Source organism: Phoca vitulina, unplaced genomic scaffold (genome assembly GCF_004348235.1).
Source record: "Phoca vitulina isolate PV1807 unplaced genomic scaffold, GSC_HSeal_1.0 scaffold41, whole genome shotgun sequence".
Taxonomy (NCBI): domain Eukaryota; kingdom Metazoa; phylum Chordata; class Mammalia; order Carnivora; family Phocidae; genus Phoca; species Phoca vitulina.
Window position 1 is genome coordinate 1,749,709 of NW_022589744.1, and position 72,089 is coordinate 1,821,797.

General features: G+C 41.6%; 2 long non-coding RNA genes across 2 annotated transcripts; one reads left to right on the forward strand and one right to left on the reverse strand.

Annotated features, from left to right (window-relative positions):
• Positions 1–386: 386 nt before the first annotated feature.
• Positions 387–4,659, reverse strand: LOC116647983. The gene is made up of 3 exons (XR_004302426.1): positions 4,400–4,659; positions 3,301–3,386; positions 387–1,299 (listed from the first exon to the last, which is right to left on the reverse strand). It is a non-coding gene; the product is annotated as an uncharacterized LOC116647983 (long non-coding RNA).
• A 762-nt stretch (positions 4,660–5,421) lies between these two features.
• LOC116647984 lies at positions 5,422–26,516 on the forward strand. Its single transcript, XR_004302427.1, has 3 exons — positions 5,422–5,894; positions 7,451–7,600; positions 26,033–26,516. It is a non-coding gene; the product is annotated as an uncharacterized LOC116647984 (long non-coding RNA).
• The last annotated feature ends 45,573 nt before the right edge of the window (positions 26,517–72,089 follow it).

Below are 72,089 nucleotides of genomic sequence, written 5' to 3' on the forward strand. Positions count from 1 at the left end.
CCCTTCGTCTGCCACCTCACCCTCCTGCAAAAACCACTGCTTGCTCCCACTCTTCCTGAGGCCTGATCAGTCAGCTCTCCTTGGGGTCCGTGAGCTCTTACACCCATCGCCCTCTTACGGGAGCCTAAGTAGATTTCTGTTCTTGCAACCAAGACTGCCGCAAGCCCCTTCCTCCCTTGTAGGCAGACTTCCAGTCACACCGTGCAGAACTGCACAGCCCCTGTGGGGTCACCCAGGACGTAGAAGGGAGGATACCACCCAACCTGGATGCTAGGAAGGGTCAGAGTATTTGGAAAGGGGTAGACCATTGAATTTTCTTTTCACTGAAATGTTTTAGATCTTGGGGACAAAGCTCTTGGGTTACATTTAAGCACCTTGTTAAGATCATCAAATGAATCTTGTGCAACACAAGGAGGATTCACGTTGCTGTTGCCACTAAGCCCCGTCTATGTGGCAGGCTTAGCTGCATAGAGGTGGTCAGGGACTTCGGTTATTTATTTATTTATTTTTAAGAATGACAAATGTTTAAAATTGGGAAATAAAGTGGACTTTATCTCTGTAAAAGGAACGGCTGTAGAACAGCAAAACCTTTTTTGATCTCCAGAAGGGAATTGTGGCAAGAGAATAGAAGCTTTATAGGGAATTACTGGTATTATCAAAGGCTTTTCAAAATAGACTTGAAATGAATAGTTGTGTGCTGGTTTTATTACTGCTTTGCGAGTTTACATTTTGTTTTTGTATGGTATTCCCCTCCCCACCCCATGAGATGGTTGCTAGGGCATGAGAGCAAATAACCTTTATTGTGTTAAATTTGGGACTGAATACAATTATCTTATAATTTGGGTTCATAGTGCCATTTTTGACAAGTTATGAGCTTTTTGAGGAAAATTGAGCCCACATGCCGTAAGCGGCTTCCTGTTCAGTTGCCCTCTGAGTTATGGTGTCTCTGCTCTCCCCTCCCCAGCTCCTCGGCACTGGGGCAGCCTCAGGACCAGATGCTGCTGGAGTCAAACCAGATGAGCCGGTGCGGGCCCCGCCAAGCTCCAGCACTGTGGCTTCTCAAAAGACCCTTGTCCCCAGTCAGCATGTTTTTCTGGATGACTCCACAGACATGAGTCTCAAGGGTGCTGCACTCGGTTACCACTTCAAGCATGCTGCATTTTTCCGGAGGAAAGTCGTAAGTAAACAAATCTTGCAAATCAAGGCAATGTTCCTAGGAGCCTCCAGGACCATTTCAGAGAGGCTTCGTCTCTATTTCTCTCTGGTCTGTAGTTGGCAGCACGTCTGACCATAGCATTTCTGTAAAGGTAGGTAATGAGCCGTAAAGAAACTCTTCCGTGCACCGTGGGAAGCACACACTTACAGAAATCCTTCTTCTGAAAAAAACAATCATTTTTCTCTGTTCCTTCCTATGGCCCTAGCAGAAGTTGGGGTTCCCCTAGCAGCAGGCCTTGAGCTAAGGGTTTACATGCAAATGGCTTACTAGGGAGGTAATGCCAGGAAACACAGGCAGGGGGGTCGGAAGTAATACAGGGAAGGGAAGTCCATGCAAGCAAGGACATGGAGGGCACCATGGCGGGCACGTGGTGCTCAATCCTGCTGGGAACCTCTGGGAGGCAGTGGAGAAGGCACACCTCGGCTTTATACTGCCTGAAGGTGTGGGAGCCCGGGCTTTTTATCCGTGGGCTCCCATGGTCATTAGGTGATGGCTGCATTCAGGGAAAGAGGTGTTAATTTCCCAGCCCTTCTACCTTCTACAGGGGCAGGGGCTCCTGAAATCCAAGAAAACTCTTGGATAATAAGTGCTGGCAGTTGGAAGCCAAGCCAAATGTAAATGGTTGAAATGTAAACAGCTCTGGGCAGGACACCAACGCATCTGCTATGCTTAGTGTCTCAGAGCACATGTGAGGAGGTGGGGGCTCTCCGAGGCCCCTGAGCGTCCCTAAAATGACTATTTCTTACTGGTGTGTCTTCTACATGAATTATCTGCCAATCAAAAAAGATTTTTGGGGTGCCGGCTGGCTCAGTTGGTAGAGCATGGGACTGTCGATGTTGGGGTCGTGAGTTCAAGCCCCATGATGGGTGTAGAGGTTTTTTTTTTGTTTGTTTTGTTTTTAAGGTTTTTAGAGATTCATTATTAGGAAAGTAAAGTATACCCCTCAAAATATCTTCTTTATGAAGAAATACTAAGAAATGTAACCAGCGGCCACAACCAATGGATTAATCTCAACCCTTTTCAAAATGCTCCCATCCATCATTTTCAGTGGGTGGAAGATACAGAAGCGAATATATATACAGCCTTTATTCTCAAGATGATCTTTGATCCACCCTCAGTGGATTTCCAGGAATAGCATATGCTTACCCCTTAGATGCTTTTCAAAAGTGCTCACCTATCCCTGGGTACCTTGTGGACCCTGGTGTGGGAGGCAGACCAGCTCTAACTTGCCCAGAAGAGCAGGGGCCAAACAGAGGTATGTGATATTGTCCTTTATTTAGGTACCAGCTCCGAACAACAACTGAAAAGTGTGATTAAACCCAGGCATCCTAATTCCCATGACATTCTCTTGGCAACCCTGGAACCTCTGTTTATCCCTAATGTCAGTCTGGCAGGTGCCCCAGTTGGCGTCTTGCTGTTTGGAGAGTTGATGAGTCTAAGTTCCTCACATAGCATGAGAGAGAGAATTTGGTGAGGAGGAGAATTAAGCTTCTGGAGTCAGTACTGCACACAGATGCCACAAATGAGTGGAGCTGGGCTTCCCTGGAGAAGCATATTGATGGATTGGCATCTTGGCCAAACAGAATTCAGAACACTTCTCTGTCAAGTCTGCCTAAGTGGCAGCCTGGATCTGTATCAGATCCATTGACCATTTCCGCTTGGACTCCTAATTCCAGTCCCTGGTATGTAATTTGTGAGATTTCAGAGCTAGAAAAGACTTTAAAGATCATTTAGCCAACCTGTCTGTTTAACTGATAAGGATACTGCATTCCAGTGTGGTTAAGTAATTTGCCCAAAATTAAACAGCTAGTGAAGAGCTGGCCCGAAGGGGAAGAGCCCGTCTTCTCCCTCTTTGCTGTGAAGCTAATAAGGCAGAATTTCTCAGTAGATTCAGTAGAAGTAAATGCTTGGTTCCACAAATTATCTTGAGTTTTCCTCAAGACAGTACAAGGCAGAGTGCGAGGTTTGAAGAACGAGACATGGTGTCCTCATGGCTTTTAGTAATGCACGTGTAGAGAAATAACTATACAGTGTAGGAGAGGAGTTTTATTTTGTGGGTCCCTATGATAAAATGAGGTACTCACCTTGCACCTCATGTGTGATGAAGCTACTGTTACTGGCAAGGAATGCAGCCTCCCAAATCTGTGCTGGGACATGGGGCTCCAGGGGCCTGGGATCAAGAGACAGGAGAGGAGATGCATGTATAGTTACGGGACTAGACTCTCTACCCCTCAGCCCCCCTTGACCAAGATGACTGAGGCCTAGGTCAGCTGCCTGGCAAGAGGATGCCCTGCCACCACCCACCTGCAGCTACTTCCTGCCTGTGCAGCCTTGGGCAGGTACTTGATCCTAAAATCAAATTTCCCCATTTCTAGAATCCTGTAAATAGCTTCTACAGTGGTGGCTGGCATGAAGACTAAGGGAGGTAATGCATGTCAAATTCTTAGCCCTCGATAACTATTATTGTCCATGTTCTTTTCCCCAGTTGCTACCTCTGCCGCACAATACCTCCCCGCTTCTCTACCTCTTCTGTATGGCTTCCCACCCTTCCCTCCTCCCCCTGCTCTCCTGCACTGTCTGCTCAAGCTCTTGGCTTCTGAACTCTTTCCCTCCTCTTCCTACTCCCCGCTCCCTGGTCTTTATTCCCTCTTACTCTTCCAGTTCATTCTCCATCCTGCTTTCTTAGAAATTTTGTCCTTGATTTCACTTCCCTTCTCCCACCCCTTCTCTGTCCCCATTCACTAGGTTCTCTTGCCTTTCTCGGCTATTCTCCTCCTATTTGCCTCTCGTCTACTCCCTTTAGCGACCCTTAGCTGCCCCTTTCTAGACACCCTTGCTCTGCCCTCACCCATGTTCCAGGCCTAATTAGGAGCCCGATTTCCACCCCTAGTCTCTCCTGCTCACAGTTTGGATCCAGGAAGCACACTTGATTATTGTGGTAGGCAGCCTCTGCGATGGCCCCCAATGGTCCCCACCTCCTTGGATCCATGCTGTCATGGAACCCCCTCCCTTTCAGTATGGGCTGGACCTAGTAACTGGCTTCTCATGAATAGGATACAAAGGATGGGCTAACACTTCCGAGCTTAGGTTAAAAAAGACTGCTGCTTCCATCTTCGGTGCTCTTCGGCTCTGAGGAAGCCAGCTGCTCTGCTGTAAATTGCCCTTATTGAGAGGCACACGTACCAAGGAACTGAAGTCTCCAGCCAGTGAGGACCAGTGAGGTCTACTGACAACCATGTGCGTGGTCCACCCCATTCGAGCCTCAAGATAACTGCAGCCCATCTGCCATCTTGATGAAGTCTGTGAAGGATCCCCGAAATCTGAGGCACCCAGCTAAGAGGTTCCGGATTCCAGCCTACAGAAACTGTAAGACAATAACTGTTGTTTTAAGCTGCTAAATTTTAGGGTAACTTGTTATGCAGCAATATTAAAAATGCGCAGTTGTCGTTCATAGATCACCCTTCAGCAAGGTTTGTCTTCTATGACCTTGAGCAAATCACTGCTGTTCTTTGGGTCTGTCTCCTCCTCTAAGAGACTTGGGGGTTAGCGTCCAGTGTCCCAAGCCTCTCATCCAGGAGGAGGTGATCAATGATGTTACAACAAACAGGCCTATGTGTTCTACTGTCGAGCACAGGAAGCCCAGTTAACCTGCACATCTTTGTATTTCAAGCTCCACATCTTTATACGTGCCTCACATTTTGCACTCCTATTATCTGAAGTCTGTTTCTAATTTCTGACAATTGCAGTGGCCTATTGTGTGCTACGCTCTGCATGACATGCCAATTTCATTTTGGAGTCATGGCTATTGTCTTTTTCCCTGCTCATCTCTCTTGTTTTGCAAAATTCCAATAGAACGTGTGAACATAGAGAGTTGCCCTTGTGCCTGATCTTGGCGCTGTGTGGCCCCCAAACAGGGGTGGATGATAGACAGACAGACAGCCTGCCACCCGAGGCATCTTTTCTTGCTTAAAAATTTGCTTTCCAGATTGCAGACTCCCTTCCAACTTGAGCAAAGACTGGAACATACTAAATAAAAGCAGAGCTGAAATTGGACAGAATGTCTCAACCACTTAGATTCAGACCTCGCTTTCAGGGGGAAAGCGTGGGGAAGAGGGAGTGGCTCGGACGGACGTGCCTGCACGGAGAACACAGGGGCAGAAGGTTTCCATACCTTTCTCCTACCAGTGGAGCCTTAAGCAGGGGCAACACTTTTTCTGAGGCAGGGCCTGTAACCCAGGACCCATCACTTAGGTATGGTGTCCATGACAACCAGGCAAGGGTATGGGATCCCTTCTCACTGGGGAATTCCTTTTATGGCTCATTTCCGAAACCAGCATGGCCAGTACAGGAGTCTGCAGTTTCCCAGTTGCTTAGCAACCAGCTCCAATGCTCTAGTCACTAGGAAAAGCAGACAGGTTTTTTTTGTGTGTGTTTGTCGTCAGAATCCTATGTTACATTCTCTCTACTTTGTCTCTTTAGAATAAAATAATTAGTGTGTGATAAGGATGCAGGAAAAGGGCAACCGCTCCCCGTTGTTAATGGCTCGACTGCTCCTGGAGGGCTGTTGCAGGCAGGGCGAGGGAGGAAAATGTTAGCATGCTTTCGGCTGGTAATTAAGCAGCGCGAGCCATCTGCACATTGAAAGCTCTACATTTTTCACGTCTCGTGGGGGCATCAAGTAAGTACAGGGCCAGCAATCTGCGCTGCATGCCCTCCCCCAAACCGGAGAAGCCCAGCCCCACCCACAGGTGTCACTGGGCCACCTCTCCTGGGCTTACACTGTGGGGAGGGTGGTTGGGTTTTTGGCAGAAAGGTAAGGATACCATCTAGCTCCCTTGACTTAGGGTAGTTTGCAGCTAGGGGTGATCCCAGGCAACATTTGGTAAGGTTTGTGGTTGTCGCAACTGCTGAGGGAAGGGGGAGGTTACTGCTAGGTAGTGGATGATACTGCGGGCTGGTGGTCTAGGGACCAGGGATGTTGCTCCACATCCTCCACGCACAGGACAGCCCCCAACAACAAAGAAGTATCCTGCCCACATATCAATATGCTGAGGTTGAAAAACCCTGAGAGCAATCAGAATATCCATCTGTCTTGTTAAAACCAGCACTATAGCTGGTTTTTAACTATAGGAAAAACGTTGACAAGGTAAAGGCTGGGACTGATCACAATCTGTTCGACAATTCCAGCCTGAATTTCTGTATGGCCCAGAACTCCACCCCTACCAGCAGTGGACTTAGCAAAGGTGTAGAACAGAGAGTCCTCGGTGGTTCGTGGTAATGGAGGTGAGCTCGGAGGTTATAAGAGAACAGAGATGGAATGGTCGCTCCTTCCAGGGAGGCAACTTTGGCACCAGATTTAGTTTCACAGACTGGGTCTATTGCCTATGCATGGGCTCCCAGGCATGTTACATAATCTGAGACCCAGTCTCCTCCACGCCAAATGGAAATTCAAATGGGTGTTGTGAGAATGACCTGTCAGAACACTCAAAATGCCTGACCCCTATGAGGCCCTCCCGTTCCCCTTCTTGTCTCGGCCCCAGGACACTAACTAACTGTCCCCCTCTCTCCAGCGGGGCACCTTGAACCGTAAAGGTATAGGAACAAATGTGCTAGTCCTAGAATGACTGAGGTCATTTTTCTCCAGCAGGGAGCAAAGGGCAAAAACCCCCATTTTAGGAATTTGGGGTGGTAGACTTAGACGAAGTACAGAAAAGCATACACGTGAGAGAGGAGAGTCAGTACTGTCTTTAAGAATATGCCTGGGCTTCCAAGTCCCAGCTCCTCCAGTTACTTAACCTGAGTGGTTTCTCTTCTATGAAACGGGGTAATTATCTCTTGCAGTATTATTAAAAGGATTAAAGGTATAGACTAGCACCTCGAGTAGGTAGGCCCCTGAGCAGAGGACAATACTTTTAAAAAGTAAGATTGGCAGGTGTGGTCCAGCCACGGGTGCTGAGGGTGAGGCTAAGGGCTGTATTTAGGAAGACACATGTGGCCTCCCTATTATCTACAACAATCAGATTTCCCTCAGGAACCTAGGACAGCTCCAGTGGCCACAACGTGATGTAAGCAGCTTTGAAGCCAATTCTGTTTTCAGCCTGTGCTACCTCTTGGGGGGGTAATGAGTTCCATACATTTAGTAACATTGTCTTACTTCCTTGAGACTATCTCAGAATACTTCCTACTTCTGATAAGTGGGTTTGGGTTTATGTTCACCTTCTCCGTGCCTTTCAGAATTTTCTAGACTGGAGCATATCCCCCATCAGCCTCCACCCTGGCTTTATACGGAAGACCCTCCAGACCCCTGATCACTTAAAATACCTTGTGAACTCCATTATTCCTTTCTTGAAATGCATCAACCAGAACTGCACATTCTTTTCAAAGGTAAGGTAATATCTTCTTCGTATTTTTGTTCATCATTCTTCCTAACCGTTTCCAAAAATTGGTAGGCCTTTTGGGGCCGGAGTCTTTGCTGCACACTGTTACCATCAATCCTAAGAACCCTTTTCTGGGGTCAAAACAGTTGGTTCATAGTGGCAGCATCTCATCATCTACAGTTTGTACTTGCCCTGCCAGTCACGCTCTTATTCCCAGCCAAGTTTTGGCCACTCACCCAGCTTCATCTAATCGCACCACGGTTGGCTTCTTGTTGAATACCTAATACAGGCTGGCACTCTCTAAACATTTAGAGATTTCACTCCCCCTTCTAGATTGTTGTGTGATCCCACCTGATTTTGCCCAATCAACAGAAGCTTCTTGGGAGCGCAGCTCTAAACATGTCACTGCTGCGATTTTTTTTCCCCCTCCACCTGGGATAATTAAATGATGTTAAATTTAGAGACTGCTTGTTCATCCCTCCCAAGCAGAATTATGGAATCTCACCTAGAAGCCACCATAACTGGCAAAAGTGGCAGAAGGGTGTTTATTGGGCATGCATGAGCCCAGCCCCCCAGAATGTAGCACACAGATATCTTGTGGGAGCCAGGCACCCCAGAGCAGCAAGTGGCTAAAGATGGGAACATCTCAAGGTTTACCAGAAGGATCAGAAGCACTCAAAGTATGTAGAGGTCAGGGCAGCAGTAAAGAAAGCCTACAGGCAGGCTGGGGAGGGGTCAAGGGGCATCAGGCAGCCGAGGAAAGGGCAGGCAGCATGTCTGGGATGCAGGATGACAGATGGGAGATGCAAAACAGGGCACCATCAGAGCCCTGAAACAAGGCAAAATTTTATCAGGGCAGGAACAACAGAGTTCCAGGAATAAGAGCAACAGGGCCTGGCTAAAGTGGGGGGCAAAAGGGCAGCAGCTGAAGGCAGATTCTTGTAACAGTAAAGCAGCAGGGGAATCGGGGAGGGAGGGGGTTGATGCTGCTTTGAGGGCAAATTTTCTCCCGATTCCTGCAACATCAGGGGTTTCTAAAAGATCAGTCAGTTGGTCAATTGGCAGGGAAAGTTGAATGTGTACTCTGGGTATCACACCACTATATGGCCATTACTTTCATAGAGCTCCTGAAGAACACTAATCTCACGAGGTGCTCCAAGAAAGGTCTACAATCACTAAGTTTGGGATTTTTGCATAGTGCAAGTCCCTCTTGGAAATTCATAGTGTACATTAGCGTTTTAAAAGCTCTAAAAACTCCTGCATAGAAACTTGTTTGTTTTTAATTCAGTGTTCCTCCAACATCGTTCACAGCAGGATCCTTTAGTTACGTAAAAAAGTATGAATATCCTGTGGACACACCTCTTGAGAGACAGTGTTCTAGAACATTCCTAATCTGGTGTTCCCAGGCCCTTTACAACCTGGGCCTGCCCCTGTTTCCCAACTTGACCTTCCTTTATTTTCCTACATTCCAGCTACCATGAACTCTTCCCTTGTACATGCTTCCTTCATTATAGCAGGTGATTCATCATCTGCCCAAAAATGGAAAAAAAGCTGAGCCTTCCTCACTTCACCCCTGCCCCCCATTTCTATATATTAAGGCCTACCTCAGAAAGGACACTTGATCCATCTCTGCCCCAGCCTCCCTGTTACTATAAATAATCCATTCTCTCCTCTGATCCCTTATGTCATACCATCTATTACTTTTAGAGCACTTAGCACTTTTAAATTTATGTAGGGCCATTTATGCATTTCTTTTTAGAAGACAGAATCCACATCTGATTCTTTTTCGTATCTCCACCCCAGAATACAGCACATTTGTAGGATTGTTAGGGGGTGCGGAAATGATCCTATGACCCCTAAGGTTGAAATAAATTTCTCAACACTCAGGCCAGAGATGGCCAAAAATCTGGCTTATCTGTTGCCAACCCACACTCACCTGTGATGCAAAGACCCATCAATCACCATGTGATTTCCCCTGGGGCCCAGACAGTACAACATAGTGCTTTCAACAGTCGTAATCACTGGGTTAGGGCTGGCATGACAGAGAAAATCTAATTGTTGTCCCTGATTTGGACTTTTCCATGAAGTGAAAAGAGAATTTAGCAAGCCGAATAGGGGAGCTGTTAATACTTCAGGAACTGTCCATGACAGAAAAGAGCAATTAGCAAAACTATTCATTATACTTTCATGTTCATGTCTAGTCTCACGGCTAATTATTTGTATAATTAACATGTTACCAAATGCAAATAATTGATGAGCCTGATTTCTTGGAATGAATACGAGTCTTGTGAAATGTAAATAGCTGTGAATTATCAACAGCTTCCCTTTACTTTGGCTTTCTGATAGAGCAATGCCTGTAAATTAAAAAAACAATGTAAGTATAATTCTCATTTATGTTAAAAAAAACTGACTAAATAAAAACAATACGATGTGTTTAAATGCATAGAAAAATCAGAGGCTTTAATTCTCTACCACTTTCCAGCTGGGTGACCTGGGCAAGTTACTTAACCTCCCATTACTCATGTTCCTTGTAAGCCTTCGTTTCTGCAGTTAGAGAATGGGTCCTAGGGAGCCTGTAGTTGACAGGGTTGTTTTGAGAATTAAGTGAGCTAACTAATTTGTAAAGAGCACCCAGTAACTATGAGCCTTTGTTTTCACTATTACACTTAGATTGCTTCGATTTTTTTTTTTTTTTTTTTTTTTTTACAGTAAGTGCCTAAGAAACATTGGAGGGAAAGAGATACGGATGTCTTTGTTGTCACATCATCTATTTATTCCTGAGAAGCTCCCATGGTCTACAACGTGGGCTGATGGGGACAAAACTGGGTTGGGGTAGACCACACTCAAAGCCCATGCAACTTTGTCAAAACTAACAAAATGGGGGCACCTGGGTGGCTCAGTCCTTGAAGCGTCTGCCTTCAACTCAGGTCATGATCTCGGGTCCTGGGATGCAGACCACACTGGGCTGCCTGCTCCGCCCCCCCGCCCCACACCACTCTGCTGCTCCCCACTGCTTGTGCTCGCGAGCTCTCAAAATCTTTAAAAAAAAATAAAAACAAAATGTGAGCTCCGCTAAACCTCAACTGCACAAACATCTATACATGGCATTCTGGCCTTGAACTGGGGGCTTCTTGTGGTGCTTTTGGAATAGAAGTCCTGGAGGACCTTAGTTCCTAATGGGGACCGTTGCATCACAATTCAACATTGGATTTAAGGAGTGGTGTTTACTAATCTCTCCTGGTTTAAAGGGAAATGTCTTCACCACTTCATCTGCATTTTCACTTGTTCAGAAAGCTTCCCAGGAGGATTACATGGGGATTCTTAAAGTCCCTACATCAGTCCTTTTCTGCAGGTAACAAGGGCAGCTCTGTGTATTCTCAGCTTTTCCTAAAGGCCTTCATAGAATGCTAAAAGTTTCCTCTTATTAAAGAGTCAGTTACTGTGAGAAGGCTTACCTCTGGTTGCTTCAAACATTAAGATGCTAGAAAAAAGTTACATAGGAACCAACATGACTTCATGTTATACTAATTCCCTATTGACCTATGGCATGTGAGGTCATTCCCATTTAAGGGACACATGTTGTAGCAAAATAGTGTATACTGAATATCTCCTATCACTTGCTATGGTAGGAGCTAAATATAAACCGTGTGATTTACTCTGCACATTTACCTAATGTGGTAGGTGTCCTTATCTCTGAGACCCAGGGACATTAACTTGCTCAGCTGAGATCACAAGTTTTTAGTAGCAAAGTCAGGATTCCTAGCTAGAGTCCAACTGACACCAGAACTCATGCTCTTTGAGACCACACTACCCCCCTTAAGAGTGGAGGGAGGCAGGAAAGAAAACATCCCCCCCCCCACATGGTGATGGGGCCTGATTCCTAACCACAAGTCACTAACATTTAATCTTTTTTAATTTTTTTATTTATTTGACAGAGACACAGCAAGAAGGAACACAAGCAGGGGGAGTGGGAGAGGGAGAAGCAGACTCTCCGCTGAGCAGGGAGCCTGATGCGGGGCTCGATCCCAGGACCCTGGGATCATGACCTGAGCCGTAGGCAGACGCTTAACAACTGAGCCACCTAGGTGCCCCCATTTAATTTTTTAAAGATTTATTTATTGGATAGCGAGCAGGGGGAGGGGCAGAAGGAGAGGGAGCAGACTCCCTGCTGAGTGCAGAGCCAGACACAGGGCTCCATCCCAGGACTCTGAGATCTTGACCTGAGCCAAAATCAAGAGTACGATGCTCAACCGACTGAGCCACCCAGGTGCTCATTAATCTCATTTTATTTATTCGAGAGCATGAGAGAGCACAAGCAGGGGGCATGGGAGAGGGAGCAGCAGACTCCCTGCTGAGCAGGGAGCCCCACATGGGGCTCAATCCTAGGACCCCGGGATCACAACCTGAGCCGAAGGCAGACACTTAACTGACTGAGCCACCCAGGTGCCCCCTTAATCTCATTTTTAAAAGAGATTTTATTTTTAAGTAATCTCTACACCCACTGTGGGGCTCAAACTTAAAACCTGGAGATCAAGAGTCACATGCTCCACTGACTGAGCCAGCCAGGCACCCACATTTAATCTCATTTAATCCTTAGAACAACGTTGCTACTCAGGGATTCGTTCCACTACTTTATAAAGTGAGGAAAGTGAAGCTCAGAGGAGTTAGAATTGGCTGGCAATGGGAGCCAGGATTCAGACCTATACCAGCCGTTTCCTAAACTGGGGTGTTTCTCTCTACTTCCTATTTATGTTTATGTCTTCATATTTAAAGACACCATTTCCTGAACATCTTGGTGAGTCTGCTAGTTTTCAAAAAGCTACGTGAGTTGGACATCCCCATTCCCCCATCTTCATGTGGCAAATTTCACTGTAAAAGCACAAACACTCCTACAACTAGCAATTCTCATGGGTAGAGTTTATCAAGCATGTTTCATAGCAAAGCCACAAAGTAATAGCCTCTTTTTTTCAGTTTTTGAATATTTTCCTTTTGCTATTTAAGTTTGCCTTTTAAACATCCCAGAAAAGAATTCATAACTAGAAAAATATTACCTACTTAGGATCCAAAAGAAGGAATTTATCAAGTGGAATATAATTTACTGATTCTGTTAATGTAGTTTTTCCCTTTAGGTTACTTTTAAAGTGACAGTACACTTGATTTTTACCAAGTTATAAAGTTTCATTGCCATAATGCAGTTCATGTGAAAAAGTGTTATTTACTGATCAGACAACTAAACGAAATTAGAAAAACGATGCATGAGGAAAGAGTTTAAAGAAATAAAAACCATCAAAAAAACCCCAAATTCTAGAGCTGAAAAATACAATGTATTGAAGAATTCAATAGAGATCTTTAAAAGCAGACTCAACAATGCAGAAGAAAGAATCAATGACCTAGAACACAGAAAATTTGATATTATCCATTCAGAGGAGCAAAAAGAAAGTGAAAAAGAATGAAGAAAACCTACAGGAATTATGGGACACAAAAGAAATAAGAATGCCCGGAAGAGAAGAAAAAGGGACAAGGAATATTTAAAGCAATAATGGCTGAAAACTCCCAAATCTGGAGAAATGGACATCAAGATTCATGAGGCCCAAAGGACCCAAAAAGTAGGTTGAGCCTGAGCACCAAGATACATTAAATTGTCAAGAGTCAAAGAATTTTGAAAGCAGCAAGAGAAAAAAATAGTTATATGCAAGTGTACCCTCATAAGTCTCTTGGCATATTTCTCAACAGAAACATTTTAGGCCAGAGGAGAATGGGATGATATGTTTAAAATATTGAAAGAAAGGGCAACTGGGTGGCTCAGTCATTGGGCATCTGCCTTCAGCTCAGGTCATGATCCCGGGGTTCTGGGATTGAACCCCATGTCAGGCTCCACACTCAGCAGGGAGTCTGCTTCTCCCTCTCCCTCTGCCCCTCCCCCCTGCTCATGCACTCATGCTCTCTCTCTCACTCTCACTCACTCTCAAAAAAAAAGGTAATGCTTCTGCTGCTTGGGATATGACAGATGTCTTAAAGAGTCCTCCAGCCCACCTCACAATGACTGTTCAATGGCTCACCATCAGTGGTTCCCCGTTGACTCTATCTAGAATATTCCAGTTAAGGGTACTACAGTTCTATGAAGTGTCATTATTCCCAGTTCTCTGATGAGGAACCTGAAGTCAGTGAGGTCCATTGACTTGCCCTGGGCCACATAGGTGCAAAGCCCAGTGTTCTCAGACCCTAACAACCATGTTCTAAACCACCCTCAAGATGCAGAAGATCACGGGGCACCTGGGTGGCTCAGTCGTTAAGCGTCTGCCTTTGGCTCAGGTCATGATCCCAGGGTCCTGGGATCAAGCCCCGCATCGGGTTCCCTGCTCCGTGGGAAGCCCGCTTCTCCCTCTCTCATTCCCCCTGCTTGTGTTCCCTCTCTTGCTGTGTCTCTCTCTGTCAAATAAATAAAATCTTTAAAAAAAATATTTAAAGAAAACCTGTCAACCAAGAATTCTATAACCAGCAACAATGTCCTTTGGAAATGAAGGAGAGAGAAAGACTTTCTCAGAAAAACAAAAGCTGAGGGAGTTCATAATCACTAGAATAGCCTTACAAGAAATGCTAAAGGGAGTTCTTTGAGTGGAAGTAAAAGGATGCTAATTAACATTATAAAAACATTAGTTAGTTTAAACTCACTGTAACGGTAAAAACATATATAGTCAAAGATTCTATAATATGATAATGGTGGTGTGTGATTAGCTTGCAACTCTGGTTTAAAAGTTAAAAACAAATGTACTAAAAATAACCATAACTACAATAATCTGTTATTGGTTATGCAATATGAAAAATATGTAAATTCTAACATCAACAAACTAAAATGTGAGGAGGAGAAGTAAAAGCATAAAGTTTAGGCATGCTATTGAAATTATCACTTTAAAATAGGGTGTTATAATTTCAGGATATTTTATGTAAGCCTCATGGTAATGAGAAAAACCTGTAGTAATTATAAAAAAGAACATGATAAAAGAGGTCAAAACTTACTGATACCAAAAGGCATCAAAACATACAAAAAAGACAACTGAATGTGAAACAAACACTAGAGCTATAAGAGCCAGAAAACAACAAATTGGCAATAATGAGTCCTGACCTATCAGTAATTACTTTAAATGTTAATAGATTAAATTCTCCAATCAAAAAATATAGAATTGCTGAATGGATTAAAAAAAAAAATCTAATGAAAGTTGCCTACAAGACTCACTTTGGCCTTAAAGATACACACAGACTGAGAGTGAAGGGATGGAAAAAGATATTTCAAACAAATGGTAACCCAGAAAAAAATCAGACTTTAAAAATGGTAAAAAGAGGAGCGCCTGGGTGGATCGGTCATTAAGCATCTGCCTTTGGCTCAGGTCATGATCCCAGGGTCCTGGGATCAAGCCGTGCATTGGGCTCCCTGCTCAGCAGGGAGCCTGCTTCTCCCTCTCCCACTCCCCCTGCTTGTCTATCAAATAAAATGTTAAAAAAAAAATAAAAATGGTAAAAAGAGACAAGGTCATTATATAATGATAAATCCATCAAGAAGATATAACAATTGTACATCTTTATGCAGTCAACACCAGAGTACCTACATATATAAAGCAAAATATTTCTCCTTTCAGCTCTGTGAGAAACAGCAATACAAAAATAGTTGGGGACTTTAGTATTTCACTCTCAACAATGGATAGATCTACCACACAGAGAAAAAGGAAACAGCAGATTTGAACAACACCATAGACCAAATGGACCTAACAAAAATATACAGAACGTTTTATCTGTGTATTAGCAGAATATACATTCTTCTCAATTACACAAGAAGCATTTTCTACAATAGACCCTATATTAAGCCACAAAACCAGTCTTAGCACATTCAGTATGGCTGAAATCATACCAACTATCTTCTCTGACCATATGGTATACTATTAGAAATCAATAACAGGAGGAAAACTGGAAAACTCAAATACATGGAAGTTGACACTCTCCTGAGCAACCAATGGATCAAAGAAATTAAAGGGAAAATGAAAGAATCTTGAGACAAATGAAAATGGAAACACAACCAAAACTTATGGGATACAGCAGAAACAGTTCTAAGAGGGAATTTCATAGCAATAAACACCTACATAAAGAAACAAGAAAGATCTCAACCTAACTATGCCTTTACGAACTAGAAAACGAACAGGGGTACCTAGGTGGCCCAGTTGGTTAAGTGTCTGACTCCTGATTTTGACTCAGGTCATGATTTCAGGGTCATGAGATCCAGCCCCGCACCAGGCCCCACACCCAGCCCAGAGTCTGCTTGTCCCTCTCCCTCCCCCGACTTGCACTCGTGTTCTCTCTAAAATAAAACTCTTCAACAACAACAACAACAAAAGATTTGAATGACCCTAAAGATCCCACCAAAAAACTATTAGGATAAATGAATTCAGCAAAGTTGCAAGATACAAAATCAAAATACAGAAATCTATTATTTCTATACACTAATAATGAAGTAGCAGAAAGAGAAATAAAACATTCCAATTTACAATTACACCAAAAAGAGTTCACTACCTAGAAATAAACTTAACCAAGGTGGTGAAAGACCTGTACTCTGAAAACCATAAAACCTTGATGAAAGAAAGTGAAGACAACACAAATAGAAAGACATACCATGCTCATGAATTGAAAGAAATAGTATTGTTAAAATGTCCAGACTACCCAAAACAATCTACAGATTAAGTACAATCCCTATCAAAATACTGATAGTATTTTTCACAGAACTAGAAAACAAATAATCCTAAAACTTGTATGGAACCACAAAAAAACCCTGGAATAGCCAAAAACAATCTTAAGAAAGAAGAACAAAGCTAGAGATACCATAATCCCAGATTTCAAAATATACTACACACAGCTATAAAAGAGTATGGAACTGGGGCGCCTGGGTGGCTCAGTCGATTAAGTGTCTGACTCTTGATTTCGGCTCAGGTCATGAGATCTCAGGGTCATGAGATCTCAGGGTTGGCCCCGATCTCTAGGTTGTGGGATTGAGCCCTGCATCAGGCTCCATACTTGGCATGGAGTCTGCTTGAGATTCTCTCCCACTCCCTCTACCCTTCCCCCCGACTCGTGCACTCTCTAAATGAATAAAATATAAAAAAAACAGTATGGTAGTGGCACAAAAACAGAAACATAGGTCAAAGGAACAGAACAGAGAGCCCACAGATAAGCCCATGCTTATATGGTCAATCTATGACAAAGAGGCAAGAATATACAATGGGGGAAAGACAGTCTCTTCAATAAACGGTGCTAGAAAAACTATATAGCTGCATGTATAAGAGCGAAACTGGACACTTTCTTACACCATACACGAAAATAAACTCGAAATGGATTAAAGACCTAAATGTGAGACCTGAAACCATAAAACTTCTAGAAGAAAACATAGGCAGTAATTTCTTTGACATCAGCCTTAGCAACATTCTCCTAGATGTGTCTCCTCAGGCAAGGGAAACAAAAGCAAAAATAAACTATTGGGACTATATCAAAATTAAAAGCTTCTGTACAGTGAAGGAAATCATTAGCAAAACAAAAAAACAACCTTCTGAATGGTGGAAGATATTTGCAAATGATGTATCCAAAACGGGGTTAATATCCAAAATATTTAAAGAACATCCTACAACAGCAGGAAAAAAAAAAAAAAAAACCCTCCAAATAATCTGATTAAAAAAATGGGCAGAGGACCTAAATAGACATTTTTCCAAAGATGACACACAGATGGCCAACAGACATGTGAAAAGATGCTCAACATCACTAACCACCAGGGAAATGCAAATCGAAACCACAAGGAGATATCATCTTACACCTCTCAGAATGGCTAACATCAAAGACAAGAAGTAACAAGTGTTGGAGAGGATGTAGAGAAAAAGGAACCCTTGTGCACTGTGAGAATGTAATTTGGCGTAGCCACTGTGGAAAACAGTATGGAGGTTTCAAAAAAAAAAAAATAGAAATATCATATGAACCAGTAATTCCACCACTGGGTATCTAGCCCCCAAAACAAAAACACTAATTCGAAAAGATATATCCATCCTATGTTCATTGCAGCATTATTTACAATAGCCAAGATATGGTGGCAACCCAAGTGTTCATCAATAGATGAATGGAGTATTACTCAGCCATATAAAAGAATGAAGTCTTGCCATTTGCAACAACATGGACGGACCTGGAGGGTATTATGGTAAGTGAAATAAGCCAAAGACAAATACCATTACACTTATATGTGGAATCCGAAAAACAAAAAACAAAAAACAAAAACCAGAAACAGACCCATAATAAGAGAGAATAAAGGGGTGGTTGCCAGAGCGAAGGGGATGGGGGGTGGGGGATGGGCAAAATGAGTGAAGGGGAATTGGAGATACAGGCTTCCAGTTATTGAATAAATGCATCACCAGGATGAAAGGTAGCATAGGGAATATTGTCAATGGTATTGCAACAGCATTCTATAGTGACAGATGGTACCTACACCTGTGGTGAGCATAGCATAATGTATAGAGTTGTCAAGTCACTATGTTGTACCCCGAAACTATTTAACACTGTGTCTCAACTATACTTCAATTTACAAAAAATGTCATTACTGATACAAGATCTGAATGGACACTTTCCAAAGGAAAATATCCAGAAGGCCAATAAACATATAAAGTATTCAACATCATAGTTAATCAGGGAAACACAAAAACCACAGTGAGATAGTTCTACTACGATGGCTAAAATTGTGAACACTGATGACACAAAACTTTGGCAAGAATTTGGAGCAACTGGAACACTCATACATTGTTGACAGAAGCATAAAATTGTAAAACCATCCTGGAAAAGTTTGTAGTTTCTCACAAATTTGAACTTACATTTATCCTATGATTTTAAGCATTCCACACCTAGGTATTTACCCAAGAGAAGTGAAACTAGAGGTCCATAAAAAGGCTTGAACAAAGATATTCATAGCAGCTTTATTCATAATAGAAAACTAACCCGTACAAATATCCATCAATTGGAGAATGGAATTTTTTTTAAAAAAGATTTTATTTATTTATTTTGAGAGAGAGTGAGTGAGCGAGCATGAGCAGGGGAGGAGCAGAGGGAGAGGGAAAGGGAGAAACTCACTTCCTGCTGAGTGCAGAGGCTGATGCAGGGCTCAGTCCCAGGACACCAAGATCATGCATGACCTGAGGTGAAGTCAGATGCTTAACCAACTGAGCCGCCCAGGCACTCCTGAGAATGGATTTTTAGAACTTTGGTATATTCGTGCAATAGAAGAATACTCAGCAATAAAATGGAACTACTGATAATATGCAAAAACATGGATGAATCTTTTAGACATTATGCTGGCCACAATAAGCCTGACACAAAAGAGTACACACTGTATGGTTGTATTTATATGAAACTCTGGAGCAGGCACATGTAATCAGTGGTGAAAAAATCAGAAAGTAGTAGCCTGAAAGGGTGTAGGATGGATTGGGAAGAAACATAATGGAACTTCCAAGGTGACAAATATTCTAGATCTTATCGATGAATGTATTTGTCAAATTCACAGAATTGTGTACTTAAGATCTGTGCATTTCATTTTATGTAAATTTGACCTTATAGGAGAAACAATTTTGAACTCTAGTAGGTTTGCTTTTCACATTGGTATAGGTTAGCAATTCTGAACATTTTTTCTGTTTATTGCAAATGAGTAAAAATATTCAGGATAATGAGATCCAGACTTCTTACTATAAAGAACAGTTAGTATGGAAAGGATGTGAAAAAAAAAAAAATACATCTTTCCGATACAGAGAACACATTGGTGGTTGCAGAGGCAGCAGGGGTGGGGTGGGGTGAAAGGGGTCAAAAGGTTGTAAGATATAAGTTCTAAGTTATTCCAGTTATAATTAAGTCCTGTGGATGTAATGTACAGCATGGTGACTATAGTAAAAACTGTATTGTATATTTCAAAGTTGCTAAAAGTCGATCTTAAAAATTACAAGAAAAAACACCTTGTAACTATGTGGTGATGAATGTTAACCACATTCACTGTGGTAATCATTTCTTGAAATAAAATCATTACACTGTACATAAGACTAATATAATGTTACATGTCAATTATATCTCAAAAGAAAAAAAAGGATGTATCCAACACTGTATCCAAACCAGTGTTGGTTTGGAACTGGATATCAACATGAACTCATGATTGTGTGTGTGTGTGTGTGTGTGTGCTTCCTGTCAGAGCCTAGAGACAGTATCACACCATTAGAAATGAACACACTAAGAGTAAAGATTTTGGTTTCAAAATGTTTCCCCCTGAAAGGAGCCACTGGGGAAAAGACTAATTCCATGGTTGAAATAGGGAAACTACAAGATGAGCCTAGCTCTTGTTGCACTAGAGAGTGCCTGAAAGATCTCCTATTGGCCAAATCAGAGACAATTGGAGCATCATAGTAAATAATGGTAGTGATAGATTATAACCTGTTCAATAAAAAAGAATTCTATGAGTCCATATTGATGTAAATAAATGAAATATATGAAGAGAAAGGTTTTTTTTTTTAAAGATTTTATTTATTTATTTGAGACAGAGATAGCGACAGAGAGCATAAGAGAAGCAGGCTCCCCGCTGAGCTCAATCCCAGGATTATGACCTGAGCCAAAGGCAGACACTTACCAACTGAGCCACCCAGGCACCCCAGAGAAAGTTCTTTATAGTAGCAAGGCAACTGATGAACATAGAAGAAATGATGGTGTTATATAGTCATCAGTGGCTATTAAAACCAGTGGGTAAATTTTTTTATGGGAAACAACATATTTACATAGTCTCAAAGTATTTCTCAAAAAATTACTACTCACAAAGGGAAAGATAGAAACTTTATAGTGGAGAAACTGAGCAAACACCATCTAACCAAGTGATCATATGTTTTTAAAAAGATTTATTAGAGCATGAGCAGAAGGGGGAGAGGGAGAGAGAGAATCTCAAGCAGATTCTCCGCTGAGTGTGGAACATGATGCGGGGGGTTGGGGGGGGAGCTCCATCCCATGACCCTGAGCCAAAACCAAGAGTTGGATGCTTAACTGACTGTGCCACCCAGGCGCCCTCAAGTGATCATATTTAATATCATCAACATTGGGACAAACTTCCATCATGTGACATTTCCAATTTATTCTCAAGTTGCTCTGAAAATTGGATATATACAGGAAAGAAAGGAAGGGAGGGAGGGAGGAAAAGAAGGAAAGGAAGGGGGGGGGGAAGAAAAAGAGGCAAAACCTAATTGGCCAACACAGGGGTATAAGGAAGTTCCTTGCCCTATTCTTGGAACTTCTCTATAAGTTTTCAATTTTATCAAAATAAAATGTTGCCCCAAAATGTTGGAAAAGATGCTGGGAGACAATCCTCCATAATCTCCCATGTTTCTCCCTGTTATGTGATCAGACCCACTGATAGCTTTTGTCCCATCTAGTTTTTCAAGGATATTTATATAGTTAAAGAGCCTTAGAAGATAAAGATTGTATCCCCTTATAGAGCAAAAGGGCAGGTTTGTTTACCGTCAAGTATGATAATATAATGTGTCCCACCAGGGCAAAGGTTGGGCAGGTTCACTTGTAGCCCATTTTAAAAGATTCAGATTCCCTAAATTCAGGGTCCTCAGCCTTGAAACAAATCTGTGTGCACAACATCTACCTGGGCTCGTGTGTGCCACTCTTTAAGACTCGGCGGGCGGGAGGGGGGGTGTGGGGGGTGGGGCATGTTCAGTGGAATTATGGACCTCATGCTGCTTGATCTGCCATGAGTAATAAAGTTTTTTGTCTCTGACCCAGTAGTCTTATGCCTTGTGTCAGCATTCATGAAACAGTGATAGGCTAACTTCTTAATTTGCAAGTAGGAGGAAATCTCAGACCCTTCACTATTCTTGACAAAAGGAAATATATAAACAAGCACTGTCAACCAATTTGATAAATGTGGATATGTGTTGTTTTACATTACCGGGCAGCTAACGGAAGTCATGGGGCGCCATATGTATTTGGGGAAAGTGTGGCTAGGAAGGAGTCTGGAGAGAACAGATGTCAAACAACAGGGGAAGGAGGAGCAAACAGACAGCAGAGCAGTCATGGGGGAACAATGATTAAGATCAGAATTCTGAGATTTACAATATATATAGAAGCAAGTATCCTACAGCCATAACAGTGGTGAAAAGATTCATTTTGCAGGGGTTGTGTATTTACTTCTCATCACTTATATACACATAAAATAGAGACTCAGGAGAAATTCTTCATTTGAGTTTTAAGCTAATTGGGGTCAGAGACTGTGACTTATGTTCCTTTATTTTGCCCCTAGTAGCATATAACTCAGTGGTCAGCCCAATAAATGCTTTTTTTTTTTTTTTTTTTTTTTTTAAGGTTTTATTTATTTGACAGAGAGAGAGAGAGCACAAGCAGTGGGGGCGGCAGGCAGAGGGAGAAGCAGGCTTCCCGCTGAGCAGGGAGCCCAATGTGGGACTCAATCCCAGGACCCTGGGATCATGACCTGAGCCGAAGGCAGAAGCTTAACTGAGCCACCCAGGCATTCCCATAATTTGGCTATCATTGATAATAAATGCCTTTTAATTGATCAACTCTATAAGAAATAGCCCTATTTTGTGCTGGTAGTAGTGAAGAAAGAAAGCAAGTTTTCGGGGCGCCTGAGTGGCTCAGTCGTTAAGCGTCTGCCTTCGACTCAGGTCATGATCCCAGGGTCCTGGGATCGAGCCCTGCATCGGGCTCCCTGCTCAGCGGGAAGCCTGCTTCTCCCTCTCCCACTCCCCCTGCTTGTGTTCCCTCTCTCGCTGTGTCTCTGTCAAAGAAATAAATTTTAAAAATCTAAAAAAAAAAAAAACAACAACAACAAAAAAAAGAAAGCAAGTTTTCAGGAATTCCCCTCATACTATTTCACTAAAAAAATGTTTTAAATCTTCATTATAAGAGTAATAAATGTTTATTATAATAAACACAGAAAATTAAAAGAAAAAATTTAGATCACCTTCATTCTACCATCTGGAGAGAAATCACTGTTAATATTTTTGCTTATTTTCACTTTGTACAAAATTAAAATTCTACTGTATATAATTTTGTATCTTGCTTTTTAACCTAATGTTATACTGAACTATGTATACATCATGAAATTTTTTTTTTAAAGCATGACTTTCATGGCTACATATTATATCTAATGAATCTACCATCATACATTCAATTATTTTTCTGGTCTGGGTCATTTTTATGTTGTTTCCAAATTTTTTGCTTTTGCATGATAAACTGGTTATTTGTTTAGGATTAATTTCCATGGGTGGGATTACTGGATGAAGTCATTGTCAAGTAGCTTTCTAGAAAAGTTCTGCAACTTTGCCATTCCATATAAAAACAGGTATGAATGTATTGTCTGACAAAACCTTAACCACATGGAATAACCAAATTTAAGTAAAGAACATGTGTTTTTAAGTTGTGATTATTAGTGAGGTTTATACTTTAAAATTATTATTAAAAAACAATATGGTGCTGGCATAAAGACAGGCACATAGATCAGTAGAACAGAACAGAGAGCCCAGGAATAAACCCATGCATATATGGTCAATTAATTTATGACAAAGGAGCCAAGAATAGACAGTGGGGAAAAGAGTCTCTTCAACAAATGGTGCAGGGAAAACTGGAGAGCCACATGTGAAAGAATGAAACTGGGCCACTGTATTACACCACATATAAAAATTAACTCAAAATAGGTCAAATATTTGAATGTTAGACCTGAAAACCATAAAACTCCTAGAAGAAAACATAGGCAGGCAACTCCTTGACATTGGTCTTGGCAATGAAAATATTTTTGGATTTGATACCAAAAGCAAAGGCAACAAAAGCAAAAATCAAATGGGACTACATTCAACTAAAAAGCTTCTGCATAGCAAAGGAAAACATCAACAAAATGAAATCTTTTTTTTTTTTTAATTTTTTTTTTAAGATTTTATTTATTTATTTGAGAGAGAGAATGAGAGACAGAGAGCACGAGAGGGACGAGGGTCAGAGGGAGAAGCAGACCCCCCGCTGAGCAGGGAGCCCGATGTGGGACTCGATCCCAGGACTCCAGGATCATGACCTGAGCCGAAGGCAGTCGCTTAACCAACTGAGCCACCCAGGCGCCCAACAAAATGAAATCTTAAAAAGAAAAAGAAAAATAAGAAAAAACCTGAATAGGAGAAAATGTTTGCAGATCATATCTGTTAAGGGGGTGAATACTCAAAATATATAAAGAACTCATAGAGTTCAATAGCAAAAACACAATCTGATTTTTAAAATGGGGAGAAAATGTAATAGACATTTTTCCGAAAAAGACATACAGATGACCAACAGGTATGTGAAAAGGTGCTCAACATCACTTGTCACCAGGGAAATGCAAATCAAAACCACAATGAAATAGCACTTCACACTTGTTAGAATGGCTTTTATCAAAAAGACAAGAAATAAGTGTGAGGAGAATGTGGAGAAAGGGAACCCTGGTGCACTGTTGGTGGGAATGCAAACTGGTGCAGCCCCTATGGAAAACAGTATGGAGCTTCCTCAAAAAATTAAAAATAGAACTACCATATGATCCAGCAATTCAGCTTCCAGGTATTTATGCAAAGAAAATGAAAACACTAACTCAAGAAGGTATATGCACCATGTTCATAAGAACACTATTTAGAATAGCTAAGACATCGAGGCACCCCAAGTGTCCACTGATGTATGAATGAAGAAAATATGGTGTATATACACAATGGAATATTATTCGGCTATAAAAAAGGAAATCTTGCCATTTATGACAACCTGGATGGATCTTGGGGCATTATGCTAAGCGCAACAAGTCAGAGAAAGATAAATACTAAATGATCTTAATTATATGTGGAATCTAAAAAACAAACAAACAAACAACCCAAACAAAAACCAAAAAAGGCAAAATAAAACCCAAACTCATAGATACAGAGAACAAGTTGGTGCTTGCCAGAGGTCAGCAGTGGGGAGTGAAACAGGTGAAGGGGGTCAAAAGGCACAAACTTCCAGGTACAAAATAAGTCATGGGAACATAATGTATAGCATGGGGACTATAGTTAATACTGTATTTCACATTTGAAAGCTGCTAAGAGAATAGATCTTGAAACGTTATCACAAGAAAAAAAATTTTTGTTGGTAACTATGTATGGTGGCAGATAGGGACTAGACTCTGTGCACTGTAATGGAATACAGAGGGAGGAGCTCAAGCTTAGCAGCCAAAAACCCTGGGGTTTAATCATTCTTCAGTGTTGTGAAAAATTCAATTAGATAACATTTATGAAATATATACTATATACAAAGTACCTAACATAATGTCTGACACTCAGAAAATGTTGGTTTTCTTCTCCTATCTGGTTTTCTGGGACTGCAAAAAAGGAAATCCTTTGATAGCAAACATGGATAGGAACATTTTATTTATTATTTTTTTAACTTCAGACAGGCAAAGGAATGAAAGAAATGTGCCTTTCTGTTGATAGACTGACTGCTCAGATCTCAACTTAACTAGAATTTCCAAAAGGTAAACCTGATCTTATAACTTTTTTAATCCAAATTTCTATGTACTTCACGAGAACTGTTTTCTTGTTGCCTATTACCTTCATTGTCAAACTGTCAAAACAGTCACTTCCTACTGAAGTTATATTTATATAAGCATATAAAGTGCTTTTTATTAAATTTACTTGTGGTTGAATTAGATGGAATCTTTTAGAGGAAATAAATCATTCTTATAGCAGTAAGGAAGTTGACCTTATGGGCACCTTCCTGAGAACGATGTTTCATTACCATTATTATGAGGTGCTGGATCAGCTTTTGGTAGCTGCAAGACAATCTGAGGTCTGGAGACATGGAGCAGTACCTCTCACATCCCTACTTTATCAGGCTTTCTGCCTGGGTCCTACCCACCTTGGGGGTGGCTTACTTTGTTTTCATTCTTCATGTCTGTTACATAGACTGATGCATTTGAGACAAAACCACTAAGGAGGCAAGAAGGAGGAGCTGTCTTCAGTCTAAGCATCCCACAGAAGTCAAGCCTTGAAAGATGGAAATCATAAAGAAGCTGTTTACTGTGGTCCCTTGTGAAAGAGGTCATTTGGCACACAAAGGGAGAATAAAAAAAGGGGAGGGGAGAGAAGAGAGGAGGACGTTCATCTGTAGAATTACCAGAGTTTAGGCCCTTGGCTTCTCAGCCTGTAAATCCTGGCTCTGGTCAGACTGGGATACACGAACTTTCCAGAGATTGCCGGAGAAGAAATCACCTGCTGGCTGTGTTCTGCTGGTTGGATTGGGAAGGAATAGGTTTACCCAAGAACTCAATTTTTACTGCAGTTACATATGCCAGCACCAGGGGAAATGGATGGTAACCAATTGTCTGTATGCTTTTTGTTAGTACCTCCTTTCTGCTGGGCTGAGCTGCGTCATTACCAGAGTCCCTGAGAATGCTTATTGTCCATGGGAGTAATTTCACATCCTACCCATTTAGCGAAAAGATGTGAAAATTGATCTCCGGTTCTGCGGTGAGATTGGAATCAGAGCGCAGGCTACAAATGCCTTGGAAGTAAGTATGTGCCCATCATTGTTTTCATTAGGTGTTGCTGTAGACCAAGCCTCCAGGAAAATGAACTCTGGACGGGCTATCTTTCTGTAGAAGTTCAGATGTGTTCCCAATCTGGTGAGGTGGGCTGTCAGTTTCATTTATTGTTAAATTTTTGTAGTGGTTGTCAAGTAAGGGGTTGGCAGCCCGCAAGAGCACAGTTCTCGGTTTCATCCACAGACAGGAGACAATGTAATTTGACACTTACTGCCAAGGAGGAACCTGTCCTTCCAATTCAGCTTATTGTTTTGTTTTGTTTCTTATGGGCTCTGTATGATTTCAAAAGTCTCTTCAAAAGGGCAGCAAAATTAGCCTTAAATAGTATTTCTTGGATTGCTTTTAACAATGGCAGTGAGGCCAAAGCTTCTAGTTTTGACAGAAGTGGTTTCTTTACAACTTGTTTTTATCTTGCCAGAATAAGCCAAAAGAACTTGAAAATGTGTTTTCATTAAGGCTAAAGACCACGTTTTAGCCGATATCTCCCGCAAGGAGAGAACAATCTGCAAATTTGTTTCTTACATCTCTCTTTAGCTTTCTGCTCCTAAGGCAAAAAGTAGGGGGTTTTGTTTGTTTGTGTTTTATCGAGGACTGGCCTTCACGTCGCACAATGAACATATCAACAAAAATTTGTGTTGCCCTAAGTTCTGCCTTTCATTTAAAGCGACATTCATTTACCAAGAGCTGTAATCAAGATAAAAAAAATCTTTGAGATTAAACTTGGAAACAGAAGGCTAAATACAAGCAGAAATATAAACGATTCTGCAGGTCTTCTTCCCTTGCAGGTGACTTTAGCCTGACACTGATCTGCAGACATGATATCATCTACAGGGTGTACCCCGTGCCAAGCGACTGCATTCTTTTGACCAAAACAGTGGTTTTGTGCGGCCTTACAAATACGGCCTGAATAGCTTCAGAGTTGGCTTGCATCTTCACAAACAGGTCAGAGCAGATCCGAGTTACACAACTCCTGCAGACAGAGTCTCGTCCCCCGTGACCAGCTGGAGAGTTTGCATTTGTCAATTACTTCCTTCAGGGCCTGGCTCAAGATTCATTTCCTCCAAGACTCCCTCTTCTACAACTCACTCCACTCAGCCATCCCCTTCTCCCACATCTGCTTATTACTCATCTAATACTCTTTGTTCTGCTCTGCCACGCATGGTTATGTTTTGCCTCGTGATCATTCTCTAAATTTTTACTTTATCCTTCAGCTAAATTAAAATTGCCTTGAAAGTAGGGCCTGTCTGTTCCTTCTTCTGTGTACTCCTGCGGCACTTAAGTATAGTGCTACACGTCTAATCGTTTCCTAATAAAAGAGGAATGTTTTGTGGTTGTTGGGTTGGGGTTGGGATCCTGCCTTTGCTTTCTGTTCCTGAAAACCAAATTCACTGCTTCAACATTCACGGGTTTTCCCAAGTCTGCTCTAGCGACGGGATGTCACCTCGGCATATTCCTCTCTGCTCTGAAATTTCTCTCCTGACATCTCATGGATTTGATAGTTCAGAGGTTAGACTGTCCACAATCAGGAAGGTAGGGGTGAGGAGGCAGGGAAGAACCAAGTCTGTGCAGGGCGATATTAAGTGGATAGCGCAGGATCCAAGAGGGGAGGGCAGTAAACCTGTAAGTGGTAGAGGGAACAGTGTTGTGTGTGTGTGTGGGGGGGGGTGGATAGGTAGTTGGGATAGGACACAGCAAAGAGCTTGAGATCTTCCTAGGAGGCTCAGGTTGGGGAGGGGCTGGGAAAATTTAGAGCAAAAGTGTTCAGAATCAATGCTGATTTGAAGAATAGGCAGAGGTGCAGTCTAGCATCTGTGAAATAAAGATACAAGACCTCACGCAATCCTAGGGGATACAGGACAATGTGCTGGGGGAAATATGAAGCCATAGGATAAACAAGGCACTTTTTCTGGAATGTCTATTTTACTAAACAATTTAGGAGTCTTCCAGCTGCAAATGAACTAGCCTAATAAGCAAACCTACCCTGCCCTTTTATGGAGGGGTTCACTCTACTGGAAGGCCTATGAAGCTTCGGGTATGGTTGGATACAGTGCTCCAATTATATTCCCAGAGCTCTAGCTCTCTCTCTGCTCTGCTTGGCTTTATTCCGTGTGTAGGCTTTCTCTAAGTTGCATTTGTTCGCTGGCAACTCCAGATCCTTATTTCCCTTGCTGAGCCACCCAGAAGAAGAAAAAGAACTTCTCTTGGGGCTCCTGGCTGGCTCAGTGGTAGAAGATGTGACTCTTGATCTGGGGGTTGTGAGTTCAAGCCCCATGTTGGGTATGGAAATTACTTAAAAATAAAATCTTTTAAAAAGAAAAGAAAGAAAAAAAAAGAAACAGACTGCTGTTGGGCCTTGCTGGAGGTACGTGCCAATGGGGTACCATGGCCAGCCCTGCCTGGGTCAGCAGCCCAGCCCTGTGACCAGGGATCAGTGCCATCGTGAATGCCAGCTCAACAGCAATGACGCAGCAGGGGACTAGGATTTCCTCCAAGGAAAGGAGGCTAGCAGACAAAAACATCACGTCCATGACATGTCCATGTTCAGTAATCTAACACATTTTTATATTCAAATAAACCCACTGTAGGCTACCAGCAGGGGTGGGGTACACGGTTTACTTTTTTCTGCTGATAATAGAACTTTGATGAAAAGGTTTGAGAAACGCTGATCAATATATAAGCCTTTTTAAACCCACAGCTCCTGTGTGGAATTAGGTGTGATTGTACTTATCACACTGAAAGGCTACGCCTTTCGGAGTGAAGCCTGACAGTGTTTGTGGATGTTGTAAAATTAAAGGGTGTTAGAACCAAAACAGATGAACATAGGGGAAGGGAAGGAAAAATAAAATAAGATGAAGTCAGGGAGGGAGACAAACCATTAAGAGACTCTTAACTCTAGGAAACAAACTGAGGGTTGCTGGAGGGGAGGTGGATGGGGGGATGGGGTAACTAGGTGATGGGCATTAAGGAGGGCACGTGATGTAATGGGCACTGGGTGTTACATGCAACTGGTGAACCACTAAACTCTACCTCTGAAACAATAAAGTATATGTTAATTTGATTTTAAATAAAAATAAAGGGTGTTTTTTTCCAATTTCATGGACAGCATCAATCTCCTTGCTCCTTGTATTAGACAGACCTAATTTGTTGACTTGGTGGGCAGCTGTGATAAGAGCCAATCATGGGTGTTGCCACCCATTTCACCCCAATGGAATGGACACCCTAAAAAGTGATAGGACGGTAGGAGATAAGACTGGAGAAGCAACAGGAAAATATGCAGGAGCAGGAAGGAGAATTGGCCTGGAGGAACACATTGCTCTGGTCAGCACACAAGGTATCCCACTGCTCTGATCTGATCTGCAGATGGGCCTGCTAAGCACCCATCCCACCCGGGGTTCATGCTCCCCAAGTAAGGGTAGAACCAAAATGAAGGAGTAGCATGCTATCAGTGCCCCACCTTTATCCCTTTACCTTACCACGTCCCCAACACAGGACCACCAGACTTCCAGTTTCCACCACCTCCATTTCCTTGCCTGATGGTGCGCCTCCTGGCTGTGCTAGTGTGGCTGGCTAGAAGTGCTGGGTATCATTTCTCCTGTGGTGGCCCTTAGCCAGCGCCTGATCGGCAGGAGCTAAAGAAATACCCCACCTCATCTTCGGATGATATTCCTCTGAGGTGCATTCTACACTGGCTCTCAGAACGTGCCCAGTGGGATTAAATTCCACTTGCTCACAGTAGTAGCTGGCTTGGCAACACATCTTTCATGGTCTGCTACCCCTTCCTTACATCACCCCCTCTCACACTTCTATCACTTAAATAAACTACTTGCACTTGAATCTTTATCTCAAGGTCGACTTGGGGAGGAACCCAAGCCAAGATGGAGCTTTCTGGTAAAGGCTTGGGATCTTTCCTTAGACTAGGGAAGGCTTTCTGTCGTTTTGGATAGGAATGGTGGGCCTATTGTGCCAATATTCACTAATGTCTCTGTAAACTCATTTGGTTATTAACCCTTATGATTAGGGCTATTCTGACGTTGTGGTACCACTGGAGAGGCGATATGACCCCATAACACCTCTATTGGTTCATTATTGTTGAATAACAATAGTGATCCACCATAATAATAATCCCTTGTTATTACAGTTCATGCATCTAGAAATTGGTTGGGATTGGCTGATCTAGCCTGGGCTTGCTCATGCAGGCACAGTCAATCGGGGCGCTCTTGTAGGCTGAGCTTAGCGGGGGACTCTGCTCCACGTGCCTTTCCTCACACCCTGGGGCCAGTCAGCCAGCTTGGGCACATTCTTTTCTTGGCAGCAGCAGAGGTAGAACAGTAACATGTCCAATTGAGCAAGTGCTTTTCTGAGCCTCTGTTTGCATCCTATGAGTGTTCTTTGGCAGATGTAAATCAAATGGTCAAACTCAGAGTCAAAGGGTAGAAAATCTATTCTTCCCCTCTGGGGGTGGGAATCTGCAAAGTCACATGGCAAAGGACATGAGAGATGGAAGAATGAGGAATTGAGGCCAAATCTACTCAGCACCTAAACACTGGTCCTCGTAAGTCCACTTTTCTATTTGTCTCCGGGAAAGTTCTGCAGGAAACACTTGGCTCTCATCAACTTAAAGATTTATTTGAGGAAAAAGAAAAATAAAAAAAATTTTTAAAAAGATTTATTTGAGAGGGAGAGTGAGAGAGCACACTCTCATGAGTGAGCACGAGTTGGGGGAGGGGCAGACGGAGAAGCAGACTCCCGGCCCGAGCAGGGAGCCCAATGTGGGGCTCCATCCCAGGACTCCAGGATCATGACCTGAGTCAAAGGCAGATGCTTAACTGACTGAGCCACCCAGGTGCCCCTCTCATTAACTTTTGTTAACATGTAAATTACATAGTACATTCTGACTTGCCTCTTTTTCTTAAGAAAGGATTTCCTATGCATTTTTCTCTTATGCAATAAACCTTTTATTACTTTAAAATGAATCCAATAAAGATGCCCATCTGAACTCGCCTTAGTACTGAACTAATGAATTTGAAGTGAAGTGTGTATTTCAATAGCTGAAGCATGAAAGGAATAACCAATTAGCAACCAGGAGCACTGCTTCAAGACAACACGACACATTTTCAGAAGTGTTTAATCGGAGGATTCCTTTTCATGATGAATCAGACAGCCTTACTTCTTAAACCTGACATGGACTATCTTCGGGCCTTCCCCAGACATGCTGAAATGGCAGGAAAATGGAAGCACCTATCAGTATTCATGCTAGTTCTTTTTTGTATGCTCTGTCCATCAGAGGAAGGAAAAAAAGTTTTATGACTCATTGTTTTTCAAGGATGCTGCTTCCTCTGCAGTTTTACAGGTTGTTTTTGGATAAGATTTTCTCCTTGTTTATACACTGCCCACTGGAGTTCTTTTTATATCCCAGGTCTGTATGTTTAAGGGCCCATCAGCAAACTTTGTAATACTATTTTTCTGCCCCTCAATTGTCTTTGGTGCTTTGAAGTTCACTTGATACGCAAAAGAGAAAGAAAATGTACCTAGATTCAGCCAATGCCATTAAAAACAATCCTATTGCTTGACCCATCCCTCTGATAACCTTTTATGATAGTTCAGGTTTTCTTAGACCTGCTTTTTGGGATGGCCTTTGGCCCATTTCTGAAGGGGTAGGCTTCTGGGGTTCTCTAGGGAATTGTCCCATAATCTGTGGGAGCCCAGGAAGGAATCTTACAGTAATTCTGCTACAGTAAAACATTCGCCTCGAGGCCAGAATCGAAAATAGCCGTTGGAAGGACATTTGGAAAGGGAGGGGGATGGCGTGGTGTGGGAGTGCAAGAGAGGTGGAGAGGGAGAGCTTTTCACATTTGGATAAAAACACTAGCTATAAGGCAAAACTGAGACGGGGCCAGCATCTTCGACCCTTGAAACTATCCCATCTCCTCAGGCTTGGCTCTCCAAGCCAGTGACTTCAGTGCTGAGACCGCTGACCGGGGTCACTGCACCGCGCTTGGCAACCAACCGTGAGCACCAAGATTCCTGGATGCTGACCAGCAGCACTGGCTTTTCTTCTACCACACCAGACGCACAGAAAGACTGCTGCTTCTCCCACAGCCAGTTAGCATCCGAAATGCAGACCAGTTTCCTGGAGTATCTAGAAACTGAAGGACTCATTTCAGCCCTCTGAAAACTTTGGGGAAGAGATGCCCCAACTTTAACCAATAAGTGTCACTGCAATCAAGGACACAGATTATAGAAGGTTTGGGCCGGAGCCTAAAAGAAATAAACACAGGAATGTAAACTAGGAATAGAAACATCTGCATAATCATGATAGAAGAGATGGTGGCGGCCAGTCTGCCAAGATGGCCTCCAGTGAGCCATGCCTCTCAGAACTAATAGTAGTGCCCTTTCGAGGTTTCCTCCCTTGAATCTGAGCTGCCTTGTGACTTGTGACTATTCGAATAGGACTTAAATGACACTGTGGGACTTCGGAGTCTAGGTCATAAGGAGCCTTGCAGCTTCTGCCTGGGTTTCGTAGGCAAAGGGAGATACTCCTTTGGGACACCCCCTCTCCAGCCCAGCCACCAAGCCGTGAAGCTCTAAGCCACATGCAGAGTCCAGGAGTAGGCACTCTAGCTGGCAACCCGGCTGCATTCCCCCTTGACAGCCAACATCAACTGTCACTTCAGAGGACTCAAGCTGCCACTCGACTGCAACCACATGAACTATCCCAAGAAAAACTGCTCACCTGAGACCATTGAACACACTGAACATGAGATAATAATGTTGTTTTAAGCCATTCAATTCAATGCTGTGTAATCCAGCAATAGGTAACCAGAAGTTATACATTTACACACATGGACATGTACACTGATGGATGGACGTATCAATTGATTGACTAATCCATTGAATGGCTTTTTATTTACTCACTTGTTCATTTACTCAATAAATATCTATGGAACATACGCAGACCAGGCACTGTGCTAGTCTCTGGGAACACAGTGGTGGACAAATTAATTATGGTCCTTGCCTCCAAAGAGCTGATAGTGGGGGGGGGAGGGGGAGACAATAAGCAAGCACACGCGTAAGTTTAGATTATACATTATGTCAAGTTTTAGGATTAAAAAAAAAAAAAGACCTTGGTGATGTGCCAGAACAAAAGAGGGAGACCCACCCTAGCCTGGGTGATCAGGAAAGGTCACTGTGAGGTGATGATTTTTAAGTGGATAGCTGACATATAAGAAGGGGTGGGGAGCACAAAGAGCTTTCTAGAATAAGGGAGTAAGGAGGACCCTAACTAAGGTAGGAAGGAGCTTGGGGTATTGGGAGGATTGAGGGAAAGCCAGCACGGTGGGGCTGGAGGAATTCTCGGGGAGAGAGGCTGGAGAGGGAGACCTGGGCCACAGTGGGCAGGCTTGCAGGCCATGGGGAAGAGTTCGGATTTTCTCTTAAATGCAATGGCAAACCGTTAAAGGCTTTTAAACAGGAGTGACAAGATCCAATTTACATTTTAAAAAGGTCATACGGGCAGTCTGGTGGATAACGGATTAGAAGGGGGCAAGAGGGGCATCAGGGAGGCCGTCATCTGGGTGAGAGGATGGAGGCCCGGGACACTCCAGTCAGAGCCCTAAGAGGCACCACGTGGCACCTGCTTCCCGCCCTGTCATTGGGGCCACGGCTCCTCAAACAGCCCCAGCCACATTTGTTCTAAGGTAGTTGCTCCACGGAGTGTACTTCTGATGGATGACAAATGTCACAGGCTCATCAATTCTCATTCAGAGAATCTAAATTGTTTCAGCAATGCAAACAGCATCCTTGCTCTGGCTTGACAGATGAACAGCACTTAGCGCCGACCCACCCCGTGAGGCGGCGTGTCAGGTAGTGCTCCCCAAGCCTGCCCAGCTCACCCACCGCTTTCTAGCACAGCCTCATTTTACACAGGATACCACGCTGGGGGGGGGGGGGGGGGGGCGCTGTGAGAACATCACCACCCCCCACAGCAAATCCCACATCTTGGGACTGCTGAGGTCTGAAGTGCCAATCCATTTGGTGGACTGGATTTACTGCCTGGATGAGGCAGTGTTTCCTGACCAAGCTATTATTACCAGCCAATACTGGGTCCTTGCGCTGTTACATTAGTTGTGAATAAAAGGGAACCCCCGTAACCAAAGCCCCCAGCCCCCAGAGGCTAGAGAAAACCTGTCAATAGTCATTATTCCCCAAAATTGTCCTTAGAAAGATATCTAGCTCTGCATGTTCAGCTTCCCTCTGACTTTCTCAGGGTTTATAGATTGTACTTTCATAGAAACTGCAAGCCACGTTTCTGACAAAAAAAACCAAAAAACAAAAACAAAAACAACCCCGCATATGTATAGCCAAGTATGTGTGGCAGGCACTGAACTGAGCCTTCTGGGGAATGGATCTTGCCGCCCATCCCCAACCCTCCCCTCGACTTAGCTTCCCCCAGGTCTCCCCCCTCCCCCAGCTCCATCTGCCCACTGTCTGCCATAGTCTGGGAGTCAACCTTGACCTTCTCCTTCCCTCTTCCGCCCTATCACCACTCACAGAATACCCTTCCAAACCATTCACTTTGTTCCCTCTGCTCAGGGAGTTCAGGATGTCCACAGCAGCTGCCTCTCCAGTCTCTGCACCCAGACTCCTCCCACCCACTCTCTGCAGCCTCTTCTTAACTCCCCAGACTCCTCACCTCCTGCTCCCACCTCATCCTCTATGCGGCAGCTGTACTGATCAACTCTCAGTCCCTCAACTCTGCTTTCTCCCAACGCTGGGCCTTCCCATATGCCAAGGAGCCCACAAACGAGGATCTGCGGGCCTGCTGCCTGTTTCGTAAATAAAGTTCTTCTGGAACACATCCCTACCCATTCATTTATTTGTTGTCCACAATACAACATGCAACATACAATACTCAACAGCAGAGCAGTGGCGACAGAGATTCCATGGCCTGCAAAGCCTCAAATATTTACTATCTGGCTCTTTATAGAAAAGCTTTGCTGTCCTTGCCATATACCATTCCTTCTGCCCAAAGCCTCATCTCCTTGTCTCCTTTTGCCATGTCCACTCCTTCCCTCCCTTCACCTCCTTAACACCTACTTACTCTTCAGCTCTTAGCCTAGTAATAACTTCCTCCAGGAAGTCCTCCCTGACCACACCCCATCCCCTCTATAGGTTTTTCTAGCACTCTATTTTTGTGTTGCAATAGTAGCTACAACTGCCCACCAGTATCTCCCACTAGACTCTGAGCCCCTTGAGAAGCTGGAAGCTGGGTGTCTTGTAGGACTGCTTCTACATTTGTGGGCCCTGGGGCAAGAATATAAATAAAGTCCCATGTTCCATTTGTTCAAATATTTAAGCATTATACACTACATTATAAATTGCAAGCTAACACAGTTAAATAATACGTCTTTATATTCTTACCCTGACAAGTATTCCTTCATATGTGGTGAAAAATACATGTAAAGGTATGATTCTGAGGGGATTACAAGTTGGCAAAATAATAAAGACAATTATTATGAATGTCTGAGTGTTCCACTAATAGACCAGTCATGTTTAGATGGATGAGTCATGAAAATGACACACGATTTAAGAACTAGCGTATATTTTATAAAATTTATTTTTCTTGTCTTTGTTTCAGCTTAACCACTAATTATGTTACTATAATCTGATTTTTACACAATGTGTGTTCAGTTGCTCATAATCTAAAGGATTAAAAATAAAATTAATTGTATTGAAAGTACAAAATTTGGGTTATTTTCATCAAAAGTAAATTGAAGGGGGTGGGGGGATGGGTTAGCCTGGTGATGGGTATTAAAGAGGGCACGTTCTGCATGGAGCACTGGGTGTTATACGCAAACAACAAATCATGGAACACTACATCAAAAACTAATGATGTAAGGTATGGTGATTAACATAATAAAAAAAATTCTCAAAAAAACCCCCCCCAAAACAAAAACAAACAAAAACAAAAAAAGTAAATTGAAGTAGGGGCGCCTGGCGGGCTCAGTCAGTGGTGTGTGTGACTCCTGATCTCGGGGTTGTGAGTTTGAACCCCATGTTGGGTGTAGAGATTACTTAAAAATAAAATCTTTAAAAAAAAAAAAAAAAGCAAATTGAAGTAAAAATAAGCAAATCATGAATATGCTATTCTTCTAAATTATTAAAAACTAGATCTTAAAAGGCAGTAAGTATAATTAATGAATTAACATAGTTCAAAGCTATATTTTAATTTCATAAAAATGAAATCTTAGTAAATACATATAAATAAGAGAATTCTAATTCTAGTGTGCAATGTCTACCAGTTGACAATGTAAAGAATTGGTATCATTCTTCATGTGCTATATCTAGACCTATGAATGCACATATATGAATTGTTTAATACAGTTAATATCATACTATTTCATAAGTACCCTTAGAACTAGGAATTAAAATAATCTGAAGAGAAGCAAGGAAACAGACCTTCAGCCCCACCGGGAAATCATACTTTGTTTTGCAACAATTTATTGCATTCATGCGGAAAGGAAGTTTTGACAACTTATTTGCCTTTTCTCTTACATTAAGCCCTTCCACCGCTCAAATCCTCCCTACAGGCCAAAGTAGTATCCTTCTCGGACATCAGCAGTGATACAACCCACATCTTTGGGGCATTGACACATTGTCTTTAGCCTTTTCAGTCCTGAGGACATACCGCCAGGGATGTAGCCAAGAGCTTTCCTGGGGCCCAAACTGCATGGGTTGCAAGAAGAGTTGTTCAGAGTTACAGGCCATGCTCTGCCAAAGCCAAACTCAGGGGCCCACGTCGTCTTTCTTGTCTGTTTCTGTACGTATCTGTAACCTGCATGGCCGTCTCAAGTGAAGGGCCCTCTCGCCCCAGTGTAAGGGTAATACAGCTCTCATCCACTGTCCTATCCCTACTTCTTAACCACATAGTAGGTACTCAGTAGGGGTTGACTTAGGTACACCGTGAAGGGATTTTTATTCTTTTGGACCAATGAGGCACTAATATATAAATTGACTCATCTCTGGCCTCACCCCATACATGTAGCCATCTACTAGAGTGGGGGTCAGCAGACCTTTTCTGTAAAGGGCCAGACAGTGAATAGTTTAGGTCCCGTGAGCTATGTGATCTTTGTTGCAAATATTCAACTCTGCTGTTGCCATACAAAAGCAGCCACAGACAGTAATAGATCTACAAGTAAATGTGACCATGCTCCAATGCGACTTTATAGAAACAGCTGGTGGGCCAGATTTGGCCAGTGGGTGGCAGTTTGCCAACCCCCCCACACACTAGAGTATAGGAGGAAAGGGACGGTGCTGAAGGAGAGGAGGGGGAGGTGGAAACTGTTTAGGAGGCGGGATTCCTAGGAGCTGGTGACTGCTAAGGACATGGCCAACCTACTCGGATGGCCTCTATTACTATGGCTTGGTACTGGGAGTCTCAGCTCAAACTGCCAAGGGATGCTAAAGGCATCCTCCAGCTGGCTTTCCTTCATCCGGGCTGTTTCTCTCTGCTTGCCTGGCTTGTCACCGTGACTGTCCGTCTTTCTATAGGTATCTGTTTTCTGTCAAGCTCAGTGCTTCTCCAGCCTGGCTGTGCGTTAGAACCGCCCAGGGAGTTGAGAAGAAAGACCTGTCTGGACTCTCCCAGGTGTGTTAGTCTGCTTGGGCTGCTGCAACAAAATACTACAGACTGCGTGGCTTAAGCAACAGAAATTTATTTTCTCATGGTCCTGGAGGCTAGGAGTCCAAGATCAAGGTACTGTCAGGGTTGGTTTCTGACGCAGCCTTTCTCCTTGGTTTGCAAATGGCCACCTTCTTGCTATGTCCTCACACGGCGTTTTCCCTGTGCAAACACTGGCAGAGAGAACAAGCTGGTGTCTGTTTCTTTTAAGGACACCGGTCCTATCCAGATTAGGGCCCCCACTCTTATGACCTCATTTAACCTTAATTACCTCCTTATAGGCCTTGTCTCCAAATATAGTCACATTCGGAGTTAGAGCTTCAACATAGGAATGGGTGGGGCACCATTCAGTCCTGTGATATTGTGATTTTTAAGAAATATATATTTGGCCCACTGTTCCTGGCACATAGCTCCTAAAACCCTTGTAAAGAGCCCCTTTGTAAAGGGGTACCTTTTGTTACAATATTTAGTTTTTCCTCAGTGCCTGAAATAGCTTCAGAGCCGAAAGTGAGTGTCTTTTGTTATTCATAACAAGCCCCTTTCAACCACACTGAGTTTATGTTAATGAGGTGACTTTTGGAAAGCCCCTAAGGATGGGGGCTGGTTGCCAGGGGAACCAACCAAGATTAGAGGGTTGGCACTTTCAGCCTCCCATCTCCACCCCCCACACCATCTCTGGGTAGGGGAGAGGGGCTAGAGATCAATTAAATCATTGGCCATTGCCTATGTAGTGAACGCTCCAGAAAAATCCAACAGGATGCGGTTTAGAGAGCTTCTGGGTTGGTGAATAAGTACGCATCCATGTGCCAGAAGGGTGACAAACTCCAAACTCCCCTGGGACAGAAGCTCTTGTGCTCAGGACCCTTCCAGACCTTGTCCTAAGTATCATTTCCTTTGGCTGTTCTCATTTGTAGCCTTTAATGTTCTTTGTAATAAACCAGTCATGTAGTAAGTAAGCTGGTTTCCTGGGTTCTGTGAGCTGCCCTAGCAAATGAATCAAACCTGAAGACGGGAGTCTGGGAAGTTCAGATTTATCACTGATCTGTCAGAAGCACAGGGGACAGTCTGGACTTGCAACTGGCATCTGAAATAGGGAGGAGGCAGTCCTGTAGACCTGACATTTTCTCCAGTGTCAGAATTAAGTTATAGGACATGCAGCTGGTATCACAGAATTGCTTGATGTGTGAAAAACCTACACATTTGGTGTCAAAAGTAGTGTCGTAGTATTGAGAGTAGAGACATAGGAGATGTATTTTTCCTTTCTTAGGTCCACATTACCAGGTTTGGGGATTAACTGGTTTCAGATGGGGTCCAGGTACACAGGTAATTCTAATGCTCGCAGTTGAGAAGCCACTTAGATTCGATATTCTGGTTCTGATCTTATTAACCCAGCTCGGTTACCCCTCCAGGATAAATCCAGTTAAAGAGCTCACCATTTCTGTGCTTGGTTGAGCTCTCTTGATCAGCCCCACTTCAAGGGAAAGAGAATTGGACAGGATGTGGAAGGTGGCAGCAGGCTCATTCGCTTGGTGGGAACTCTATGGAGGAAGAGGTCTACAGGGAAAGGGGCTGTGTTTGGCTTGGTCATGCCAACCTTCAGATGCCTATGAGAGTCGCATGCCATCAGCAGGTCTGGAATTGAGAGGTCTCAGCTACAAATAAAGATTTTAAGTCTTCATCAGCAAAGAGGTGGGAAGTAGATGGGAGTGAAGGAGTGGGAAAAGAGGGTCAGAAATGGAAACCTGGAGAACTTTAGCACTCGAGAAAGGTAGAGAAAGTTTCCAGCGAACACCACTAGCCAGGAGCCATTTGAGTTGGTTGAAAAACTAGAGGAGGGGATAAAAAGGAGGAGAAAATTATAAAACGTAACCAAGAAGCTAGGTTCAAAAAAAATCTCCTGGACTTGACAGTTAGCAGGCATGGGAAACTTCATGAGATGTTTGGGGCCTGTGGAGACCCTTGGTTTGTCCCTGCTCTGAGCCCTGGGAGGCTGACCTGAATGGGCAGCATCCATGGATTTTCTGGCCCTCTGGCTTCAAGTCGGGCTTGGCCAACGGGGAATATTAACAGGAAATCAGAGGGAGAAAGGAGAGAAGCGTCGAGGTATCGGTCTTGTTTGGCTCCCTTGACGTGGGTCAACGTGGCCAGCCTGCATTCCTTCTGAAGGGCATCACTCTTGTTGGGTGGTCCTCTCCATACAGTACTCGCTCAGCCTGTGCTCCTGTAAAGGCTCCTTCCCTTTTTCCTGCAGGCCTAGGGTAATGACAGCTTCCCGCTGTCACCAACCCCTGGGGTGCCGCACTATTCTTTTGGCTTCAGTATCCTGTCAGCATCTTTGTAAATAGTCCCTATATTAAACTCTCCTCAAATTACCCCATTTGTGCCCTCTGTCTCCTGCTAGGATCCTGACCGATGTAGGACACAATCCAAACTGCAGTGGGTTGGGGAATGAGTGGGAGAGTATGGAATATACATTATTTTGAAAAGTACCATAGAAAAGTATGGATGGAATGAAAAAAAAATCATTTTACTTCAGATTTAAAAAAAAAAATAGAATAATAGGGGCACCTGGGTGGCTCGGTCGGTTAAGCATCCAATTCTTGGTTTTGGCTCTGGTCATGATCTCAGGGTCCTGGGATCGAGCCCCAGTGTGGGGGTCTGAGCTCAGTCTGGAGTCTGCTTGTCCTCCTCCGTCTGCTCCTGCCCCCCACCTTGCTCTCGTGTGAGCTCTCTCTCATAAATAAATCTTAAAAAAATAGAAGATGAAGTTTCTTTGGTTTTCCATTCCAATCCCTTTCTTCTCTCTTAACAGAGGCTACTGCTCTCATGAATCAGGTATGAAACCTTCTAACCCTTTAAAAATATATATACTTTACTATTAGTATGTATGTTTCACAATTTACCTAAATGCTACCATACTACATCACTCAGCAGATCCTTTGTTTTCTCACGAATACATCTTTGAGAATGAGCCATGTTCATATTTATAGAGCTAGGTCATTTGTTTTAACTGTTGCATAGTATTTCATTTTTATATCTATTTATTCTGTTAATGGACATTTTTATGATTCCAGTTTTTCTACTATTAAACAATACTGTAATGAACATCTTTGTACTCTTCTCCTGATAGGAGGGTTTCTCCAGAGTATATAAATAGAAGGGAAATTACTGATCATGTTTATATATTTTTAACTTTACTAGGCATTACCAAAGTGACACCCTCCCCAAGCCCCCGAAAGTTTGTGATTTTTGAAAATCTGATGACTGCAAAATCAGTATACAAAAACCAGTATATAACTGTTGCTATTAAATATAAATGTATTAGGGCATGTGGGTGGCTCAGTTGGTTAAGCATCTGCCTTTGGCTCAGGTCATGATCCTGGGACCCTGGGATGGAGCCCCGTGTGTTGGGCTCCCTGCTCATTAGGAAGTCTGCTTCTCCCTCTGCCCCTCTCCCTATTTGTGCTCTTTCTCGTGCTCTAAAAAAATAAATATAAATATATTTTCAGAGTGGCTAATACATGCACATGGTATGAAATTCAGAAGGTACAAGAGCATATGCCGTGGAAAGTGACTCTTCCCCAACTCCTGTCCCTTAGACACCATAGCTCAGCCCAGTTATTGGTTTCTTGTGTTCTTCAGATACATTCTGTAGTTAAATGTGTGCAACACAACACGAAAATAATTGTTTGTATCTCACTTCTTTTGCTTCAGTAGATTCTACACAGTTTTATAGACTCAACCTTGTGTTCATTTTACCATAAACCCTATTTCCTCAGATCCTGCAATCCTAGGTTTGGGTGACTACCTGAAGAGCTCCCAGTCCTAGGCTCCTCACCTCCAAAGATCCCATCACGACTGTCCTGAGGGGCTTCGAGAACCTCTATATTAAGTTCTACTGTCCTAGGGTTTCCAATGGAAGCTTGTGGACTAGGTGGTTTTTTTTTTTTTTTGTCCGTCATGGTACAGTCAGGAAAACAGTCACTGCTGTATGTATTTCCAACAGGAAGGGCTTTAACACAGGGAATTAGAGACTTTCACAACTCTAAGAAAGTTGCAGGAGGGATGGAGGTTAGGAACCCTTTCAGAGAATCTGGAAGGGCAGGGATCAGAAGGAAGCCACTGCTATTGATCTCAGCTGCCTATAGAGCGGATTCTCAGAACACCTAAAAGCTGGAGGCAAAAATCCCAGGTCAGCCATTCCTGCTATTGTTGCCCATGACATCCCCCAGAAAACAAGGGCTTCTCCTTCTTTCTCTACCAAATATCATGCAAGTGCCTCTCATTAGTGGAGTCTAAGCAGACCATATTCTCTTGTGGAAAAAGAGGAGTCAGTGCACAGAAAGGCAGATAGGATACCAAGTACCCGCAAATGGCAACCTGCAGGGTTCCCAATAAACTCCCCTCCCTCTATACAGGAGTAATAACCAACTTTGTAGGGGCAGACACCATGAGAATTTGTGGGACAGCCATAATTTAGGTCATAGATTTTATATAGGCCAACAACGACTAAGCGCCTTTTTTACCTTCCAAATGGCCCAGTATGTGAGAAAGATTTTGGGAAAAGTAACAGAAAAGGAAAGACAAGACCCAGTTCCTGTCCTCAAGGAAGCATCATTCATTCAACAAACACGGAGAACCTACTATGTGTTCACATCAGAAACCCTAGGGAAGCAGAACTCGATAGGGACACATAAATATGCAAAGGATAAAAATCTGCATAGGAATGATAAACCTGAAATTCAAGATAGAGATTATATATGGGTGGGAGGGGACACAGCTACAATTGTGCAAGTAATACTTTAAACTGGATGGAGTATAGACATTTGTGTATTTACTTTTACTTCCAGTTTTTCCTGTGGCTGAAATAGTTCATAATTAAAAAAAAAAAAAAAAAAGAACTAGGTAGGGTCTCTGTCCTTGAGCTTACATTTTAATGGGAAAGGTCTCTTGCATATAAACACACACACACACCCCCAATGGAATAACAATGTCAAAAATTGACGTGGGGGTGGTGCACCTAAGTGGTTCAGTTGGTTAAGCGTCTGCCTTCGGCTCAGGTCATGATCCCGGAGTCCTGGGATTGAGTCCCACAAGTCCTATGGTTCTCCCTGCTCAGCGGGGAGTCTGCCCCCTCCCCTCCTCCTGATCATGCTTGCTCTCTCTTTCTCTCAAATAAATAAAATCTTTAAAAAAAAAATGACATGGGGCTGAGAAGCTCTCTTGGGTAGAAGAGCTTTCTGAAAATCAACCTTCATGGAGTTAATCAACTAGATGCAGTAGAGAAATTATATACGAACTCCGCAACAAAGGGTAAATTTAGGGTTGGCATAAACTTTTTTAAAATCAAGGTGATCATACTTAAAAATCTTTCTTGCTTTGGGAGGGAAGACAGAATGAAGCTAAAGCTGCACCTCATGCTGACTTTCTATGAATCGACATCAGACAGAACAACTATAGACCAAACACATAAGTGCAAAGGGGTATGAGGTAAAGAGGTGAGCAGCAAGAGGTGAAGGGCAGGCGAGTTTTGACACCGGCTTTGGTGGGCCGGGAGATGAAAAGGAGATGTAGGGTGAAGCACAGCAAAAAGAAAGGGGAAGAAAAGGAGAAAAAGAAGGCAAACATTAAAAATTCACTTGCAGTTAAGACTATATTTTAGAGGTCATAGAAAGTTAAAAGAATAAGACATGTTCCCTGGCCTCAAAAAACTAAAGTATTTGCCCATGAAGGATACTAAATGAGCTATGGGCTTCACGAGGATGGTCTCACTTAATTCACCTGCTAACCCCATGAAGTGAGCACTTCTAAGCTCAGATTCAGGTGAGGAAACTGAGGCACAGAGCAGTTCCACAACTTGCTCCCCTCCATCAAGAAGCAGAGCCCAGAGTTTGTTAGCCCCTTTCTTAACTGCTGCCCCTTCCAGGCAAGAAAGACTTGGTGGATGATGGAACTGATAAGATCTGGAAAGATTTGTCTCTAGAAGGTAGAAACCTAACTTGTTAATTCCTCAGCCTCCTCCCCAGGTCCCACAGATTTATTTCCTGGCTCTGTGCTATTTTGGGTCATAGTCCCTATTCTCCTGCCCTCTCTAATCCCCTTTTCTCCAGGTTCATTTTCTCTCTCTGTCCCTTTCCTCTCCCAAAACCTCTCCAAGGCAATACATATACACCAAACAGCTATGCTTTTAAGTTTTCCAAATGGGTCTTCAGTCTTCAAGTCTATGTTTGGATGAGATGCAATAGGTAATCCCTAAAGAGCCTTTCAGACTGTAATTTCCCCTCTCTCTGTCCTGCATCATTCCCATCAGCTTAGAAACATAGTTTAGCTCTCCTATCTTTTAAAAAAAAAATTTTTTTTGAGAACCTGTCCTTGACCCCATATACTCTTGCAACCCTATTTCTGTATTCCCCACTTACAGTGTCTTAGAAAAAGTTGTCTGTAGCCACTGTCTTCATTTCTTACCTCTCTTCAACCCACTTCATTGGCTCCTGTCCCATTAACTATGCTGATAACTCCCAGATTTATTATTTCTAGCCCCAACCTTCCTACTTCACATCTAATTTGGATGTTTAATTTCCAAATTAACATGCCCCAAGGCAAACTCTTGTTTTCCCAGCCTGATCTACTATTCTCCCAGCTTTCCTTATCCAGCAAATAACTATAACAAGAGCCCAAGCCAGGAATGTGGGGCTCACTCACTCCCCCCCTCATTAAATCCACCACCGAGTGCTATCTACTCTCCTCTACGTCCAGAATATCCCAAATCTGTTTCTCTCCATCTTTATCTTCGTCCAAGCCACCATCATCTTTCATCGGAGTTACTGTTATAGCCACTTTATATAATCCACTCTCCACATGGTAGCCAGAGTAATATTTTAAAATGCAAGTCAGATAATATCATCTCTCTGCTTAAAACCCTTCAAGGTCTTTCCATTACATTTAGCATAAAATCTAGCCTTCAAGGCTTTACATGATCAGGTTTCTGGTCCTCTGACTGGATCACCCCCTCTCCTGCTCTCTAAGCCCCCAGCCATACTTGCTGTCTTTCTGTTTGTTGAGCATATTAAGTTCTGGAGCTTCTGTACTATTTTCTCCCTCTTCCTAGATTATGAATTTCCTTGATCTTCCATTACTGGCTTCCTCCCACTATTTGGGTCTCAATTCAAATGTCACCTTCTTGGAGTCGCCTTTCCTCATGACCCAGTTTAAAACACTCATTTACTGTCACCCTGTCCCATTTTCATATTCGCACTTGTCACTCCCTAGTGTTCCATTTCTGTGTGGGTCTAGTCGCATTGGAATGCAAGCTCTGTGGGTCTAGTCGCTCTGTTAGAACTAGAACCTTGGATTTCTTGTGTTTTGCCATATGCCTAGCACCTGGAATGGTGCCTAGCACTAGTAGGCACTCAAATATTAATTTAGTTTGATAAATTAGTGAAAGATAAGATCCTTGAGGGGCACCTAGGTGGCTCAGTCAGTTAAGCGTCTGCCTTTGGCTCAGGTCATGATCCCAGATGGGATAGAGCCCTGTGACGGGCTCCCTACTCCGCAGAGAGTCTGCTTCCCCCTCTCCTTCTCCCTCTGCTCCTCCTCCCACTCATGTGCACGTGTGCACTCACACGTGCTCTCACTCAAATAAAACCTTAAAGAAAAAATCCTTGAAACTTGGGACTACTATAACTCAAACTTTTATTTTTCTTTAAGATTTTTTAGAGAGAGAGAGAGAGCAAGAGAGTGGGCCCAAGAGCAAGCGGGGGAGGGGCAGAGGGAGGGAGAGAATCTCAAGCCAACTTCCCCCTGAGTGCAGAACCCAATGAAGGCCTCCATCCCAAGACCCTGAGATCATGACCTGAGATTTCATGACTTAATGAAATTAAGAGTTGGACGTTTAACTGACTGAGCCACCCAGGTGCCCCATGACTCAAACTTCTATATAACTTTTCCCAACTGCCTAGTGACATGGCTGCACCTCTTTTAAGCTCTCAAAATAGGATGACGAAAATATGCAACACACATATCTTAAAAATTCTAGCAGCATGGGGCGCCTGGGTGGCTCAGTCATTAAGCATCTACCTTCGGCTCAGGTCATGATTCTGGGGTCCTGGGATCGAGCCCCGCATCGGGCTCCCTGCTTGGTGGGAAGCCTGCTTCTCCCTCTCCCACTGCCCCTGCTTGTGTTCCCTCTCTCGCTAGGTCTCTGTCAAATAAATAAAATCTTAAAAAAAAAATTCTAGCAGCAAAGGGAAATCTTAATGTGGGCTTCATTTTAACAAAAATTTCTGATGAAAATTTGTTGTGGTAAATGAAAGTTATACCAACTACAATCCTCTGAACATGGGAATTTTTTCTAGGTTTGGGGTTCAAGTCTTAGAACCAATAAGTGGGTGATAAGTCCCAAAGGCAAAGAATTCCCCATCTACCTTCATCTGTCACACCTGGCCTCCTTTCTTCCTCTACCCTGTGAACTATAGGAACAATTAAGTATTTAAGAATTCTTCTCTTCCATCAAGAAACAGTGTCAGTAATTCCATGCCCTGGAGAATTTAAGGTCTATATTATGAAACGCTTTTTTTAAAAGTGGGTTATAGGTACTTTTCTATCCACTCTGTATAACTCTCATAGATTGTGTAATGCCTTACGAAGGGCCTGGATGCTCACCACCCACATCTCCAGTCTAAAACTAGGTTATGAGTAAAATGAAAACTCTGCAAAAAAAAAAAAAAAAAGAAATTTCCTCCTGCTTCTCATAGAGTCCTCAGCTCAATTCCTATCTTATAGCCACGGAAATCCAGAGCATGTAAAGAGGTCAAGAACCTAAGTAATTACTCAGCTAGTAATGAACAGTAGCAGACACACTCCCTTTGAAATTGCGGAAATTCTCATTTCCACACTAAAGCCAAGAGAACACAGCCCAGACCGGCAGGTGAGAAGACTGAAGAGGTATTTTCCTTATTTACCTGACAGCTCTTGCCCCCTTCATCCAGAACAAAGACAGCCTGCCACATCTAGGGTTCAGGAAATTTTCGGGAGGAGGGGTAGGATGGAATGGAGAGGTTTTATCTGGTCGAACTACGTGTAGTCTGGGAAAGTGCCCAAGTGAGAACAATTGAATACCAAATCATTTTCCCACAACGCTGGCAGAGGTCTCCATAGACTGTTAAGCTTCAACCACTCTGTAAACTCTAAGATCTCTTTAAGGTCCTACTTTCTTCCCCCTCTGGGGAGAGGTCTTCACTCCTCTTCAGGAGGTTAGCCTGGGAAGATACACGGTTATCTTCAAACCACAACAACATAGGCCCCGGTCCTCCTATAGTTCCTGTGCTCCACCCTAATGGAGTTTAGGAAACTGATAAGGCAGCTGTGAAAATAGAGGGTAAAACATTCTCTTCCATTCAAGGCAGTTGGCATAGTTTGCACTTCTCAAAAAAGGGGCTGGGAGGTGGTTATTTTCCACTTTTTAAAATGGTTATGGATCAAAACACAACTAAGCAACCACCCTGCATCGCAGAATCAGTCTGTCCACTCATTAGTTCATAGGTAGCTCATAAGTACATATATATTCACTTAGAACTTTTTATTTTAAAAGGGACTTTATATTTTATATATTTTTATATTTGTATTTTAAATATATTTATATTTTAAAATGTCCACATAAGGTCGAGAATAGTTCAATGAACTCCATGTACTTGATAACCTGGCTTCAGCGATTATCCATGTAAATCCATTCCATGTTAATGTTCTTATAACAAAACAAAATTTTATTTTCAGAATGAGCCCATGTGTCTTATGGGCTATAACATTTAATTTGTTATGATACATAATAACTTCTTTAGAGTTTTGGGGCAGAAGAGTAAAACTTCACAATTCTGACTAATTGGCTCTAACTGTCCAAACGATTTGAAAAAGCCACATTATGCAATTTTTTAAAGGCAGTTTTAGCACTTCCAAGTTAAAGAGGATCATAAAAGCATTGCCAACGAGAGGTCCTATCAGTTTTGCTTTAATGAACACACACGCAAGCGGTAACTGTAAAATTATTATCTTTGCATGCAAAGAGGTGTTTCAAAGTTAACGTAAGATGTGTTCACCAGCTCACACTGTCACAGCAAAACAACACAGCCCCGGTGGCTTACACAACATAAGTTAATTTTCTCACAGTTCTGGAGGCTGGAAGTCCGAAATCAGGGTGCCATCTCGGTCAGGGTTCCGGGGAGGGAGTTCTCTTCTTGCTGCGGCCTCACGAGGCTGAGAACTAGCAAGCTCTGCGGTAAACCTTCTTAACAGGGCACTAATCCCATCAGGTGGGCTCCACCCTCAGGACCTCATCTAAACCTAATTGCCTCCCAAAGGCCCCACCTCCAAATACTATCACCCTGCAGGTCAGGGCTTCAACGTAGGAATCTGCAGCTTGAGGAGGGACAACGGACGCAATTCAGATCACAGCCAAAGACACGTTTTATTCCTTCATGTTGAACGTCCTCTTTCTTTGCAAATTATAATTATGGAGACATTACGTATTTGCCGAGCACACCCTTTTTATTCATGGTGCAAATTCATCACATCACATTCCATATTAGGTAAATTTTATTGAATAGGCTTTACAGTATATGAAATACCTATCTAGTCAGTACCTGCCAAGCTGTTACTCTTGGCCCAGACATTTCCCCCTAAATAAACTGATAAGGGACAAGAAGTAATGAGTGGGTAGGCTTTCTGAGTCTGCTCCTGGGCCTGAAGATGGAGGCAGGGTTGTGAAGGCGGTTTTGGGGTTTATAGAGTTAATTATCAAAGCTTACCTAATAATACTCAAATGGATACTAAGATCTTCTAAAAGTAACCTGGATTTAAATCTTGCTTGTGTTTTCTAAAGATCATTTTTTTTTTTTTATTGACAGAACTTAGGATGCTTACCAGGAGACCTGGTAAAACTCCAGGCCCTCAAAATTCCCCTTGAATTTTCAAGTGGGTAATCCATTATTCTGCTCCTGTCCTGTGGATGCCCAGCTCTTGGTGGCTGAGCTCTCCCACAAAGGCGACCCCACTGGAGAGGCAGGTCATGGTGGTAGAGCACTGTGGAGAGCTCACCTTGGGATGAAACGGGGCATCAGTTCTCTTCATAAGGCCTCTCTGACCGGAGATGAAAGTGCTTTGGGGACTTGGGGCCCAACCTTGTGAATTAAGAGCAGAAAAAAAAAAGGGTACTTTGTGACAGGTATTTGAGTTGCCAACACCCTGAGATAACTCAAGCGCTCTGTAACTGACCAGAGCGAAACTTCGTCTTGCCATTTTCCTCGGAAGCTGGAAGTAAATATTAAAATCAGAATGCTTAGTTTGAGGAGTAGCAACAAATTAACTGTAATATAGCTCATTGTGACATATACCTTATTATACCTAATATTATTATTGCTTGTGAGGCTTGGGAGTTCAGGAAGTTTTGAGTTCAAATCCTGACTCCAACATGGAGTCGCCATGTGACCTCAGGCTAATTTCTAGGCCTCCTCATTTTTTTTTGTTTTTGTTTTTGTTTTATTGAATCTGTAAGACAGAGACAACAGCACATACTTTCATTAAGTGGTTGTAAGGAATAAAAAATAGTAAATAGCTTGGCATTCTATCTGGTATAGAGTAAGAGCCAAATAAATGGTGGCTACTATTATTAGCTTAGCATAATTGAACTTCAACAACTATAATTAACTACACTTGCAAAATTTGAGTAAAAGATTGCTTTACTTACTTATCTCAACAACCAGAAACACCTTCTCAAGGGAAGGGAGGTAGATTTTTTAAACTCCTCTCAGTGTTAAGTTTGCAGATCTTTGGAGTATTTTAAAAGATGGCAAGCAGTTTTTTGTTTGTTTGTTTGTTTGATTTTTAGCACTTAGAGTATCCTTCTGGTTCAAGGATATTGGTCGCTTATTTGCCACTTACATGAGAAGCTGTGTCTTAAGTCTCACTTTGCAGGAAATAGTAGGAATATTCACCAAGCCCTTTTCAGAAACAAGAGGTAAGACATTCAGCCAAGGTTCTGGGGATACCTATACGGTGCAACAACATAAATAAGGGGTCTCAGTGTAATATACAATCCCACTCAAAATAAGTGTGAGTTTACTCCCCCAGTGGTATAGGATTTGGCTGAGTGGACTGATCTGACTATTGCAATCACAGTGAAAAGACCAGCTTGAGCTGATTGTAGCCCTGGGGTACACCCAATGAAATAGTCCAGCCTTGATATGCCTCTGTGTCTCATTTATGGTGAGGAAAGCAGTATTTGCCTCCGAGAGTGTGAAATTCATCTGTAGATTTCAAGGGGGAAAGCTGGAGGCTGGAGACTATGTGAGAAGACACGAAGCCTTTCAGGAAAACATTGTGAAGTGGTAATATGAAAATGATGCTCTTGAGTCCTATTTCCCCATCAGTAAGGTGCTTGAGAATAGTTGGTCTGATTAAGACAGAGAACAAAATATCCATGTGCCACAAAATGAAAAGTGGGTCTTGCCTTTTGGTCTCCTTGCTCACTACCAACACTTTTTTTTTTTTTTTTGTCTATTAAGAGCTAGGAAGGGGTAGTGTAAAATTCTGCATTTATGAATAGTGTAAATCAAGTTTTACTAATTGAATTCTAAAATAGGGGGTGATTAGAAAATTGTGGAGTAAAATGTTTCATCAGTGTGAAGCCTTGCCAGATGCTGCAGTTGGTATAATAATATATCCCGGGTACAGTTATGGCAAACGAGTGCCAGGAGTGCTCTAGTTAATCTGGATATGATAGGATACCGACAATCACGCACGCTCAGTGGGCCTGGGTCGGTGTGTTACAGGTGATGTGTTCAGGCTCCTTCATCCTGAAGGCTTTCACAGTGCTTCTCAATCTTGGGTAATGTAATGACCCCTTCTAAAGAGAAGTGAAAATGCTCCACTGATCCTTACATTTACTTAAATTACCCCTAGTATGTTATCTTAACGTACCAACATAAAACTAGGTGCAAACTCCTAGTATTTATAGTTCTCATGAACCCAAGGCTTTTATTTTTCAGATTAAATTTAAATCAAACTATCAAGCCAGTGATATTTAAATTGACAACACTAATTTAATGAGATGGATGATATTATTTTGCTGAAACTATGTAACTGATTATAAAGTAAACATGCTACCGATTGCCACAGGGCAGGTTCTTTTGATCTCAGTGCATTTATAACGGCAATTTTTCTTTATTTGAACTATTAGGTTACCTTCCTTAATATAGTGGTAATGCATCATTCACATACGAAGGCCAACTCTGTTCTTTTCTCATTTGCTTTGGAGGACTGTAGAATGCTACATTGTGTCAGTTTGATCACGGACACAAAGCAAGCAGGAGCAAACTTGAGGCAGTACTCAGTTACAAAGTGGTCATTTTATTTTTAATGAAAATGTTCTGTCTCTGCACTGTCCAAAGCCACGTGTGGCTATTGAGCACCTGAAGGGGACAAGCGTAACCCAGGGACAGGATTTTTAATTCACTTGCATTCAGACAGTCACATGTGGCTACTGTAGTAACTAAGTAAACTACAGTTGTTTACTATGCAAATATAGCTTTGATTAGTCACCTGCCTTCCACTTAGATTGTCCCTCTGATGCCTCGGTAGCTTAGTTGGTTAAGCATCTGACCCTTGATTTCGGCTCAGGCAGGGTCGTGAGATAGAGGTCCTCCCACCCTGCCCCCACCATTGGGCTCCACGCTCAGCAGGGAGTCTGTTTAAGATTCTCTCTCTCCCCCTGCTCCTCCCCCTTCTAAAAAATAGATTGTCCCCCTGAGCCCCTCCTATATTGAAATTCTGCAGCTGCCGGTGATCTTGAATAACTGTCACAGGTGCATCAAATAGCCAAGGTGTTTAGAGCTCATTTTTATTTCTCTGGAAAACAGGAAGCCTAAGCCCCCTTCAGGGTATAGTGGACCATTATGAAGTTGGTTATGTCACCCTACTAACTACCTTTGTTGCTGCTCCTGCAGAGGGTGCCCTTCCATTCCCCAGGTCCCATATGCCCCATTTGTACCTGACAAACATTTGGTATCGTTTTCCAGAATCTGCTCAAGCTTCACCTCATCTACGGAAGCTTTCCTGACCCTTCCAGGTAAAGCTTACCTCCCTTATCACTGCCCTCACCCTGTACTTTGACAGAAACTTGCATCATAGCAATCACAGTTCTCACATTTATTTTACAATTTATTCTTACCTTATGTTATTGACTGAATTGTTTCTTTCTCCAAAAATAGGTTGAAGTCCTAACTTCCAGTACCTCAGGTTACGACCTTATTTGAAAATAGGGTCACTGCAGATGAAATCAGTCAGGTGAAGATGAGATCATGCTCAAGTAGGGTGGGCCCTGGATCTGTTAGGACCGGTATGCTTATAAGAAGAGGAAAAGAGAGACACGCAAGGGGAGAAGGCGGAAATTTAAGTGCTGCAGCTATAAGCCAAGGAATGCCACCAATCGCAGGCAACCCACCAGTGGCCAAGAAAAGGCAAGGAAGGATTCTCCTCTCCAAGCTTCACAGGGAGTACAGCCCTGCTGACACCTTGCTCTCAGACCTCTAGCTCCAGAACTGCAAGACAGTAATTTTTTTTTTTTTAAGCCACTCAGTTTGTGGTTCTTTGTTACAGCAACCCTAGAAAGCTAATATACCTTACGGAAATCATAAGCTCCTTGAGGACAGGGACCTTGCTTGATTTATTTCTGTGTCCTTTATAGCTGTCAGTGTCTGAACCAATATGTTGGATGGATTAATGAAAGAACACAATGCCTGTTCCTTTGCCTTGATCTGGTCTCAACCTGGAACTGCAAAAAATCACTTTAAATAAATTCAGTGCTGCTGCCTATGGCCACACAGGCTGGGCATTGCGTGATTCCAGAGTTGTGTGATGTGGTGACCTCCAATTATTTATTGTATAACTGAATCTACATAAGGAAAGTCAGTAGAACAGTGAACCCCCATGCCATCCTGTTAGAAGAACCACCGCTATTGTGAGGTTCAGCTCTTACTTTGCCCAACAGCAGAAAACCATAAATAATTATCCTCTAGATGAGGGGCTAGTAAACTACAGCCTTGAGCCAAGTCCACCCTGCTTTTGTAAATAAAGTTTTACCAGAACACAGCCACATTCATTGATTGACATATTGTTTATGGCTGCTTAAATCCTACAATGAGAGTGATGAGTGGCTGTGATGTAGCCCACAGAGCCTAAAACAGTTACGGTCTGGCCCCTTACAGAAAAAAATTTGCAAAGCCCTGCTCTAGATAATATAAATTGGTAGACATTGCCAGAATGTTTCATATTAAGTGGTAAAAATCCCACCTTGAAACTGAAGCGATTCATTTTATCACACTTTGGAAGATTCTATACTACTGTTAACGTCGGCACGCCAGAAAGAAAATTATGTAGAAAGTAATTTATTTCTTCCTCGAAATGGGAGCCAGGGATTAAGAAGAAACGAATGTATGAGCTTATTTATGTGTGTATGTGAATAGGGGGTGTGGGTAGAATAAGTTCCAAGCAAATATAACATATGTAACTTATACAATTAGGTGCTCTATATAGGGAATTTTTTTGGACTGTGTCCAGCTCCCCAACTTGGAGAGAGGTGAGAAGTGGAGAAATGGATGGAGATCTATTACAAAGTCCAGGAGGAGAAATGCTATTCCAGTGTTTACGAGAACAGTTCCGCCTGCAGTTTTATTCTTTCTGGAAAGTATTGTGGAAAGTCTTAGACCTTTCTGAGAGGCCCCTTATGCATCAAGCCTGCCATGTGACCCCATCACCCTGGCCTCAGCTGATTGGGCCAATGCTGGATGCCTGATCCAAAGGTCAAAGGTCTAGGTAATGGCCTGGTACAAGGGCTCTGCCCAGTAGGGGTGAATACTGGCCACACCAACCACATGCTCTCTTTGGGGGGAGTTGAGAGACTTATGGAGACAGTGAATCTATTTATCAAGATTAGCAAAGCAGAAACAGAGCATACTTGTTACCACAATGACAGGGTGATTGTTACCTAAAAAGAAAATCTCACAAAAGTAACACTGCATCCTGAGGGCTAACTATGCCACTGGTATGGTCCAGCTTGCACCATTTTTGTGTTACTGTTAGAGGATGGGTTTAGTTCACGGTCAGCTCAGTTTCTGGATTTCATCATCTCATCTACTCTCTTCCCATCCTCCGCTCCCTTGTCTGATTGTCCTTTATCTGCCACTGCCTTGCAAACTCTAACCCTCCACCAACCCAACCAATTACTTTTCTACTCTTCCACGTGGGCAGTTAGGGCTTACCAGCCCTAAATATAGTACCCAGCCACTGTGTTGGTGGGGTTATAAACACATGGTTTCCAGCCTCAGCTTGGCTATCTGGATGTTCCTTTATGTGTCCGTATTTGACTCACTCACCTATTCCTCGCAGCTGATAGTACAAACCTTCAACCCTTCCCAGGCTCCCATTTCCACCGCTCACCTTGCATCCTACATCAGAGAAAACAGATCTGCCTGGCCTCAATTTCCAGACTCTCCCCAACAACTTTTATAAACCTGCACCCTTTCTTTCCTGCTTCCTTGTTTCTAAGAGGTGAAACTCTCCTGTTAAAGCTAATCCTTTACCTAGGTTCCAAATCCCAAGATCTTCCATTCTTGATTCCAGCCTTGTTCCTGTGCGATTGATTATTCCCTCTCATTCCCATATCTGCCATTTCTGCCTTGTTTTGTTTTCTCCCTTGCCACTTCTCTATGGTTTCTTTCCTTGAGCATATGTAAATGCTTATGTGCCCCTCTTTAAAGCCCTTTCCTGACACTTCATAACATACTAGCTATCATCTTATTGAACTCATTCCTTTTAAGGCTGTTCACCTTAAGAGGGAGAGGAAATTCTAGTCAATATGGAGAACTGAGGTAACTTAAAACAACCCCATCCCCAAGTCCAAGTATATAGAAATGCTTAAAAGACAGTAAGCTATTTGTTTCTCAAACTTTGTTCTGAAGCATCACATAGTCCTTCCTGACTGATATCAAGAAAATGGCAAGCAGAGGCAAAAGACACCACTTTAAAGTGCTAATGAATGAGAATTTTCTAGAATTGAAAAAAGATAGGAGTCTTCAGATTAAATGAGCATATTGAGTTCTGAGGAGGACGAATAAAAACAAATCCACAATCACACACATAATAATAAAACTGCAGAACATAAAAGCATTTTTTGTCTAGTTAAATCCTCATAGCAATCCTATTATATAATATCATTATTCCTATTTCATATGTGAAGAAGACAAACCTCAGTAGATGGCTACAAGATAAGTAAGGTACAGAACTGGAATTCAAACACAAATCTATCTTCCAAATCCCACCCTTTTTCAAACCTCATTTGAAATCTCGCTTTGACTTTACAACACTCTTATTTTTCCCACTTTATAGACAAGAAAACCAAGGCTGATAAATGCTAGATGACTTGTCCGAGCACAGAAAGCTGGTAAATGGCAGGGCTCAGGTTTGAACTCGGGTCTTGTTGGCTTTAAAGCCTAGACTCTTTTTCCTATATTGTACTGCCTCCCATACTTTCTATGAAATTTGGCTTATATATTGTTATTATTAAATTTTTACACATTTACTCTCCAACCATAATGGCCTTCCTCCTGCTCCCTGAATATACCAAGTACGTTGCAGCCTTGAGGTCTCTACATTGATGGTCCCCTCTGCCTGGAATGCTCTTTCCTCAGGCAGCACGATGATCCTCAGGTTTCAGTTCAAATTTTATATTTAGAGGCCTTCCCTGACTACTCTCATCCTTAATGTTCTATCCCTTTACTCTGTTTCATTTTCTTTGTAGTATATATAGTTTTCTAGCATTAGAAATCAACTTGTTTGGGGCGCCTGGGTGGCTCACTTGGTTAAGCATCTGACTTTTGATCTCAGCTCAGGTCTTGATCTCAGGGTCATGAGTTCAAGCCCTGCATTGGGTTCCATGCTGGGTGTGGAGCCTACTTAAAAAAAAAAAAGAAAAGGAATCAACTTGTTTATTGTCTCTCTCCCCATCTCTAATGAGAGCTCTGTGAGAGTGGGTTCTTTGTTCTACTTCCTCAGTGCCTAAAACAGTGCCTGGCACATACAAGTTGCTCAATAAATATTGTCGAATGAACAAATGAACCACAGTGTCTACACTTAGCAGCACTGACCCTCATAAGAATTACATGAAGTGCCATGGGAACACATGGGGGAGCACACTTCATCAGACAGCAGGATAGGGTCTGAGGCAGCCTGGAGGCAAATTCAAGGTATTAACTACATCCCTGCCTTTGAGTTCAAAGAATATCAAATGTTTTTTACTTTAAATTGACCTACACAGGGTCATATGAAAAGGTTTACTCACCTGCCCTTGACCACGTAGCCTGACACCTTACCCCTTGTACCCTAATATTCACTCACTGGGTCAGAAGTGCTTATTCCTACAAAAGAACAAATCTGCTGAGCCTCTCTATCCCCCCCCCACACACATACTCCTTTCTTGTCATCTTTTCTATTCTTTCATGTGGCAATGACCCTGTGAGGTAGGGATTATGACATCCCCAAACAACCACTCCATTTCATAGATAAGGAAACCTCAGTTCAGGAGGCTAAATGACTTATCCAAGACCACAAAGCTAATAAGTACCTGAGCTTGGATTTAAACTCGAGTAGGATGGATGGTGTTATGGGTTGAATTGTGTCTCCTCCAAATAAGGTATGCTGAAGGGCTGCCCCCCTGGTACCTGTAATCCAATATGATGGATGTCCTTATAAAAAGAATGGCATGTGAAGAGACAGAGGGGGAACTCCATGTGATCATGCAGGATTGGAGGGATGTGTCTATAAGCCATGGAAAACCAAAGACCGCAGGCAAGGCACCAGAAGCTAGGACCAGGCAAGGAAGGATTCACCGACAGGTTTCAGAGGAAGTGTGATTTCAGACTTCTTGCTTCCAGAACTGTGAGACAGACAATAACTTTCTCTTGTTCAAAGCCACCCGGTTTGTGGTTCTTTGCTACAGCAACTAACTAACTAGGAAACTAATGCAGTCTCTCCTCTGTGCCATACCATCTTAGATATTTAGGGCAGGATTGACTTAATAAGGAATGAGCAGGGAAAGAATGCATACTTAAAGAGTCTAGAGACTTCATTTCAGCTGAAATCCCAAAAACAGAACCAGAAATCACCTGATGATTTATTTATTCACATTATGATGTCCACGAATGTGAAGAAGTAGGTCCTCCAGTTGACCAAGTCCAAGTTTGTTCACTAGAAAGAGTACACCAGGAAAAATGAGATGTTCCCCGGGGCATCCGCCCCAACATGTGTTTGTCATTGCCCACCTCCTCACCCCCAAATTTAGGATGACACCTAGGGACCTAATTATATCCAAGATATTTTCCTCTTCTTTCTTCTTCTCCCTACTCCCTAACCTCAACAACCACTGTTTTTTTCTTCAGCTTACCCTGGTTTTGTTTTGCATCTGGCAGTGACATCCAAAAGCCTTTCTTTAATCCCACTGGAAGGAAACAGAGTACCAAAATATCTAATCCCTGCTCTACCACTTCAATCCACATGTATTCCTTTGAACAATGTGATAACTCTCCCTGGTGCTGCTGTCAAGACAGGGAGGTGGGGCGGGGAAGGCAGAGAGAGAGAGAGCGAGAGAGAGACAGATTCTATGTAGCCAGAAGAGGAACAGATAGGGTAAAAAGGAACAAGAAAGTAGACATGGGGGGGTGTGTGACGAAGGGTCACCCACCTTTCCTCCTGGAGTGGATGTTCTGAAGCTTCTTGACTCTTGGGAAATAAACATTTTCCAATGCTTCTTTGCCTTCTGCTCTGAATTTCTTATTCTGATTTTTAGAAGTGAAAAAAATATTTTGATTTAAGCCATATGGCCTTTTTCTCCTTACGCTAGGGCTGTGGAAGACTCAGAGGGGCAGGTGTGGAAAGCAGTGGCAGCAGGGTGGGTGGGTACATAGGGTCTGCGTGTCTATAGCTTGTGCAGTTCTGTAGCTATGGAAACCATGTGCAATGTCACTTGCATAGCATCATAACATGGCCCTAGAGTTACCCCCGGCTCCTCAACTATTCCTCTTCAATGCCCTATCTGTGCTGCTGTTTCCTAGCTACCATAGCTCTGTTATATTTTTTTTGAAGTCGTGCTTAAGTATTGTTTCTGTTGGCTGTGCTGCTTGTCACTACACTTTAGTTCAGCTGATAGCAAAACCAAAAACCCATTTCTCATAGACTGTTAGTTGTTAAAAATTGTCAGTACTTAAAAACATTGAGTTGTAAAGAGTCTTGAGCCTGTGGTCTGGACAAGATGACCACTTGAGACTTTTTCTAGTTCTAAAGGCCCATGCTGGATTCTATTAGAGCTCATGATAGAATCAATTGACTGCCTGCCTACTGAAAATTATTATTTTTTCTTTCTTTCTTTTTTTTTTTTGACAGTTGTTATAATTTCCCAACTATAAAAGTAGTAAAATTAAAATTTACAACAGTATATGCAAATATAGCCTATGGAGTTTGTACACAAGAAATATATGTATATGTACCCCATAAATGAAAACTTCATTGTGTTAATTCTGAGAATATATACATGAATAATTTCTTTTATTTATTATTAAGAAGAATCCCCAAATCCTCAGAAATATTTCTGCTGTAATTAAATTTAAATGCTTTTTAAAAAATTCATGTGAGTTGGCAATTTACTATGTTCATATTTTAGCTTCCTTATGTTTGGTCATTAATTGTGGTATCATAAACAGCTAAGATTTACAGCACTTAACCTTCCCAGGCCCAAGCAGAAGCAAGATGTCAACACCCATAAGTTATGAGCAGGCTCCCAAAGGGACTGTAATACAAAATACACTTATAATTGAATTAACTCAGGAGAGGATTCTGGGAAGATGACAGCATCAGTAATTTTTCATTCTCTCTGAATCCTTACATAAACGACAGAGAGAAAAACTGGATAGCAAAACCCAAAACCTGTGAACAATATTTACAATAGACCTAGGTGACAAGGTACCCCCACAAACTCCAAAATATAAGTGGGTGGGTACAAACCATCCTGAGCCACAAGACCTTCATGGTATCAGTGTCTGTGTGGGAGAAAGGATAAGGAAGATGCATCTGATGGACCTGAGAAGAGGAAGACCCCCAAACAGCCAATGGGCATTGGCTGGAAAGAAGGCAGGCCAATTTGAGAAGAGCAGCTGAAACTGGGAAGGGTTTTGACCATTATCAATATCAAGCCCATGAAAAAAGGTCTGATGGGGCTCCTATGAACTCTCAAAATCAACCCCTTTGTAGGACAGAGACTCAAAGCAAAGAGAAACTACTTAGGGTAGAATAACAATATAACAGGACATGAACAACAAAGATGAGAAAGAAAAGCCCCAGACCAAAGTGGTACAATATCATAAAGCAAGCTGCTTTATTTTTTAATACTTTCCAAAATCAACAGAGGAAGTTCTGTGAAGTGAGGAAAGCTTTCCTGAATGCCACCCTCTAACAAAAGTTCAGGAAAACTGATTTCATATTATAAGGAGCAACAGAAAAATATAAAGGTAACATAGTTTATATAAGGAAAAAAAAGGAAGGGACAAGAAGCTGAATAAAATCCCTTCAGACAATGAGAGTGCTCTGGAAAGGTATACCGACAAAACAGAGCAAAACTGTAACCTACTATTTCCAAATGAGCTAAAAGAAATTAAGAAAATTATACACGATATGAAATAACAAACAAACAAAAAAAGAATTAGAAACTCAGAAATGATGTGATAGGACTCAAAAAACAATTAGAAGTAAGGAAACAGGGGTGCCTGGCTGGCTCAGTCGGAGGAGCATGCAAATCTTGTTGGGGTTGTGAGTTTGGGTTCCATGTTGGGTGTAGAGATTACTTAAAAATAAAATCTTAAAAAAAAACCACACAACAATTTAAGAAATGATGAGTATTCTAAAAAGGAAATAAGAGAAAATAAATTCAACAGTAGTGCCCAAAGAGAAACCAATACAAGAAAATATTTAATTTTTATTTTATTTTATTTTATTTTTTTAAAGATTTTATTTATTTATTCATGAGAGACAGAGAGAGAGAGAGAGAGGCACAGGGAGAAGCAGGCTCCCAAGGAGCAAGGAGCCTGATGCGGGACTCGATCCCAGGACGCTGGGATCATGACCTGAGCCGAAGGCAGACGCTTAACCATCTGAGCCACCCAGGCACCCCCAATTTTTTTTTTTTAATGAAGAAAGAGACAAAAAAGGATTTGAGAGAAAGTGACAGATATTAAAGAGTGACAAAGAGGATCTAAAACACAGATAAAAGAAATCTGTAAAGAAAACAAAAAACAAGAGAACAGAACAAATACTAAAACTATGTCCAAGAAAACCTTTCTGGAAAAAAAAATGTGCAATGAGTCACTGACAGAGTACACTACCACATTCAAAGTACAGAATGAAAATTCTAGTAAGATTATTGAATTTTAAAGAAGAAGAAAAAAATCCTTTGGGCCCCTAGAAAAAAGGAATGTATGACTTGAAAGGGAAAGGAAATGAGATTATCATCAGACTTACTTTTTAAAATTATTATCAGAAAAAGGAGTCATATCTTTAAGATAATTAAGGAAAGAACGAAGAGTCAAGTAAGAACACAGTCAAACCGTTAACAATCTCTAAGAACTCAAGGAATATTGTTTCCATGAGCCCTTCCCAAGGAATTTACTAGTAAATGAGCTTCAGACAAGCAGAATGACTGGAGAGACATCAACATAAGAAATGGTGGTGAGCATTAAGAATTACTGGTATAACTAAGACTAAATGGGGGCAAAAAGAGATTATTATACATAATGGCTGTATGCTCCAAAGTGTAGATGTAGCCCAACTACAAAATATGGGAGGAGAGCATATGCAAAAAAGTGGTGGTGGTAGGCTACCTGGGTGGCTCAGTCAGTTAAGTGTCTGCCTTCAGCTCAGGTCATGATCCCAGGGTCCTGGGATCGAGTCCTGCATCAGGCATAGCACAATGTATAGACTTGTCAAATCACTATGTTTTATACCTAAACCTAATGTAACATTGTGTGTCAACCATACTTCAATTAAAAAAAAACAACAACAACCCTGCAGAAGAGATTAGTGAATTAGAAGATCGGTTGATAGAAAATACCCAGATTGAAGCATAGAGAAAAAACTATAGAATATAGAGAAAAGAATATAAGAAACATATGGGACATGATGAAAGATTTTGTTATTATTGTCAGTGGAGTCCCAGAAGGAGACAAGAAATGTGTCAGGAGACATATTTGAAGAGACACTAGCCAAGAATTTCCCCCGTCAGAAGACATTAAGTCAGAATCAAGAAGCTCTGTAAATCTGAAGCAAGATAAATACAAGGAAAACTGCACCTAGTCAAACTACTGAAAACTAAATGCTATTAAAATGTTAAAATCAGCCAGAGAAGGGACGCCTGGGTGGCTCAGTCGTTAAGTGTCTGCCTTCGGCTCAGGTCATGATCCCAGGATTCTGGGATCGAGCCCCACATCGGGCTCCCTGCTCAGCGGGAAGCCTGCTTCTCCCTCTCCCACTCCCCCTGCTTGTATTCCCTCTCTCGCTCTCTCTCTGTCAAATAAATAAATAAAATCTTAAAAAAAAAAAAAAAACAGAGGAAAAAAAAAGGCACATTATCTTCAAATGAGCAACAATAAAACTGACAGATAACTTTTCCAACAGAACTGATGGAAACCAGAAGACAATGGAGTGACATCCAGATGATGGAGTGACAAGAAGACAATGGAGTGGGGAAAAATTATGCAAAATATTAGCAAAAATTATGCAATATTAGCAAAAATATTCTCCAAAAATTAAGGTAAAACAGACATTTTCATAAAAACAAGAACCTACAGAGTCCAATGTCAACAGATGGTCACTAAAAGAAATAATAAAAAGAATTCTTCAATAAAACTCAAAAGAATCAGCAAGGAGCCCAGAAATTCAAGAAGGGACAAATAGCATCAGAAAGAGGACATCTAAATTAGTATTGATTGTTTAAAACAACAACGTCTTGTGGTGTTTAAAACTTTTCAGGTACCTTTCATACTGATGGACAGAACACCCATTGTCATTCACACCCAGCCAGTATATTCTTGCCTCTGTGCCTCTGGTCTCTCCCTTGCCCATTCCTCGAGGCTAGATGTACATCATCACATCTTCAGGAAGAGATCACTGGCCACTTCTTCATTTATGTCTCCTCCTCACCCCTCTAACTCAGCAGCACGTTATGTGGGTTCCTTATTCAGACCTAAAATGGAGACAACTTTTTGCTCTATTTTTTGTTTTTATTTCACTTTGTGTTTTTTGGTTTCTCAGATAGAATGTAATTTTAATGTCCTTTCAGAGTGTCTACTCTGTGTTATCTATATACTATGTGCTAAATAGATGTTGAATAATTAAATTTTTTGACGAATAAATTGGTAATGAGTGGGCTGACCTTGTTTTCTAGGATAGAATCTTCCATCCATTAGTTAATTATTCTGAGATTTGATAAAGGCATCTACTATAAACATATACAAAAAAAGTTTTAGTAACTCCTTGGATGAAAGATCCCTGAGGGACAGATTGGATATTCACATTACATCCATAATTTTTTTGAAATTGATTTTATGCCTGTTTTTCTTTTTTCTTTTTTTCTTTTTGCTCCCCTCCCCTCCAATTTTATGCCTGTTTAATAAAATCTTTCTTGGTATCATTGTCCAATGTATAAGGCTGGTTGCAATATGTCACAGGTATGGCATTTATTTAATTTCATTTTGTTTATTTATTTTAAAATTTTATTTATTTACTTTGGAGAGAGAGAAAGAACACATGCGCACGGCTTGGGGGGATGGGTAGAGGGAGAGAGAGAGAGAGAATCTCAAGCAGCCCCCCACTGAGCATGGAGCCCAATGTGGGGCTCGATCCCACAACACCGAGATCATGATCTGAGCTGAAATCAAGAGTCGGAGGCTTAACCGACTAAGCCACCCAGGCACCCCTTAATGTGAGTCATTCGTACTATTCCTGGATGCTAAAGAAATAAAAGTCACAACTCTTGAGTTCTCCAGACGATGTAAAATCTAACTGGAGGCCAAAACATACATATACAAAACAAGTTGAGATGAAATCTAAAGAAATATTTCAGTAACTGCCAGAAAATAAGGTATCGTGTAGACTAAAGCTACAAGAGATAAGAAAGCTAAAAATAGTTAAGTGATCACACTCAAGATGTGATTACTAGGGAAGGCATGTGAAAAGAGGTATATTCTGGTTTTGAAGGTTAGATGGAAATATATAGAAGAGAAGAGGCATAGATTTTTTTCTAAGCAGGGAGAAGAACATGCAAAGCACAGAGGCAAAATAGTAAGTCATGTTCAGGCAATATATTACAGACAAGCTTGAGGAACGGAGGGAATATGTGAAGCTAGAGAGAGGCGGGGGGCAGTTGACAGAAGACATCAAATATGTTTATTTTTGAAATAGTGTGGAATTTTAGTTCTCTTTTCAATAGAAATAACCTTTATGTCAACAGCCCAGTCAGAGCCCTTAGCTGATATAATGACGATCCCAGCTTTCTAGGCTACTATTTGCAATAATTTTAGCCATACGAGTGTAATGGGAAAAACATACTGCAAATGAATTATTTTTGAAATGTATTGCATGTTGACATTTGGGAAATTAGATCCTGAACGAAATGCATCCTAATTATATGAGGTGCCTTCTCATCATGAAAAGATAAATTCAGTCCAACAATTAACAAAAGAAAATCTGCATGTTAGATTAATTTAAAGTTCTGTTCTTTGGCAAGGTTCTTCTCTGAACTTTTGGTTACTATTCAGATGAATATCTGTGGGCAGGGATTATTCCTTGCCTAAACAATCTGGTCTGGGGAGTTCAGATGCCCTCATTCAAACATATTTTAGGCCAGTCACTGCCAGCCTAGCCCCATCTTGTGAAGACTTCTGTTGTGCCCATTCTCTATGTACCCAAATGTGTCAGTGCTAGAGATGACCTTCTCAGCTGGTTTCCTTTTCATTTTCTGGAAAAAGCACAGCCACACTTTCGTATGAAAAACAAATGAGTCTTAACTTCTCCATCCCCACTCAGCGAATTCCTCTGGCACCATTGGCCCATCTCATCATGAATATACATTTGCTTTAGCCCTTCTTCCTCCTCCAGTATGTTTTTGTGTTGATGGGCTTCTGGGCTCAGCCATAGTCAGTTCAGCAGCCCTACATCCAGCAACACAGATAAGGAATGAGTTTGACAAAGGGCCTTCTGAGAGATACCATAAATGCTATTTCAAGGCAAAGCCTTCCTTGTTTACTGAATGCATTCAATTTGTGTGCTGAATAGAGCAATGTGATGAGAGCATGGGAAGATGGACAGGGAGAAAATGGGACCTCACATGAAGAGTAGAGCATGAATCTGGAAATTAACTGGGAATGCTAAAGAGGAAGAAGGATATAAATGGAATAGTGAAGGGTCGATAGTTTCCACATTCTTTGTTCATTGAACTAAGCATGCATATAACCGTGGCTTTACATATAAAATAATAGCTCCTGGCCATGAACCTGTACTTTGGAGTCAGAGAGACCTGGGTTTGTATCCTGGATTTACTGCACAACCAGATTAATGATTTTGATTCTATTACTTAACCTCTCTAAGTCCTTGTTTCTTTATTTATAAAATGTGAATGCTAATAGTATCTCCCTCAATGGAATTATTGCGAGGATAAAAAAGATAGTACTGACAAAGAGCTTAGTACTTTGCCTAACATGCAGCAAGCACAAAATAAATGTTACCTTTTTTTTTTTTTTGAAATTTATGTTAGTGTAATTTCTCCAAGGCAAACTGGTTTATACTAAGAGGAATGCCTAATTAAAAGAATCTTCTGCTGGTCTTTGGTGGGCAGCAAATTATCACCCTCTGACTGACCTTTTTTGGTGCATCTGTATTTTCATTGAGTTGGCTTAAATCAAGTTGCACCTGTAAATATAAGTATGCCTATGGTGTCATTGAGCAAGTTTTCTTGTAGAAAGCTAAACATACGTTTAATAAATAGTTAATAGAGTTTGTAATTTCCACAAAGCAGATTTGGTGAATACCCCTAATACCCAAATTCTGTTGTGATTTTATATATATATATATATATATATATATATATATATATATATATATATTTATATTTTACAGGTAAATTTTAAATATAAAATATATAATAAATATAATATTTATGAATTATTATAATTAATATAAAATACACATATTTTATAGATCAGGAAACTGCATCAGAAAGAGATTAAAGTTACAGTGCTTGCTGGATACATCTGCTTTGATCATTTTCCAGGTGTCTTATACCTAAATATTGTCCAAAACTGAACTCATTATTTTGGACCACAAACTTCCTCTTCTTACATTCCTTTTCTTAGTTAATGGTACAGCCATCTACCCAGTGACCCAAGCCAGAAATCTGTGAATCATCTCAGACTTCTCCCTCTCCCTTACTCATCATCACACCAAATCCTATAGAGTTTAACTATTAAGTATTTTTTGGCTCTGACCTTTTTTTCTCCATTCTTACCACCACTGCTTTTCTTCGAGCTTCCCCCATTTCTCACTCAAACTACTGCAGTTGCCTCCCACTGGTCTGATACCAGCCACGCTGCCTTCGTAACAGTCTTCTATACAGCTGCCAGGATGGGATGTCTAAAACACACTGATCATGTCAACCCCCATCTTAAAAACTCGATGGTTCCCTTCTTCTTCTAAATGAAGTCCAGGTTTCTTATGGCCCTCATGATCCCAAAGCACACCTCTATCTTAGTCCCAACCGAGGTAATTTAAAATGTAATGTGTATGTGATTGTCTCCCCTTTTAGACTCTGGGCTCTTTAAAGGTAGAGGCAAAGTCTTTTCAGTCTTTGTATCTCAGCACATCTGGCTGTGTCAGTAAAAAATCGTTAAATTCAAATGAAATGGTTGACATCAGGTTTGAAGTCAGGTGGATCGGATAACACTTTTTAACATGGTCATTATTCTTTAAAAAACTGAGATTAAATCCACCATTTTAGTATATTCAGTGGTTTTTGGTATACTCACAGTTGTGCAAACATCACCACTATTTAATTCCAGAATATTTCTGTCACCTGAAAAAGAAACTGCTTACATGGGGTGCCTGGGTGGCTCAGTCAGTTAAGTGACTGCCTTCGGCTCGGGTCGTGATCCCAGGGTGTTGGGATCGAGCCCCACATCAGGCCTCCTGCTTGGTGGGGAGCCTGCTTCTCCCTCTCCCTCTGCCTGCCACTCCCCTTGCTTGTGCTCTCTCTCTCTCAAATAAATGAATAAAATCTTAAAAATAAAAAAAAAAAGAAACTGCTTACCAGTTAAGAGTAATTCTCTATTATTCCCTCTTCCTCTTCACCATCAAGAAGGTGAAAAGGTAATCCACAGAATGGGAGAAAATATCTGCAAACCATATATCCGATAGGGGACTATTATCCAGAATATATAAAGAACTCTTACAACTCAGCAATAAAAAGACAACCCAATTAAAGAATGGGAAAAGGATTTTAATACCTATTTCTCCAAAAGAAATACACAAATGGCCAATAAGCACATGAAAATATGTTCAACATCATTAGTCATTAGGGAAATGCAAATCAAAACCACAACGAAATACCACTTTACACCCAAGAGGATAGGTATAATCAAAAGGACATACAACATGAAGTGTTGGCAAGGACGTGGAGAAATTGGAACCTACATACATTGCTGGTGGGAATGTAAAATGGTACAGCTGCTCTGGAAAATAATTTGGCAGTTTCTCAAAAAGTTAAACAGAGTTACTGTATGACCCAGCAATTCTACACCTAGTATATACCCAAGAAAACTGAAAATGTATATGCACACAAAAATATGTACATGAATGTTCATAGCAGCACTCACTATTCATAATAGTGCCAAAGTGGAATACAACTCAAATATCCATAAACTGATGAATGGATAAATAAAATGTGATACAGCCATACAATGGAATATTATTCAGCTTTAAAAAACAATAGAGTACTGACACATGCTACAGCATGGACGAACCTCAAAAACATTACGCTAAGCGAAAGGAACCACACACAAAAGACCACACGCTGAATAATTTCATTTATATGAAATGTCCACAGTAAGCAAATCTATAAGAGACAGAAAGTAGATTAGTGGTTGCCGAGGGCTGGAAGGGTTGAGAGGAAATGAGGAATGATTGCTAATGGGTAAAAGGTTTCTTTTGGGGGCAATGAAATGTTCTAAAATCTATTGTGGTGATGGTTTCACAACTCTGTGAATATACTAAAAAACCACTGAATTATATACTTTAAATGATGAATTTGATGGTATATGAATTACAACTCAAAGTATTATTTAAAAAAGGCAAAAAAAAGGGGCGCCTGGGTGGCTCAGTCGTTAAGCGTCTGCCTTCGGCTCAGGTCATGGTCCCAGGGTCCTGGGATCGAGCCCCGCATCGGGCTCCCTGCTCGGCGGGAAGCCTGCTTCTCCCTCTACCACTCCCCCAGCTTGTGTTCCCTCTCTCGCTGTGTCTCTCTCTGTCAAATAAATAAATAAAGTCTTAAAAAAAAAAAATAAATAAAAATAAAAATAAATTTAAAAAGGCAAAAAAAAAAAAAAGCAATGTATAAATATAAAACTGGCCACTTACACCTAAAAAAGGAAAAAGAAAAAAGAAAAAGATGGTTTGCCTGCCTGTCCTGTCTTAAGTAGGGCTAAACTGAGGATCCGATCAGGTTGGCAGGAATTTTCACTAGGATAAATTGCTTGGAGCAAGAGATAGGAAGGGGAATTTAAATATCCTTCGAATAAGAGACAATAGGGGTCAAGGGGGAAAAGAAGGAATTGTATGTTTTCAGGTTCACCCCAAAACTCTGGTTTTAACAATTGTTTCCAATTTGGGCTGCTAAGCCACTCTTGGAAACAGGTATCTAGTCCTGCTTATTCTGATCGAGATCTTGAAAGCATAAATGAAAAGTGCTGGCACAGTTTATCCCAGTCCAGGACCTGACTTCGATGCCAAATTTAGCCTTTGGCAACTTCTTTCTGTTGAGAGTCCCTGGGGACTTGTTTGACCTCCTTTTGGAGTGCTGCAAGGGAATTCACTTCTGGACGGTGGCCCAGCAAGCAGGGAGTGGCTCAGCAGGCTGCCTAATCCTCTATTAAGTTAATGATAAAGTGTACCCGGGCACCGTCCCCTGAAAGGCCAATTCCCTATATGTGGGGTTTGGACCAGGAATTTTCCAGATAACCAAAGGTAATTCCCAGCATTTAATATTGTAATCATCTTGAGAGGAAATCTTTCAGAATGCATTGTTTACACTCCTGCCTTTTTGTACTTAGGCTTTTTTCAACTGATAATGAAAGTATTACGTGGCCACCCAAAACTCGGAAAATATAGTGCCATTTTCCTTCCCTGTAGTTAACCATTGCCTATAGTTTGGTGTGTATTCTTTCAGACCTTTTTTAAAAATCTGCTTATAAGTATAGATACACACACACACACACACACACACACACATATGCACACACACACACACCCATAGCAGGTTGTTTCTAACTTTTTTTAAAAAACATAAATAGGATCATACTCTACCTTCTGGTCTATCACTTGCTTTTCTATTTAATAATATATATGGGAGATCTTTCCATGTCAGTACATACAAATCTACCTCCTTCTTTCTTAGGCCTGTATATCCTTCTATGGTATGGTTATATGTAATCACTCCTTAATGATGCATATTCCTATATTTCTAATTTTTCTTTATGACCAAGAATGATGAAATAAGAACTCTTATACATCTTTGTGTGTGTACATACAAGAGTATTTTGGGGGATGTCTTCGAAGAAGTATGATTATTTATTTACATTTTTGATACATCTGGAAATTATCTTTAAAAACTTTATATTTTGAAATAATTTCAAATACACAGAAAAGCTGCAGGAGTAGCTTATAATAAACTGCCATATCCTCTTCAGCTCAATCCCCCAATTGTTATCATATACGTATGATTATTTTTTCTGATCCATTTGAGACAGCTGGTCCATTGTGGGCATAAAGCCCTTACTTGTAAACACTTCAGTATATACTTCCTCAACACAAGGGTATGCTCTTATGTAACTTTAGCACAGGAATCTGAATCAGGACATAGAAATATAACTTTGAGTTCACACCAATTTCTCCAATCCAACATCACAGAGTTCATTTTAGGCTTCTCACTTTCCACATTTGTAACACCCCTCTCCAACAGAAAACTGCTTTCACCATCCTCCATGTATTTCCTCATTTGTCCAACACCCCTGAATATGACAGATCTCCCTGCCACGCCAGTCGTCTCCTCTGCCCCACCCCTACTGTCTGCTGCTTGCCTGGCTCCAGCTATGCCAATCCTAGCCATGCCAACCTCCACCATGCTGGCAGCTGCCTCTCCAGGCCTTGGCCCTGACCATGCCAATTGCCGAGTAGAGGAAGTTAATTATTTTTGAATGATGTGATGTAAGAGATACACTTTTTTTTTTCTTTAAATGAATAACCAGTATTCTCAATTATTTGAAATTCTTTCACATGTTTGTGTCAGTAGCTGAGGATCTATCCTCTTTCATTAATCTATTCTTCTATTTATGAGCCAATATGATACTTTAATTACTGTGATTGTATAACAGGTTTTGATATTTGGTAAGAAGAAGACCCTCATGATACTTAACAAAAGTCTAGCTATTCTTAAGTATTTACTCATCCAGATGAATTTTAGAACTAGCATGTCAATTTTGTTAAAATTCCTACTGTAATTTTGGTTGGAATTGCCTTGAATTTGTAAATTATTTGGGTACAATGGCATCTTTACAATGAGTCTTCTCATCAGGGAAAATGGTATGCCTCTTCATTTATGCAGTTTTTCAGTTTCCTTCAGTGAATATTTATAGTTATTTTGTGTGAGTATTGAACATATAGTTTGTTCCTAGGTTTGAAAAAACTTGGGGGGGGGTAGGGCATTATTAATGAGATCTTTTCATTTCATTTTCTTTCCACATATTTTGTATGTTGTTGAGATTATGCTACATATGCAATTCTGTACCCTGTTTTTTAACTTAATATTTTGCCATATAAGTTTCCTAATAAAAATATTGTTTTTATGGTTGCATAATTGTCCAACAAGTATTTTATGTGCCATAATTTATTTAACCATTCTTTAGGGTTGGTAGATTGCTTCTGATTTTTAAAATGCTAAATACTACTGTGATGAACATCTTTGTGCATAAATCTTTGTTTAACACAAAATCAGGGTAAGTTGAAATTATCTTCATACTTTTTTAAAGTTTTAATATTTTGCTCTTACTCAATTACTTATTCTTACAAACTGACCTGCATTCTTCCTAACTCTTAGTCACTTTCTGGACATATTAGAAAGTAACAAAATGGGGCATAAACAAATAGCAGTTCCATAACCCAAACTGATGCATGAGAGTCTATGTGGGACCAAAAGCCATGCAAGACTGACCACGGAAGGCCATTATCTCCTTGTTCTTGCAACTTCAGCCCTTACATTCTTTCTTCGCGTTGTTCATTTGTACACTTGACTTCTTTGCATTTCTCGGTGTGATATAAAATCTCTCACATCTTCAAAATTTTATTATGTGCCTTATGGAACTATTTACATAAAGCTGAGTGCTGCATAACTCACGGAATGTCTTTATACTGAATGTAATTTAATTTTCTTGATTCCTCAGGGTTAATATAGAATCAATTTTAAAAATTTCTTCCCTAAGGCCTATGGAGGTATGTAGGACTGTTTTCTCCTATGCTAAAGGCACTAAATTGCTGTGTTTTTTGATCATTAGGTAAATTTTTATGCCTTTTTTCGTCTCTGCCCTGTTTAAGACTTCCAGCTTTCTCTTCTCACTGCTATCTGCATGCCTGCATACGATAGTTTCTCCTCCCTCTTCTAGTTTACTGCTTTTAATTTTTTATGAGTTTGGAAACCAGATTGCCAGGTCTTTTAAAATCGAATCCAAGTAAAAATTAATAGCCTCTGAGAAAAGGCTTCGATGAATCGAAGCTCTAGCAGTAATGGGCATGATCTTTAGGGCATGGACTTTGGTGATTTCTGTTTTGTTTTTGCAGAGGTCTTTTTTCATCTCCTTTATTTCCCTGGGTCTTTGCTGTGCTCCAGATAAATGAGATTGTCAGATAACCGAGTTCCACATAAATGAAGTTCCATTACAATTATTATATTGGTAACATTAAGATGCCTCTTTTTCTTTTCCTCTGCTGAATTTTGATTCTTTACTTTCTTTTGTTCCTTTCACATTGTGTGTCAGGCTGGTTGACTCAATCTAGAGAAAATGTTAATTGGGCTTCAGATGTGTGAGATAAGGTCCAGTGGAAACCTTCACTTCCCCTACCTTTTCTTTCTTGCACCTCTTTTTAATAAGTAAAACTTCTCTTTATTTCACATCAACAAAACTATAATTCCCTTATATTTAAGAGAATTCATTTCTTATCTAAAGATTCTTTTGATTAAAAAGAAGTGAAGCATATTCCATTATATGAAGGAAAGCAAAGACAATTTACACAAATCTACTGTATTCTCATCTTTACTTTTACTCATGGTTAATTGATAAGGGCTGTGGTTCTAAACCAAGATTGTGTGGGCATTCTCTGTAAAGGCCAATCATTCCCCCTTTGCTTCTAATTGCCTCTCCTAATATTTACTAACTACCTTGTAACTACTTAGGTGCTTTGAGTGAGGGGATATAGCAGGTTCAATAAAACCCATGCAATATTGGAGAATCAACTCAAACATCATGTTTTATTAATGGTGGGTCAGTGGCTTCATCTTTGTGTTTGGGTATAATAAATACCCTTGATGATGATAATGTCTTTATGAGGATTAGATTAAATTAAATAATGTAACATATGTGTGGCACCTGGGTGGCTCAGTTGGTTAAGCATCCGACTCTTGGTTTTAGCTCAGGTCATGATTTCAGGGTTGTGAGATCGAGCCCAGTGTGGGGTTCCCCACTCAGCGGGGAGTCTGGTTGGGATTCTCTCTCTCCC